This window comes from Callorhinchus milii, unplaced genomic scaffold (assembly GCF_018977255.1).
Source record: "Callorhinchus milii isolate IMCB2004 unplaced genomic scaffold, IMCB_Cmil_1.0 Scaffold24, whole genome shotgun sequence".
NCBI classification, from domain to species: domain Eukaryota; kingdom Metazoa; phylum Chordata; class Chondrichthyes; order Chimaeriformes; family Callorhinchidae; genus Callorhinchus; species Callorhinchus milii.
The window spans coordinates 3,933,943-4,000,576 of NW_024704765.1; the positions used below are offsets into that span (position 1 = coordinate 3,933,943).

General features: G+C 47.9%; 4 protein-coding genes and 1 non-coding gene across 6 annotated transcripts; 2 read left to right on the plus strand and 3 right to left on the minus strand.

Moving 5' to 3' along the window:
* Positions 1-4,666: 4,666 nt before the first annotated feature.
* LOC103181444 (atrial natriuretic peptide receptor 2-like) lies at positions 4,667-8,778 on the minus strand (the record flags this gene model as incomplete). Its single annotated transcript, XM_007897915.2, has 6 exons — positions 8,341-8,778; positions 6,190-6,324; positions 5,443-5,617; positions 5,048-5,146; positions 4,828-4,919; positions 4,667-4,714 (listed from the first exon to the last, which is right to left on the minus strand). Coding segments are annotated over exons 1-6 (987 nt in total), but the record flags the coding sequence as incomplete, so codon positions are not given.
* An 8,019-nt stretch (positions 8,779-16,797) lies between these two features.
* On the minus strand, positions 16,798-22,803 carry LOC103181398 (uncharacterized protein KIAA2013 homolog). The gene is made up of 3 exons (XM_007897852.2): positions 21,408-22,803; positions 19,085-19,938; positions 16,798-16,903 (listed from the first exon to the last, which is right to left on the minus strand). The coding sequence occupies exons 1-3, from the start codon at positions 22,375-22,377 to the stop codon at positions 16,886-16,888; spliced, it is 1,842 nt and encodes a 613-aa protein (XP_007896043.1). The 5' UTR covers positions 22,378-22,803; the 3' UTR covers positions 16,798-16,885.
* A 1,259-nt stretch (positions 22,804-24,062) lies between these two features.
* Positions 24,063-24,134, minus strand: trnat-ugu. The gene has a single exon. It is a non-coding gene; the product is annotated as a tRNA-Thr (tRNA).
* Positions 24,135-25,785: 1,651 nt separating this feature from the next.
* Positions 25,786-41,139, plus strand: LOC121850705 (procollagen-lysine,2-oxoglutarate 5-dioxygenase 1-like). 2 transcript variants are annotated; one of them, XM_042343519.1, is made up of 19 exons: positions 25,786-25,938; positions 28,774-28,865; positions 29,173-29,309; positions 30,581-30,744; positions 30,962-31,074; positions 31,529-31,592; positions 31,918-32,015; positions 32,127-32,228; positions 32,550-32,681; positions 33,058-33,179; positions 33,384-33,488; positions 33,909-34,034; positions 34,503-34,644; positions 35,143-35,256; positions 35,492-35,557; positions 35,747-35,851; positions 35,948-36,094; positions 37,240-37,365; positions 39,601-41,139. In XM_042343519.1, exons 1-19 carry the CDS (start codon positions 25,836-25,838, stop codon positions 39,754-39,756), a joined length of 2,214 nt encoding a protein of 737 aa, XP_042199453.1. In that variant the 5' UTR covers positions 25,786-25,835; the 3' UTR covers positions 39,757-41,139. The 2 variants fall into 2 exon arrangements, with proteins under 2 accessions (XP_042199453.1, XP_042199452.1); XM_042343518.1 differs by lacking the exon at positions 37,240-37,365 and adding an exon at positions 37,623-37,748.
* Positions 41,140-42,396: 1,257 nt separating this feature from the next.
* On the plus strand, positions 42,397-52,597 carry LOC103181399 (mitofusin-2). Its single transcript, XM_042343513.1, has 18 exons — positions 42,397-42,479; positions 44,058-44,236; positions 44,396-44,531; positions 44,750-44,912; positions 45,239-45,363; positions 45,733-45,841; positions 45,934-46,041; positions 46,142-46,295; positions 46,481-46,548; positions 47,394-47,515; positions 47,649-47,775; positions 47,986-48,090; positions 48,341-48,443; positions 48,534-48,754; positions 48,881-49,036; positions 49,175-49,371; positions 49,840-49,974; positions 50,988-52,597. The coding sequence occupies exons 2-18, from the start codon at positions 44,062-44,064 to the stop codon at positions 51,055-51,057; spliced, it is 2,274 nt and encodes a 757-aa protein (XP_042199447.1). The 5' UTR covers positions 42,397-42,479; positions 44,058-44,061; the 3' UTR covers positions 51,058-52,597.
* The last annotated feature ends 14,037 nt before the right edge of the window (positions 52,598-66,634 follow it).

Consider the following 66,634-nt stretch of genomic DNA (forward strand, 5'->3'; position numbering starts at 1 on the left):
GTACCAAGTTACTGGCATAGAAACTTAGAAATCTACAGCACAGAAGGAGGCCATTAGGCTCATCAAGTCCACTCCAGCTCACAGAGCAAGGAGATCACTTCAATCTCACTACCCTACCTTGTTCCCATCTTGACAGCCGCAATGGACTCCACCTCCACCACCCTCCCGGGCAGGGCCTTCCACATGCCTATACTCTCTGGGTGAAAAAGTTCCTTCTATCTTCTCCTTATGCTGTTCTTGTGGTTGTCTTGGAACCATGCCCCCTAGTCACAGACTCCCCTATCAAATATTTCCTCTCTATTTACCCTGACAAACCCCCTCATAATTGCAGGTCCCCGCTCAACCTTCACTACTCAGTGAAAACAGAGACAGATACCTTTCCAGCCTTTCCAATCTCTCCTCGTAATTGTAGCTCTTCATTCCCCCGGAATCATTCCCGTAAACCTTCTCTAAGGCCTTAACATCTTTACTGAAATGAGGCGATCAGAACTAGATGCAGTATTCCAGCCTAACCAATGAATTGTAAAAGCTGAGCATTATTGATTTACTTATATATAAAACCCTTGTTGTGGGATGAACCAGATCGACATGGTGCGACACTGGCATGGATACATGTGCCTGCTGAGTGCACCTGGTGGACTTGAAGCAGTTCCACGAATGGTTAGCGCTGTTGTTCATTTCATTACAACAGAGAAAACTCCCAAAGCCTTGCATCGCTTGTGGAAGTATAACGCTCACGGCAAATTATCAGTTATCGAGCAGATCATCAAGGAGTTTATAATCATTAAACCCCAGGTGCAAGCCAATGGTCAATGTTCCTTTCATTTCTCAGTCTGATTCTTCGCTAAAGATGACAAGCGAGAGATGTGAGAGTGAAACAGTGATTTGAGATTGTGGTTCAGCACTCTGGTCTGTCAGTGCAACAGCTTCTCATTGTCATGGAAATGTCCAAGCCGCTTCGGGAACCAGATTAGAAAACATGTCATTTGCGTGGATAATTCATTCTGTTATGATGTCGACCTCTTCACAGAAACACTGTGCTTCTTCATGTATTTTAATTTGGTAAAATTACATGAAATTGCCCCGTCTCCATGATTACAGCAATTACCGGCCAGAGAATAAACCTGGCTGAGATTGGCTCTCAACCCAGGCTGTAAGTGGCAGTGCATTTACAAACACAGCTTTTTATTATTAACCATTCATCAGATGTAATTGAACGGCTATCGACGGTCACAACATATTCCCCCCTTTTGAAACTATTTAAGAGATTTTTGGTGCGGGCAGCTAAATAAACAGAGTGGTCAATATCAGCAATTGCCAGGGTGGGGAATCAATGGCTCACCTTGCAGCTGGCGCAGTGTTGCCCTCAGTTGGTGCTGAGATCACTTCAACAGATTCGACACTGGAATAAGTTTGAAAGTCATGTTGTTCATTTAAAGACGTCGTGTACCACAGCACACTGAAACTGGAGTAAAATGAGGAAATCGATTAGCACTCTGGGATAAATAAATACAAATACAATTTGATTTTGATGGGTAATCATCCCTCCACAAAAAAAAATTAGTCATTCAATGTTTGTGGGACACTGCTGTGCACAGCTGGTTGCCATTTTTCACCCACAAAATACACAGTCAATCCACTTTGCAGTATATTCTGTGAAGAGCTTTGAGACATCTCAATGACGTGATCAGCGTTATGTCAAATGCAAGGTTTATTATTATAATGATCAGGGGAAGAGTTGGACAGAAACACCCTCACTTCTCTCCAATGTAGATTTCTATGAAATTGAAAACAAACATACTGTTTGCTTGCTATCTCGGTGGCATCTGCATTTTAAGGTATATTCAAATCAGATTAGCTAGATCTTAAAATCACAACACATTTTTCATCCTCCACCATAGCACCTGCAAGTCTGATACTGTCTGTCTTAGGCTCCCTGTCACCACAGGCAACATGGATAAGCAGAAGTAAAGATGTGGCAGTAATTAACAAAAAAAAAACACTGAAAAAGAACATAAAAACATTCAGAAACTGCTAGAAAGGCATGTAAAAAACAAGATTTTATTTTGAATCTGCAGCAAAATGCAACAATTTGAGATGTCAATATAATGTGGCCAAATCTTGACAATAGCCAAACATGGAAATGAAAGGAGAAATAAATTAGAATTCAATGTAATTTCTACAAAGTCTGCAGTTTTCATATCAATTAATTATTACTTGCAAAAGATTTCCCTTTACAGCATGATCTAAAAGCATCTCGTTTCACAAATAAACCTAAAAAGTTCTGAGACGGGCAGTGCTGGTATGACAGATTACAGTTGTACATACAATCCTAACAGTATAAAATATTATTATATTACTTTTTTATCTCCAAGTAATAGTGACTACAGTTTAGTTGAAGTTTCAAGATTAGAAATGACACTATCTGACAGGTTCAGCTCAAATTACCTTAGTGAATAGATATTGGGGTGTTGTGCTCTCTCCGTAGCAAATGTGCTCATGACCTGCACTACTATACTACTCTTTCCATGTATTTTGCAAATGTGTATGTGTACAGTTCCTGCAATGACATTTTATATGTATAATGTAGTGTTACAGTCAAAATTGAACGTTTTCGCTTCTCAGTCGCAGTTCACAAAGCCAGGCAGAAGCTCGGACTTTTCCTGTTGTCTGTTTTCGGGCTCAGCACACGTCAGGTTGGTTCTGGGAATAGAGGACTCTGATTCAATCATTGGCTCTCCATTGAATCCCTGGTCTGTGTGTCTTCCAGGCAGAGTCCCATTCTCAGAATTAGGGCTGTTATTGTGCGAGAATTCACTGGAGTGCAGCGATGTCGACAACGCCAGCTGGCTGTCAGCTTTCTGTGCAAAGTCACTCCTGACTCCTGGGTGCCCATTTGCACTGGACTCCATGATAGAGAGTGGCGTGGTCCTGTTGCTCGGCGTCTGAATGATAGAGCTGGCACCTGACTGTAAAGAAATAAAGGACAAAGTTGACTCAACACTGTCCAAAACTGCTATGTATCTAGCTTGTTCTCTTTGACATTTTGAGTTGGATATGTTTGGCTTCAAATGGGCCCATCTAGAATTATAATGATAACAATACTTGCATTTGATATAGTGCCTTATCACGTCTTTGAGACGTCTCAAAGCACTTCACAGAATATACTGTAAAATGAGTTGATTATATTTGTGGGCAAAACACAGCAGCCAATTGCGCCTGCAGGAAATGAAGCAAGCAGTCTTTTTAGGGGCTGTTTTAGTGACAAGAAGATTCTTAAACATGGATTGTGGAATGACAGATGCACAAGATATTCTGAAATGGTTTTAATAAGTTTTTAAGTATGAAACAATTCCAGAATCTTCTAGGTGATCTCTCTCGTGTCACATTTCCTAAACACAATAAAAATGTCTGATAAAGATTACTTTGTCTGTCCGAAAAACCTCAGGCACCTGGGCCAATGGATTGACTCCAATGTATTTAGGAGTGAGACCCAGTTGAGCCTGCTGATAACTGTGTCATTAAATCAGATCACTGTGGGAAGCTGTGATCTCTGAGGTTTGCAAACCCCTTGACTATCTTGGGAAATGTGTGTCTAATTTATTTCTTTTGGTCCTGTGTGATGTGGCTCTCGTTTTGATATTATCTGATTGAATTGTTCTGATTGTTCTATTTGCTTTGATCACTCGTTGCTGTGTTTTTTCACGCTCATCATATAGTTAATTTTGTATTCTTCCTCCATTGTGCTTCACTGACACTCAAACTGGTCACATTCAGTGCAGCACAAACAACATGTACATCCTGTAATCCAGTCTTGGAGCACCATCTGGTGGAAGTATCATTAATAGGTTCTACAGAAAAGGTTGTCCACTGATTACAGTGCTAACTGTAATTTCCCTAGCAGTTGTCCTTTAATAAATACATGATAATGATATTCCTTGCATTCGATGTAGAAATGTCACAAAGTGCTTCAACAATATTTGCTATCACATGTAGTGATTGTATTTGTAGTCAGCCAATTTGCACACAGCAAGTCATAAAGTGAGTGACACATTTACGGTAAGGTTTTCTGTTTGACCAGGGTAGCAGAAGAAACTCCATCCTCTTTTCAGATAGTGTCCAGAGATTGTTAATGGCCACCTGAATAGGTAAGCGGACCTCAGGCCACTTCTTCCTGCAGATTTCTTAATCAAGCATGTTTCTCCGCCTCGCCCCGTCCCTCCCCACCTTCAAATCCCACCTAAAGACCTTCCTTTTTGATCATGCTTACAGACACCTCCCCCCTCCCTATCCCCCTGGCTCGTTGTCAGACTCTGCCACTGTGAAGAGCTCTGGAACGCTACCCCGTGTGAATGGCGCTATATAAATGCACCTTGTTCTTGTGAGTTACTGTTGTAGATTATGTATGCATGAGGGTGAAATGTGCCATTTGTTTGAATTGAGCAGTTTGTGCTGAACTTTCACAGGTGGTAAATACAATGTAAATGCAATGCTATATATTATGCTGAGAGTTAAATCCCTTTCTCTTTCACAGTTGCTATTGCAGATGGTAGCACTGAGCCCCTATTGCACATACCTGCTGTATGGATGAGATGCTGTCCCCATTCTCATTTACCTTCCTTGGTCGTGGAATCCAGTGACAGACAAGACTGTCATTTTGAACACTGTAGTTTTTGTTCCCAATGAGCCAATATGTTTTCATTTTGCCCTTTCCCTGTTAGAAAGGAGAGATAACCAGAACTGTTTAGAGGATGTAAACAAAGTTTGAATGAAATGAAATATAAACTCAAAGGTCTCTTTACGAGAACCAGAACCACTGCCATTTACCTTGACCTCAGTTTCTCCTCGGGGTTCAATATCATAAGCATCATCTTTGACCAGGGCACAGAAGGTAACAGAGCTAATGTGGATTTTCTGGGCTGCAAAAGAGGCACAAGATGTAATTCTGTACAGTGGCTTAAACCACATGGTACAGTTCCATAGTACAGATCAGGATCAGACCTCGGAATGCCTTAATTTCTAATCATACTACGTTGTGGTGACTTACGCAGACTGGTGGATTCCATGCGAGATGCAGTATTTACAGTATCTCCAAAAAGGCAATAGCGAGGCATTTTGTAGCCAACCACTCCAGCCACACAGGGACCTACACACAGGAACAGTGTGGCACATATTAATATCAGAGGTCAAATGTAACATAATGTATAATATCAGACTGCGAGGGGATATTTGAAAGCTCTTTTGTGATTTCTGGACTCAGATTTTATTCAAGCTTCATTCTCCGGCAGTATTACATTCCCAGAACTCTTTGCATTACCAAGATTACAACAACAACTTGCATTTATATAGCGCCCCTCACGCAGGGTAGCGTCCCAGGGCTCTTAACCTATTACCACTGAACTATTCAGTGTGCTGCGTCTGTGTCCTCTGTGCAGTACAAACCTGTGTGAACGCCAGCCCTCAGCTGCAGCCTGTCATTTGGCATGTGAGGAATTGGCACCTGCCGTACAGCTGCTACCAGATCCAGGGCCATTTTAGCAATCTCGTCAGCGTGCTTGTTCCCATTGCGCTCGGGGAGGCCACTCACTACCATGTAGGCATCGCCAATCGTCTCCACCTGAAATACAGAATAGAATAAAATCCTTACATGGTTTTCTGTTAAAAATGTAAATGTAAAGCCTCATGAACTGCTTGCACTGCACTGAGTGAAACTGGTTCTGTTTGTTTTTGTTCTTGGGGGAATATTACTTTTGTCATAGGTGTTGAATGATGACATTCATGAGTTCTCCCACTTATTGGGTGTCAGTTGACTGACTGGCTCAGTTGGGCTCACTCTTGCCTTTCAGTCAGAAGGTTGCGGGTTCAAACACCACGTTTGGACTTTGAATTCATATTGTAACCAGGCTGACACCCTAATATAGAGCTGGCAGAAAACTACATTGACTCAGGTGCTGTCATTTGGATGAGGTGCCAGATGTCAGCCTTTTCAGGTGGGCAGTAAACATACCCTGCAACTCTTTGAAAAGAGAAGGGAGTTTCTCCCAGTGTCCTTACCAAAGAATGCTGCATTTGTCTACAAAAATACACAGCATAACCCTGGGAAGCAATTTGAAATGTCCTCACGACGTGAAAAACGCTCTATCAAATGCGAGGATTATTATTAAAGCTTGTCGTTCCTGAGTGTTGTACCTTATACACATCGTACGATTCAATCCTGGTGTCAAAGCACATGTAGAGGTTGTTCAGCATCTCCACAACCTGGAGAGGAGCACATGAGGCCGCGATGCTTGTGAATCCAACAATGTCTGAGAAAAATATTGTCACCTGCCAATAAGTTTAAAAACAACTGTAACGACATGTACCTTTGGGGCCACTGCACACACAGTTGTTGACTAAGATTGTGACTTTCACACCAGTTAATCAATACCTGTGGATCCTTTTTGCTCTGAAGCAGTTTAATACTGTCAATATATTCTCTTTTTCTTCCCATTGTATTAGTTTGAGTTATTTTCGCCCACAAATACACAGTCAATTCACTTTACAGTATATTCTGTGAAGCGCTTTGAGACATCTCAAACATGTGATAAGGCACTATATTAAATGCAAGGACTATTATTATTATTTAAACTCCTGCAGAGAGAATTGGTCAGTGGTTCCAAGTACCTCTACTGCTTCTGGTTCGTAATCCAACAATCTACCTCTGGGAATTTCCAATGTGTAGGTGGGATGCATGGAAATATCAGTTTGGTTTGGATACTCTTAAGCATGGTGATGAGTTTCTGCATGTGGCTGGCGAAAAAAAAAGATTTGTAATAGGCGAGGGTGGGGTGAGAGGTCAAGTGGAGCTGGGGAAGAAACATGTGCTCATTTTCCTTTCCTTCCTTAAACCTGGTCCCTCATCTCATTTTGCGATTGCACCTGAGAGTCTGTTTACAATGGCTGCTCAACATCTCAGGGTAAAAAAAGCAGCAAAGGCTAGTGCCTTTGACCATGCCTTCAGCTCCCCTCTCGACTCTCTACCCCCTCCTCGCTCCCTCCCTTCCCTCCCCTCACCATTTTCCCCCTGCTCGGGTCCTGACCCAACTGTACAGCGCCTTGGGACGTCCTCCCGACGTGAAAGGCGCTCTATAAATGGAATCTTGTTGTTGTTGTTGTAGTGGTACGGCTCATACACTGCACAGGGCACTGTCTGTTGGTATAGCAGCTCATTTGGACATCTTTCCCTCAAAAGGGCTGTGGATGTTGGATCCATTCAAGTTTTCAATACTGAGGTGGATTGATATTTGTTAGGTCAGGGCATCAAAGGATATGGGGCAAGGGCGGGTTAACTGGAGTTAAGCCACAGATCAGCCCTGACCTTATAGACTGGTGGAACAGGCTCGAGGGGCTGAATGTCCTTCTCCTGGATGATTTCAGCCTGGCACCTGAGATGGGAGCACTGATGCATTGCTTGTGTGAGTGCTGTTATAGCAGGGACAGATCAGTCACACTACAAACCAGACTCAAATAAACACATCTCTTTTTGTTCTCTTATTTACATGCATTACTTCAAGAGACCTGCTTTCTTCCATCCCCTGTTGCGAACTTTCAGACAATGTTTGATCCGGTCCAGGTCGGTGGTTGAAATTGGCTAATTAATTCTAATTATTTCTCGAAAACGACAGCTACAAATGACATTCAAATGCTAATAAGTTGTACACCTGACAGCAATTTGCTATCCACCATGGAGCGAAATGAGCATGGGATCAGGCAGTCTGAGCCCTGAGCACCCCCTGATCGTGGTTGGTATAAATATTACGAAATATTTAATATTGGATAAAATCTTTATGTTGGACGACATCATCTTTAGACCCAATCTGTTGGAAGCGCTTCTCTGCGTTGACTAATTAAACTCAGAGCATCATAGCATCGAGAGTCTAATCACACACACACCCCACCCATCCCCATACCCCACACACACTCATACGCACACACAGAGTTGCCCCCTCTCCCCCCACCACACACACAGTGTCCCCCACCAACATACACAGCCCCCCCCCCACACACACACACACACAGCCCCACACACAGCCCCCCCCCCACACACACACACATCAGCCCCCCCACCACCTCCCCGACACACAGCCCCCTCATACACACATACTCTTCCCCCCACACACACACACCCAAATCTTTCTGGTCCAGGGCTTTTACACAGTGATTGTGCACAGTTGCAGATTGCACACTCTCCCAGAGCCGGGGAGGGGGTGGTGGGGGGGGGGAGGGGGTGGTGGTGGGGGGGTCACTCACTCACAGATCGGCTTCAGTTGTCACATTGCCGGAGTTCCCAACATCTTTTACCTGCTCATAGCTTTCTGCCTCCACATGCTTGTGCTTCCGGAGCTGTCTGGCCACTGATTTGGGCAACATCTGGTGGAGGAGGTCCTCAGCCACCCGCCGCTCACGCTTCAGGTCATCTGTTCTCTCATTGAGACTCCGAGCATAGTTCTGGATCCAATGTGTCATCTGTCGGAAGGACACAAGCACTATTGGGTAGATGAGGCAGGCCACCACCAACAAGCTGACCTTGAGGCTGACAGCAGAGAGGATGTCTCTGGATTTCTGTCTCAGGCTATCATTACTCTTCTGAAGCAAACAGTCCTGGACAGCACTGAGCTCCTGAACGTCGACTCCTATCGGGTGCTGGTTGTCAGCAGTCGGGAAATGAAACAGAACGATGGGTTCGTAAAGAGAAATCGTTTCGGAGCGGGTAAAGTGTGGCGAGAAATTAGCATTCATCTTCCAGCATCTCTGCATGTTGTCTGACATGAATAGAGCAAAGTTGAGGCTTGTAATGATCTGCTGCCAACCATCTGATGATCCTCTGGCCTGGATGTGACCTGTGATCTGTGGATCCTAAAGATGACCTCCTTAATCCTGAGTGTCAACCTGAGGGACATCACATCAGCCCAGTCCTGGTTCGCCCTGACTATGGCGAGATCTTTCTCTGGGTCTCCAAGAACATCGAGCAGATCAGCAATGATCAAGGAGAGAATAGTATCAACATCACCTTCGGAGCCTCCTTCGGCCCATGAGTTTGTTTTGAGACTTGCCAGGGTTTTATTGACAAATTTAGTGCAAGTCCAATCTTCCTTTGAACAGCTGTAGCCCCCGCTGTGTTCCAGCTCGGTGCACATGGCGTCCATCCATCTCAAGGCTTGGGCAGTGATGGACTGGTTGCTTCGGATCTTGGAGGAATGGGTACCATTTTGCCACCAAAAGGCGCTGCGGTCCTCCTGGAAACGGCTGATGAAGTGGATAAGGAGGGAGGTGGGACAGGAGGTCAGTGCCTGGAGGGCGCTCTGGGTGTCTCTCCACACCTCCAGGCTGCCCCTCAGGTCCAGGGAGACGGAGCCCAGTAAAGAAATCAGAGAGAGGAGGCAAACTGCCATAATACGTCGAACTGTGCGGCTGCCTCCAACTCTGGGAGGGGCAGAGCATCTGAGGAAGATTGCAGAACCATCAGCAAATCTATATCAATGACACTTGCGGTTGTACATGAATTAATTGCAACTCGCAGAGAATTTGGTATTGAATACTCTCTCTCTGTATATATATATATATATGTGAACATTTATATGAATATGTCCACAATGGTTCTCTGCTGTTGGAGGTCAAACGCACTCAAAACGGATCGGGCAGAGATTTATTGACGCAATTTATTTATTGCGTGAATAAATAAACGTCAGAATTTTCCCTTTGAAACGACCCCCTGTTTCAGCAATTTTTAAAAAAATATATATACATATATAAAGTCTTTTAAATATATTATTGGCGGTTCCCTCGTTCAGTAGCAGCACATAAAACAGACGTGACATTTTTAAACGAAGTACTATATTTTATTTTCCTTTGCAAACGGGATAATAGTTTAATGATCCCCATTGAAACCTTTTTTTATTTGTATGGGATACATCCGTAGCTTGAAATATAACTCGCACGTTTGAAGTAAATTAGTTTCACAAGTTGCAGATTTTTTTCTCCTTAAAAACATATTTAAAAAATATATTGTGAAGTGCAGAATCATGTGAACCTCCGCTGTTCATGTTTGGCTGTTTTGTAACGGAAATATTATATTAAAAAAGCCTCCCATCTTTACCCCACAACATTTACAGTCACTACACTTTACAGTCTATCCAATGCAGCGCTTTGAGACATCTCGAAGACGTGATAAGGCGCTGTATCAAATGTCAGGGATATTATTATTATTATCTCAATTAAATAAACCGTTCTGTAAAAGGAACCATTGCCAGAAGCCCTCACTCACACACTCACTGCTCACCTCCTTCGCTCCTGGTTAGTATTTTTTTGCCTGAACATTTCTATATATTTTCGTTTGTGTTTCCCCGAATGTCTCTCTGTGGACTGCAGAGATTTCCATATTTCAGACTAAATTCTATGTTGATTAGATGTCTACATTGTCCTAACCGTTTGAATGTTAGCAAACGTGTCTTAGCTTCTGTGTAGAGTCAGATCAGAGTCAGTTTATTGGTGAGTAATAATGAGCAGAGAATTATTATTATTATTATTATTATTGTGTTTTTATATGTTCCGAATTCCCTGCTCGCAATGTACGAGTTCCCAAAGATGTGAACTGTGAAGTGTTTAGCTGTGTGTTAGTCCTGTTGGATCCTTTCCGAGAGGAAAGATTATTTGTACTGTCTGTGCTATCGAATTTTTTTTTTTAGCAATTTTATTTTCAGGATATTTTCCGTTAATTTACTATTTATTTCGTTTACTGTTACAAATGCCGACATTTATTATTCGTTTTATGATATTTTCGATGGGTCACTGCCCCTCTGGGAATGTTTTCTGCGCCACACAATGTTCTGTCACTGATGTTTGCAGCGAATTAACCGATATGGTTTTTTTTTAAAGTCAGAATTTAGAATAATCGGTCAGTCACTGGTCATCTGCGGTCCCTTTCCCGTTACCGACTGATCTGCAGTGTGACATTCACACTCACTCACTCACTCACTCACACACACACACACTCACTCACTCACTCACACACAGTCACTTACTCACACACACACTCACTCACTCACTCACGCACTCACTCACACACTCACTCACTCACTCATTCACACACACATTCACTCACTCACACACTCACTCACACACACAGTCACTTACTCACACACACAGTCACTCACACACTCACTCACACACTCACTCACTCACTCACTCACTCACTCAATCACACACTCACTCACTCGCTCACTCACCAACACACTCACTCACGCACACACTCACTCACTCACTCACACACAGTCACTCACTCACACACACACTCACTCACTCACTCACTCACTCACTCACTCACTCACTCACTCACTCACACACTCACTCACTCATTCACACACACATTCACTCACTCACACACTCACTCACACACACACAGTCACTTACTCACTCACACACACTCACACACTCACTCACTCACACACACACTCACTCACTCACTCAATCACACACTCACTCACTCACGCACACACTCACTCACTCGCTCACTCACCAACACACTCACTCACGCACACACTCACACACTCACTCACACACTCACTAACATTACACACTCACTCACACACTCTCACATTCACTCTCTCTCTCTCTCACACACACACACACACAGAACGACTTTATAATACCATCTATTCTGCTGTTCTCACTCGAAAAATCCTCCTGTGGTCCCGTTTCGTTTCGTTTCATTTCATTCCATTCGGTCAGTTATTTACCTGTGACAATCACAGAGGGTATCCGAGTCCTCGGCTCCTGTCTTTCCGGACACATTGACTGCCCTGAGGGGGGAGTGGGGCGACTGTCCTTCAGCTTTAGCTGCAGAGGAGGGGGGGTCACAGGCCCTGTCCTGTCTGTTGGCTGCGGACATCAGCAACACACTGAGAGGGAGAAACCACAATCCTCCCACAGACTCGGGATGTGGTCCTGCAGACACCTCACTGGGACTCTCTCCTCTCGTCCCACACACTGGAAATTGGGAATGTGATGGGGAGGGAGTGTGGGAATCCCCAGTGCTGGACCACCGCCTCCCAACACAGCATCAGGACCAAACCTCCCAACCCGACTGTGTGGATGACAGAGCGCCGGAGAGGAAGGGGTTAAGGGGAGGGGGGGGCAGAGAGATGGTGGGATGGGGAGTGCGGAGGGAGGGGGTCCCTAATACAGGAGGAGGAGAGGGAATGGAATAGGAATGGGAAAATATGACGTGGGAAAGGATAGGAAGAGATGCAAATCTTGCTCTCTGCAGCCTCTCAGCCAGGACCCTGTCAACAGGAAATCCACCATCTTATTCCACTTTGTATATTAATAATAATTATTACAATAATTAATAATTATTATTACTATGTTGTTTCTGATTTCTGCCTCAGTCTCCCCTAAGCTATATGTAAACCACTTCAGGTCCCAGGCAGGGAATTCAAAACTTATTGCTTTTTATTCGTATTTAATATTCAATTTTATTTATCCGCACGCCTCTGTTTACCTTAGCAGTTGTTAGTCGATTGGCGGATCGCTTTCCTGGGGCAATAATTCCTTTTTTAAAAATGTGGGTCGCTCAATCCACGACCGTTTGTCGGACACTGCTGTGCGCAATTGGTTGCCGCGTTTCGCCCACAAAACACACAGTCAATCCACTTTAAATACATAATGTGAAGCACTTTAAGACATCTTAACAATGTGATAAAGCGCTATATTAAATGCAAGGATTATTATTCTACTCTATTTCTCAGATTCTCTCCTCTGACCTTAGGAATGAACTCAACAGCACAAGTCCAAGTGGTTTTGTCTGAAATGTTTAACATTTTTTTCTCCCATTTGAGGATGCATGACTGACCTCTGACCATACTCTTAAAATAGCAATCCTCCTTTTGTTTTCTCTGTTCTCCTTTTCTTGCGTGGGGATTTTCTATAAAAATAATAATCCTTACATTTGATCCAGCACCTTTCAAGTTTGGAGGACATCTGAAAGCGTTTCACAGGATGTACCGTAAAGTGTAGCAACTGTGTATTTTTGTAGATGATCACGGCAGCTAATTTGTGCACAGCAATGCCACACAAACAGCAATGCCACACAAACAGCCTTAAAGTGAGTGACCAATTTTATTTGGGATTGTTAGCACAATCATGAGTCCAGAGTTAATCAGAGCTAAGTAACAAATGAAGTAGTGTCTCACGAGTTGGAGACCTTTTATTTAACAAACCACATGTGTGGTGTGAATGTCGACAATGATTACTCTGTCGCCGTTCTAACCTTTTAAGCAGATGTGAGGTAAGCCACTGCTTCAATCATGCGGCATCTTCAAAGGCAGGAAAACATACATATAAATCATGGCGATTCATTGTAATGCAACTTGTACTTCAATGTATCAGGTGCAATAAGGTAGCATTCAGAAATAAGGGGCAATTTTGTATTCATGCTGTAATGGTTTGGAAAGCCTCAGGATAATAGGCCTGTTGGCACTCTCGCTCCGGGATTCTGTTGTCAGTCACCCAGCAGAGGATTTAAAGATGTGTTATCAAAGGAGAGAGTTCTACACTGATTTGTTTAAGTGATGGTGTAGACGAGTGTGCACTGTTTTGCTAAACTGCGTTTTAGGTGAATGAATAGAGGTGGAGTCTATCCGTGTTTGCTATGTCCTAATCTACAGGAACATTGGAGCCATTTGTTTGTCTTTGATGAGTAAACCTCAAGATCTCTGTACAGATTCACCTGAGGTCTTTTTGACTTCAGAGTGATAATGACCCTGTTCTGCCAAAATGCTGTTGTGAGATGAATTTGCAACAGATATTCCCAAATGCATTCTGGTCAGTGATCAGGACAGAGGAGCCCTACTTCTAACACTACAGAGTCACTACTTGCAGTGCTATGTTGTTTTGTATTGGGAATGAACAAGATGCTAACTTATGAGCTGTACATGTGAATATAATAATCCTTGCATTTGATATAGCGCCTTATCACGTCATTGGGGCATCTCAAACGCTATTCTGTTGGGCAAAACGAATGATTATTGATCAAGATTTGCCCAATTCATTAATTGATCTGCAACCCCAGCCACAAAGGGAATAAAAACTTGCTCGGCCAGAGACACCTGACTTGCTGGTCGTGAAGACAGCCATCAGGTCTGCAATTGTCCTTTGATAATTTCCGGCTTAAAGAATTTGGGGGGGAGGGGGGGGAACAACCCTTAATAATAATCCTTCCATTTGATATAGCACCTTATCACATCTTTGCAACGTCTCAACCCTTGAGGAACATGTTTCAGTCTAATTCGGTTTGTGGAGTTGAGTGGGGCCTAAACTCGATCACTAATAAAAAAAAATTAAGGAAATTCAGATGGACTTGTCTCTCTTGCTTGTTGAGTGATCTCCTCCACTCATTGAATTGCTTCTGTTTTGGGCTAAGAAACTCCCCCTGCACTGTGGTCTTTGCTGGCAGTTCCTATTCAAGGCTGAATATTCATCCTGTTCTGTCATTGCACTGTTCTGATCAGCTTGTTCTCTAATAATACAACACTCTATTACAAGCCCTTTTGATGTTGGAGCTGGAGAGGCCAGGAGCTCGGAGAGCCAGCTGAGCCCCACTAATAACCCAAACAAACAATTTACTGAGACAGACGTAGAGCATCACTCTATGCTAAATATTATCTTTGTATTACATTTTACAATCAGCTCTTGTACACTGCTCTGGGGACCATGAGCTGACCAGTCTTTAGCACTTCTCTAACACAGATCTGTCTAGCTGAAATCTTAGCTCTGTCTAACCACTGTCATTCCTTTGGTCTGTGAGCTACGAGTCTTACATTTGGTGTTAAATAGAAAGATTGAGTGCAAATGTTCCCATTACCTTAATGGGGGAAGACTGTGTTCAGAGGCCTGGCGGTGTTTGCAGAGAGATGCTCCCCTGCTGGAATGGGTTACTAGTAAGCCAGGAATTCCTGATGCTGTGATTGGGAATGTGGGTATTCCTGAGAGCTGAGATCCAATGTGTGAAGGGCTTGCTTCATCCACAACGCTCACGATCATGTACGAAACTGATTCCCACGGCAAGGCTATTACCTCTGCTTCAGGCACATGAATAGTAAAAACTGTTGCTAAAATGACCTCTTTAGAGCATGGTTTAACTTGGATTTTTTATTACTATTAGCGTTCTTTAATACTATTAGTGAGTGTATAACCCTTGAGAAATGGTTCTCCTGTTTTTTTTCCACCCAGTATAATTACTGATAGAGCAAATGCTGTGATACAGGAGGAAATCATTGCTATTTAATGACCACAGTTGTAGACATTGTCAGTGAGGAGTTAAGAACTTTGAGCAAAAGGGCTGCAGGTTGAGTTGATCATCAGGGGATTGCTGTACTCTGCTGGTTTCAACAAGAGCCAGGGCAAAACATACTCATTCAGTTTCCTCTCTTCCCAAGGATGCCAGGTGGGAGGGATAAAAAAGCGAGGCAGTGGAAACATCTTTGTAGTTCCTCATTTAATCCAGTGCAGCAGGCAGAAATACCAGCGCCATGCTGGCTACTTCATCATAGCAGAGTTTCAATCCCACTTACACTGCATTACAACCAACAAACAGCGAAAGGAAAACACCAGAATTATGTTGATAGTTACCTCCAATAACTTGAATCATTCAAACAGATCTTTGTAAGCATAAAAAATTATTAAACAGTAACAAAAAATAAAATGCAATAGGTCGATCACATCAGCAGTTTTGGAACTGCTCCATTTGGCAGTAGCGTTGGTAACTGGATGTGAGGCGCCTTCAGTCTGATATTGTATTCTGCAAACACCCAGCCCTTCACCCTCAGAGGCACAACATTTTTATGGTCTCAGAGTAAAGACCAATAATTTAAAATTTAAGATTAAGAATTTGGAAAATTCCTCTAGGAACAGAACCTTGTGAACATTGTAGTCATTCCTTAAGCGAGACGTTCCAGAAATTTGTGAGAAACTAGACGGTAGCATTAAGCATTCAATGCAAACTGACCAGCAGATCAAATGGGAATTAAACAGAAGGAAAGCAGTACTCAGGAGGGATTTGTCGTGCTGTCCTCTTCTATGTATAATGATTTAAAGTTCTCTCTCATCTCCACTTCTTTTCTGCTACAAAGGAAAAACAAGGGAGGACTGATAACAGACGCAGGTGCAGTAGTCTCGTCTCCTTGCCTCAGAGCTGCCATTAGATTGCAGGGAGTGAAAAGGTTTAAAGTGTTAATGTTTTGTTGAGTGAAATATTCGAAAGTGGGGGTAAAAAAGTGAGGTTTTTCTATCATTCTCAGCCACGCCAGTCAGAACCAAGAGTTTATTGCACAAGTGGTTACCATTAGCTTCTCCAGAAACTGCAGCATCAAACCTATCATTACTCCCAGCCACAACTTGCCATGTAGAACGAATGTTATCCTGCCCAGCGGTTCACAGGGTGGTACGGGGCTGTGCTCTGAGGCACATTCTGTGCAGAATGTGGTGGGTGAAGCAACGAGCACATTCCTGACAGAAAAAAACTCCAGCCTCTTTTACGAAATACACAGCATTTGTCCGGAAACTGACAACAGTGGATTAACACAATTCAGAGCGATTACAAGAGTTTTTTTTTTGCAAAACAATTTAAATATATTCACATCCACTTTAAAATTTACAACTCGTGATTCTTTTCAACATAAATTAAAGTCTTCATTTATCCTTAAAAGAATATTAGTTGGCATCAGCTAAATTCTAAAATAATGGACAACCATTTCAGGGGTGGGGGGGAAAAAAAAACACTTACAGGTGCCCTTGTGTCCATCAAGACGGGTGCGGCAGGTGGCGATACAAAGGGACAACAATCATTTGATCAAACGTTTATGATATCCTGTACAGTTGACAAAAGAAAAAAACAGGAACAATTGGATATCAGAAATTCTGCACTATAGTCAGCCTTAGCAAAATGAAACTAATTGCCCCTCAACGAGCAAAGAAAGCCTCCAGACCAAACAGAGTAATTTCATGTTGATGCCCAACTGTAATAGGCGTCAGTGCAGACAAACTGGCGCGTTCTTAAGGAGAATTTTATTAATTTGTGTTTTCAGTTTTCCTATTTTCAAATTGCTCTCTCGCGGACATTCCATAGCCAAGAATGTTCACAGACAACCTGCAAATATTTCCGCTTTAGATGTTAACATATCTCCTTCACGGGGACAGAAATAAATGATAATGATAATAAAATGAAAGATATTGGAGTACAGGAACATCCCAAATACAAAACAATCTGTGCTGAATAAATAGGACAGCAACATGAAAAGCTTTAAATATGTTTGGTCTAGAGATGGTGACTGTATTTCACAGAGGAAAGTGCTGACACTGTCCTGAACCATGTGGTTTCTCACAGCTTATTATAAGGAAAAACATATCTCGAAATGATACCTCTAATATGTGTGCTGCATCCTTCCATGAGTAATTTCAAAGAAAACAATTTTATTATGTAAAATGTCCCTTAATTTAGTTATGCATTATTAAAAATTATAGTAATCATTGCATTTGATATAGCACCTTATCACATCTTCAAGACGTCTCAAAGTGCTTCACAGAATATAGCGTAAAGTGGAGTGACTGTATTTTGTGGGTGAAAACATTAAAAAAANCATTTTTTGCAGGGATTATTACCCTCCAAAATCAATCCACTAATCAACTAACAACCAGGTTCCTACTTACTGCTAGGTAAACAGAGGCGTGTGTGTGGAGTAAGGAAACTTGCCGAAGGTTTCATCCTGCCCGGCCGAGAATTGAACCCAGATCCCCTTGCTTAACATTGAATCAGGTATTTCTAAATGTCAAGCTAGACATTTGATTTAAATGAACTGTGTCGAAGGACAACCATGGAGCCTTTGTGAAATACAACACAATTTGACACACAAGCATGAATTCAAATCAACAAACCAAGCCGCTGCAAGAAATATTTACAAATTTCACAGTGAATAGAGAGAATATTGTCACCTTTATTTTGAAAGCCCCATCAACCAAGACAACACACAAAGGGATGAAAGGTGCTGATGAACTAGCCAGGCACAGGGAAACTGAGAATCCTGAGTCAGTGTGTGGATTATTGTTCAGACCTCAGTTAATGTTGATCGGTCAATTATAAAGTGACTGTAACGGCCTAGAGATTGCACACTTCTCTGGATGCTTTGACATAGACATTCCTTCATTCCCATCTCTCTTGTATTTTAATGCTTCCCCAACAGCTCTAGATGAGCTCCTGTTTGACCCAGGAATCACCTTCGGTTCAGAGAGTACTGGTCAGTACAGTATTCCTCCACGGGAAGCAATCATCCAAAAGCCAAATCTTCAACTGTTACAGGGCCCAATGCTGGTTAGAGCAGAGCTGGCCTTTCTCCATTACACACACTATACTGTGCAAACCCTACAAGTAATTATTTATCCATTTCTATTTCAACTGGTTTCCTATTTCAGATGCGCTCAGCTAAATGACTAACAGGGCACGGACCAGCGATTGAGCAGTCACACCTACACTTCACTGCCAAGAGCTTGGCGTGTGCCAGCCACTTTTCCAATACTAAGTTCAAATCATTTAGAACTAATCATTTCCTTCTGTGCCCAATTACATTGAAGAGTACAACCTGCAATCCTCAGCCTGTTTAAGCCACTTCCCCACAATCCCCTCCCATGCATGTTTGTCCAAAGGTGTGATTGAGCAACGCCGTATTGTAATTAATGTTTGCTTGTGAGCTGAATATCTCAGTGGCACTGTCTCTGTGCTGTGCACACTCACCGACACAAACAGCAACTCGGATTTCACTTAATATAATCATTGAACTGCAGTGCAAACAGAAATCAAGTTATGGCAATGAAAAGTTGATTTGTTCACTCTAAAATATAGGACTTTGTGCCAAACCGGTGAAAGGATTAAGAGTCTGTTCCGAAAAGAGAAAACATCCCAGAGAGCCCTGCACATTCAGAGTGAAACATCTCAAAGAGAAATAGATTGTAAGAGTCAGAATCAGGCCACACCCAGGACAGACTCACAGCTTTATACCTTACTCCTGAATATGGGTTTGGCCCCAGGACCGCAGTATTCATTGTAGATAAGTTTAAAGAGGAAGAGATGGAATAACGTGATGAGCGACGCCACACTGAACCAGAAGAGGAAGGGAAGCCCTGGGTACTGCTCAGCCATGTGCTCCTCGTGCGCTAGGATAGCTTTCAGGTGCAGTGTGTGTCTCAGATCCTGCAGGTGAGTGAGGTCAGTTGAGATGTACAGTAAGGGTGTGATGGGCCGGGTAACCATCACAGGAAACACGTGTCCTTTCACCTCTGAAGTCAGCTCGACGGGGTCATTCATGCAGCCTGCCTCACAGCCGTAGAGCTTAACGGGGTCGTCCTGTGGCTTCACAGAGACGTGGAGGAAGGGCTTCTCCTCCTCATCGAGCAGCACGGCCAGGCTGATGAGATCCTTGTTGTAATGGATGCCTCGGAGGGAGTAGCTGTTGTGCAGGACAGAGGGATCGGCCTGGAATTGGAGATGGTTTTCGGTGAACTGAAGGCCCCCGAAGCTCATGACCATCCCCTGGACCATGCCATGGGCCCCAGCGGTCACCAAACTCTTACAGCCTCGCTTCTGCAGTGTGAGCCGCCACAGGTTAGAGAGCAGCAGCAGGTGGGGCACATCGGCAATGTGGTCGGGCCACAGGTTCTCGGCGTGCATGGTGGCGTGGCCGCTGAAACAGTGATCGGCATAGTTCAGGTTCGATTCCAGCTTCTCCCGTTCCTCAGCCCCGACCCGCATATCCAGGAGAGGAGCTGGAGAGGTGGCCAGGACGTAGAAAAGTGTCCTGTTCACCGTCACACTGGAGGGCGTGTGGGAATCTGTGATCTTTCTCATCTCCACTCCTGAAACACAAAGAGGCAGCTTTCAACAAGTGCAACCCAACCACAACACACCAAGCAACAATCTGTCTCCAAATAAGCACACAGTCACTACGCTTTACAGTCAATCCTGCAAAGCACTTTGAGACATGCTCTTGATGTGAATGGCTCTGTATCAAATGCTAGGATTATTATGTTATCAACAGAAAGTTTTCCCCAGTTTGCTCTTCAGTACTCGACTCAACAAATATAAAATAAATAATCTACGACTGTTTGTGGGACACTGCTGTGTGCAATTGGCTGCCGCATTTTGCCCACAAAATACAGTCAATTCACTTTACAATTGCACACAGCAGTGTAAACAGGAGCTTTGTTGTCTCGCTCCCTCCCCACAAAATGTACAGTCAATTCATTTGACAGTATATTCTGTGAAGCGCTTTGAGACGTCTCGATGACATGATAAGGTGCTATATCAAATGCAAGGATTATTATTATTAGGTGAGAGAGCCTTTTTATAAAGAGGCATTGAAACCCATGTTACCAGCACCCTGGCTGAGATCTGTGTCTCCACACATACCAGCAATCAAACTGTCTCTCAGGGCTGTACTTCTCTCCCTGTGGAAATAGCTGAGCCATAAAGGAGCTGTTTAACAGTGGGGTCACAGCCAATGGTGACTACTTACTTCTAATAGCAGTGACACAGGCAGCAAGCCTAAAAATGGCTGAGATCACATAACTCAGCACACGAGGTCACACAAACCTGGAACTATGTGATCAGTGTAAACAGCAGCTTTGTTGTCTCTCGCTCCCTCCCAAATAAACTATTTACATACACGTGATGGACGCTTAATTGCATCAGTCAAACAACTCCAGGAAATTGCAGGCAGGCCCTGTGCAGCAGCTATATTTGTGTTGCCCTTCTGTAATTTACCTTGCAATTCTCTCCACAGTAAGCCAAGACACTACACACTTCACACTACAGTAATAATCCTTGCATTTGATTAGCGCTTTATCAGGTCTTTGAAACATCTCAAAGCGCTTCACAGAATATACTGTAAAGTGAATTGACTGTATATTTTGTGGGCGAAATGTGGCTGCCAATTGCGCACAGCAGCGTCCCACAAACGGTCATGGATTGAAGTGACCTATTTATTTATTTATTGAAGGCTTTATTAACTCCAGAAAAGCGATCTGCCAATCGACTAACTGCTAGGTAAACAGAGGTGTGTGGAGTAAGGAAACTTGCCCAACATTTCACCCTGCTGGGAATCAAACCCAGGTCTCTCATTTGCGAGTCAAGTGCTCTAACCACTGAGCTACAGGACACAAGGTGGGAAGCACCCCTTAGTTTACTGCCTGCATTGAATGAGGGCTCAACCCCTGACCACACCAGCCCTGTGCTGGGGCAAGTTATCACAGACATGTTTTTTTTCTCTAATAAGGTGATAGCGACTCACAAGCAGCTGTTGAATTCTGCACGACTCGCTTATTACCTGAAATAATTAAGTCTCCCCACGCCTGCTGATGCTCCTGGTAAAGCTCCTCTGCTCCCATTCGTAGAACCTCTCCCATTTCCGTCTTTGCCGCTTCCCTGAGTTTACTGAATGTATCTTCCAATTTTGTTCCATCAATCGGTTCGGACGTATACACAACGGATAATGCGTGTTCAGTAAATTCAGATTTCATCGTCACCTGTAGTTTACTTGCGATTTTCTTTGTGGCAACCACCACCAGAATAATGTTTTTTTTCTCAGTCAGCACTCTCCCCGAAACAAGGAGAAACTCCTGATCACCGTGCTTCTCCAGACTCGAGGAGAATTTGCTTCCTGCAGCTGGCACTATGTCTGTAAGTTCAAAGATTGTCCCTCGGTCACTGGGATTGGAGACGTGAATCCTCTGGAGTATGACGTGTGGGCGACTTCGATGGACAATGATGTCCTCACGAAGGGTCACACAGTCTCGTGAGGAGTGAGATGCTCCAGTCTGGACACACTGCACCGACTGCACCAAACCCTCCTGGAAGTGGACCAGCAAAGCCCTCGAGGCGGAACGAAGATTGAGAGGCTTCAGAGCTTGGAGTGGCACATAGTCCGTGAGGTAGACTTTGCTGGAGCCTGTGGGAGAGATCGATGCCACCCACAGCTGATTGGAGATGGCGTCCACCAGCAAGTGGCCATTGCCAACCACAGCTGGGCCGGACACCTGCTCCTGGGCTCCCCCATCAGTCCACCCAATCAGACCGTTCCCGTGGTCGACAATTGGCCTCCATCTTTGGGTCTCTGCCTGAAGGCAATTCCCAGTCACTGTCCTGGATTCCCCAGAGGCAGAGAACAGCCTGAAGCCACCTTCAGAAGTCAGATACCAGTAAAATATCATTAGGAAGGCCAGGCCTGCCAGGACCCTCCGGGCCCAGTTACTTGACAGGAGCATCGGCAGTCCCTTCAAACGCTGCTGAAGCCACATCTTGTGCTTGTACACCAGCCTCAGCTTTCTCTCTGAACGTGTAACCGGGGATTTCTCCTGCTCACCCCCTCACACACCGATATGGTTTCCGACTTTTTTCCTGGTCTCAGAGCACAGTCCAAGCATCGGAATGAAACACCTCCAGAATTCAGGGCTTTAGATTTAGACGGTTTGCGTTATCAGTAACACCTTACACCACTACGGTCTGTTCATTTCATCGTCAAAGCTCCAAACACGGTTCAAGCCCAACTACCAAACCCTGGGCCAGGGCGGTGTACGATTCAAGAGTAAATTTTGTTTACAATCTCTCTTCTCTTTCGGTAATTTTTAATTCCTCTGTTGTGCTCTCACACTCTCCCTCCCTCCCTCCCTCAGGATTCGTTCTTCTGTCTCTGCTTCTCTCCCTTACTCTTTCCTTTTGATCTGGGTCTTCTTCTTCTGTTGGTCTCTCTCTCCCCTTTCTCTCTCTCTCTCCCCCCTTTTCTCTCTCCCCTTTCTCTCTCTCTCTCCCCCTTTCTCTCTCTCTCTCTCCCCCTTTCTCTCTATTGCTTTCACCTTCTCTGACTATCTGTAACTCTCTCTGTGATTCTCACCGTCTCAGCCTTTCTTTTTTATGTGTGTGTCGCATTCTCTGTCTCCCTCTCTTTCTCTCTCTATTGGACTATAGTTTCTCTCTCTCTATTACACTATAGTTTCTCTCTCTCTATTACACTATAGTTTCTCTCTCTATTGCACTATAGTTTCTCTCTCTCTATTACACTATAGTTTCTCTCTGTCTATTACACTATAGTTTCTCTCTCTCTATTACACTATAGTTTCTCTCTCTCTATTACACTATAGTTTCTCTCTCTCTATTACACTATAGTTTCTCTCTCTCTATTACACTATAGTTTCTCTCTCTCTATTACACTATAGTTTCTCTCTCTCTATTACACTATAGTTTCTCTCTCTCTATTACACTATAGTTTCTCTCTCTCTATTACACTATAGTTTCTCTCTCTCTATTACACTATATTTTCTCTCTCTCTATTACACTATATTTTCTTTCTCTCTCTCTCTCTCACACACACTGTTTATCTTTCTCTCTATCACACACACACTTCCTCTCTCTCTCTCTCTATATATATATATATTTATACCCTCTCTCTCTCTCTCTCTATTGCTCCTCTCACACTCACAAGACCTGCCGTCTGTTGGATTCTCTGCCGTCGGTGAAATTTACCAGAAACTGTCGCGATGCAAACTGCCCTCCTGATGGACTTCCTGGTGGGTTTTGCGACACAGACGGTAACCCTCAGTGTGGGCAGCACATGTGTGTGTGTGTGTGTGTATGTATGTTGTGTGTGTGTGTTGGCATGAGCTCAGGCAGTCAGTCAGGCATTGCTCAGCTCCCTCCTCCCAGGCACAGCCGAGCCAATGCATAATAATAATAACAATAACAGTAATCCTCGCATTTCATATAGCGCTTTTCACGTCTTCGAGACGTCCCAAAGCGCTTTTCACGGAACACACTGTCAAGTGAATGGACTGTATATTTGTGGGCGAACGCGGCGGCCGATCGCGCACAGCGATGTCCCACAAACAGTCGTAGATTGAGAATGACCGATTTATTATTGTTTTGGTTTTTTTGGAGGGATTATTATTAGGCTCTGTGTGGAGTAAGGAAACTTGCCCGAGGTTACACCCTGACCTGCCGGGGATTGAACCCAGGTCTCTCGCTTACAAAGCGAGTGCTCTAACCGCTGAGCTACAGGACTCCGCTCCTTGCATACATCCCTGGGATATTTATACCCGAAACCAGGAACACCTGAAGCTCATCTGGGAATCTGAACTGTCAGTAACAGGGTGAAATTTGCCAAGTATTCTTGAACTGGTTAAATTGCCATCCATAAAATGATCCAGTGCGACTGGGGTTTATATTCTGCCCCCACACCCCCCTCACCCCCCCTCACACCTCCACCCACCCCCAAAACCCACTGTGTTGAAGAGCAGCAGCAGCTCTGTGCCTCAGCGCCGTCTCTCAAGACTAACACTCCTCTCATACCACAGCGACTCCAGCCAGAGACGAGGCAATAAACCCCCTCCACTGTTACAGCCCATACAGTCAGACCCTGAATACACGAAAAGCTGATCTTTACAACTGGAATAGAGGTGTCACCAGCACAACAGCAAATTATATTTGCCTTTCATGATGGGAGGATATCTCAGGGCGCTGGGCAGTCAGGGATTTGGACCCAGCATAGTGCTTACATTTTACATCTTTATGTCACGCCTGAAGAGCTTCCTCATCGACCGTGCCTATGGTCACCTCCCCGCGGGTCGGAGTCGTGCATCGCCACTCGAGTGCTCTGGGACGCTGCCCTGTGTGAGGGGCACTATATAAATTCAAGTTGTTGTTGGTAATTTGTGTGTCGGCCCAGTTAGATTGGCAGCACTCTCACTTCAGGGTCAGAAGTAAGGATTTTAAACCCTACTTCTCGATCAACATTGCAGCACTGCGTTAGAAAGTGCTGCCTTGTCAGACACTATCTTTCATATGAAATGTTAAACTGAGCCTCTTGCTGCCTGATTTTCAGTTGGACTTTAAAAGATCTCAAGAAACAATTCACAGAGCAAAGGGAGTGTCGTAGCAGCAAAACTGCAGATTAATTCACGTTGCCATTGTGATTGCTTATGACTGAGGACACAGTCATCCCATTCAGCTCCTGTTAACCCTGGAGCCAAAGCCCTAATGAGTAGCGTGCTCATAGCTGGAAAGCAGTGGGGAAGCTTGTTGGGCAGCAAGATCAACGGCAAGCTATGCAGTTAGAATCCAGTAGTGACCCCAATGCACACTCTATGGTTCCTAAGCCTTGGCTCTTGCCGACATGCGCCTAATACTTTCCGGAATTAGGTTAGCATTTCATTCCAACATCTATCTCTGGAATTTCGACGTGTAGGGGGGGGATGCATGGAAATCTCATCTGGGTTTGGAGACTCTTAAGCACGGTGATGGGTTTCCGCATTTGTGTCAGACATCTGGCTGCAATTCCTGTGAAGCACTTTGAGTTGTTTTGATGTATTGGTGCTGTGCAAAATACAAGTTTTCTTCTTACGCTCGCTGTAAGATTCCCATGGCTGCTGGCAGTGCAGCGCAGCGCAGCGCAGTGCCAATATAGTGCCCAGGAATGCCATCCAGCTGTGTCCAGGTGCCAGGGGAAGGGAGTTCATGGGACAGGAGGGCACAGCTGGAATTAAGGTACTATCATTTCGCAACGAAAATGAATTAATAATCCTGTCCGACACTGCATTCACATTAATTCCAACGCGCACAGACAAAGGAGGGGAAGTTTGCCAGATGTTGGTGCCTCTCTGCTCGGAGCTGCTGCTGCTGCTGCCAATCAGCCAGGAAGGGAGGGATCTCTGCACATCTGGGCGCACTCTCACAGGCAGAGCGAAGGGAAGCCACGGGTTTAGACATGGAGTGCATCCGGACTGCCTGTCTCCTGCTGGTAGCCCTGAATCTCCCTTCTTTGCTCAGCACCGGGAGCTCAGACGCTCAGGAGAAGCCTCCGCTGAAAGGTGAGCGCAGCACTTGCACTGCACTGCACTGGAGGAGGAGGAGGAGGAGAGGGGGTGCGGAGTGGGGATGGATGTCTGGGAGCAAAGCACTGGGAGACCCACCATCTGGGGGTGGGGGGGGGGGGGGGGGGAGATGGGGAAAGTTTAGCTGCGAGGGAATAACCCCATCGCAAAGCCACAGCGAGAACAGGGGGAGAAAGTTTAGTGCACAGGAAAGAATTGGGAAGTGACTTAGTCAGTTGCAGTGACTTGGCTTTTGGTTGAGTCGCTGCTCCACGTTTCCAGGTTGGGATTTGCGAGTGAGTCGTGGGCAACTGTGTGCTGACGTGGATTGGGAAGGGGGAGGGGAGGTCTGAGCCGCTCCCCATCACTGGGCTGCTTCCCAGTGGTCGTTCCTCCCAATCCTGTCTGCCTTCCTTAGGGAAAAGCGAAGCGCTGTGAAATTCCCTCCCCGGAGATGTTCCCCCGCTTGTGAGAAACGCTCTGGAATGAAGTGGGTTGTTGCAATAAAAGAATAACTGCCCGCATTGCCCCTCTGTATAATAATAATATAATAATAATAATCTTGCATTTGATATAATAATAATAATAATAATAATCCTTGCATTTGATATTGCGCTTTTCACGTCGGGAGGACGTCCCAAAGCGCTTCACAGAATATACTGTAAAGTGAATTGACTGTATATTTGTGGGCGAACGCGGCAGCCAATTGTGCACAGCAATGTCCCACAAACAGTCGTGGATTGAAAATGACCAATTTATTATTGTTTTTGGTTTTGGAGGGATTATTATTAGGCTCTGTGTGGAGTAAGGAAACTTGCCCGAGGTTTCGCCCTCTGCCTGGAACTGAACCCAGGTCTCTCACTTGCAAAGCGAGTGCTCTAACCACTGAGCTACAGGACTTCACGACACAATAACAATAATAATAATAATAATCTTGCATTTGATTTAGCGCCTTATCATGTCTTCGAGGCGTCTCAATGCACTTCGCAGAATACACTGTAAAGTGAATTGACTGTATATTTTTTAAGACTGTATATATCATATAACACATGATACTTATATTCACCGACTGTTCATCTTTAACCATTTTTTATTATCAATAATAATAATTTGTGCATGTGATACAACAGCCTTATTTGGGCTGTCTGACTTTCATACATCTTGATTTACTTTGAGATGTCTGGAGTCCTGTAGCTCTGTGGTTGGAGCACTCGCCTCGCATGCGAGAGCCCTGGGTTCGATTCCCGGCAAGGCAAAACGTTTGGGAAAGTGTCCTTACTCCACACGCTTCTGTTTACCAAACAATAAGTAGGAACCTGGTTGTTAGTCAATTAGCGGATCACTTTACCGGAGGTATTAATTCCTTCCAAGAAAAATTGGTCACACAATCCATGACTGTTTGTGGGACACTGCTGTGTGCAATTGGCTGCCCCATTGTGCCCACAAAATATGGTCAAATTCACTTTGAAATATATTCTGTGAAGCGCTTTGAGACGTCTCAAAGACATGATAATGCGCTGTATCAAATGTAAGGAATATTATTATTATTCTCCATACACATCTTTTGGATGAGGCACTAAACTGCATTCACCCACAAAATACACGGTTACTATCTCCACTTTACAATAATTCTGAGATGTCTTGATGATGGGATGAGACATTATATCAAATGTAAGGATTGTTGAGAATCTGGCAAAAACTAACTTGACACGTTACTGAGCAGAGTCTAAAAATCAGCATTAGTTAGTGCACAGACATGTCGAATCCAGTGTGCAGCTGCCGGGGTATTTTGTGCTCTTAATATGATATTTGAGGCAAACAACAACAGCAGCGACAAATTACATTTACACAACGCTTTTTGTGTCAGGAGGACTTCCCAAGGTACTGGACAGTTAGGGATCCGCACTCAAGCTGGGGTTTGAGATCAAGAAGAGTGGAGGGCCAGGAGGGTAGGGGTAGGAGGGTGACTGAAGGCACAGTCGAAGCGGAGGGTCTTGAGATGAGTCTTGAAGGGGCAAGGGAGAGAGAGAGGTAGTGGGACTGAGGGATGGAGTTCCAGAGGGTGGGGGCAGAGAGGCTGAAGGCCCGCCCGCCAATGGTGGAAACACTGGCTCTTCTTTCACCAGCACAGCTCAGTGAGCAACAGCTGCCGAGGTGATCTGCACCCGAGAGAGAGAGAGTCCACAATAGGTTGTGCTAAAAGTTCTTTTATCCAGTCTGTGCTTCAATTATCCAGTCTTTCATCATTCATTCCATCCTCAAATATTATTGTATAACATCTTGCTGAAAACATGCAAGTCCAAACAGCTTCTCTGAGCTCAGGAATTTGACCTCAGCAGCAATCTGTGAATGAGGTGCTGTGAGGAGCTGTGCTGGCTCTGCCTGGGACATCCTCCTTGTGTAAAAGCGGCTTTACAAACATAATTTGTTGTAGTTGATGTTATGTTGCCTGACGAGTATCTCTCTTTCCAAGAGCCCAAGGTTCCAGAGTGTTGGTCGCACATTCAGTGTATTATAATAACAATCCTTATAATAATATTAATGTAGTGTCGATAACATCAAAATATCTCACAGGGTTTCAAAGGGAAACCCAGATGGGTGCAAGTAATTGTGTATTTATAGGTAAGTTATACTAAACTCTCGCAGTTTAGCATAAACGTTTCATCTCGCAGACCTGATAAGGCACTAGACCAAATGCAAGGATTATTATTATTATAAACTGATCTCTGTCTCCTCGGCACTGTTTGTCTCCTGACTGTACAGCGCCTCGGGATGTCCTCCTGCCATGAAAAGCGCTGTGTAAATATAATTTGTTGCTGTTGTTTGTTGCAGAGAATCTCTTGGTTGTCACGGTGGCCACGGAGGAGACAGATGGATTCAAGCGATTCTTCAGATCTGCAAAATTCTTCAATTACACAATTAAGGTGATGCCAGTGTGTGAGCTTGATTCCTTGTGAGCTGTAAACAGGAGGAGTCAATCAGGAGAGATGGGGGCTGGGGGTGGGGCTGGGAGGCTGTGGGGCACCTGAGGGAGTTTCTGAGGGTTGAGAACAGGATGCGAGGCTGACACATCGATGTTCTCTATTCACCAAACATTGGCTCAATTATTGATGGTAATTCCTGCCTTGGGATGAAATTTGTAGCACGGTGACCGAGTAAATGTTCCGCTTTTACAGATCAGCCGGAGTGGCGTAAAGGACACACTAATGCCGTTGTGTTGTGTTGTGCCAGGTGTTCGGTCTGGGTGAGGAGTGGAAGGGCGGTGATGTGAAGAGAACGGTGGGCGGAGGGCAGAAAGTCCGGATTCTCAAGCCTGCTCTGAAACCGTATGCCGCAAGAGAAGATCTGGTCATTCTGTTTGTTGATAGGTATTGGCAAAGCTCAGTGATGAAATCATTTTAAGCTTCTTGTGTCATCTTAGTGGACTCCTGTAGCTTAGTGTTAGAGCATTCGTCTCGCAAGTGACAGGACCTTGGGTTAGATTCTCGGGCAGGGAGAAACATTGGGCAAGTTTTCTTACTCCACACGCCTCTGTTTACCTAGGGACCCGGTTGTTAATCAATTGACGGATTGCTTTTGGGGGGGATGGGGGAATAATCCCTTCAAAAAATAATAATAATTTGATCATTCAATCCACAACTGTTTGTGAGACACTGCTGTGTCAATTGGCTGCCGCGTTTCGCCCACAAAATATACAGTATGTTCTGTGAAGTGTTTGAGACGTCTCGAAGATGTGATAAGGCGCTATATCAAATGCAAGGATTATTACTACTATTATTATCCTGTGTTATTTTGGCTCAGTTGGTAGCAATGTGCCTCTGGGTCAGAAGGTTAAGTGCAGATAGCCGACAAGCTCAGTCTAGGCAGACATTCCACTGAAGTACTTGTTACTGGGAGGAGCAATGTACTATCAGAGAAGCCATGTGCCATTAAACTAAATTCCCGTCTGACTGTTCAGGTGGACGTTAAAATTCCCATTGTGCTACAGGAAAACGAGAAGGGAATTTCTTCTGGTGTCCTGGCCAACAGTCCCTCAAATAAGTTGGTAATTTACTTCTCGGAGGTGTGGGGACCTTGCAGCGTGCAAATTGGTTGCTGCGTTTCCAACACAAATAGTCACTGTTGACAGCAATTAGCAGTGAAGACCTTTGGGCTGTGTCGCTTTATAGACACTGTATCAGATTATTGTTATTTTCAGCCTCCAGTGACCAGACAGAGGGATGGTTTGTGTGTTGTTGGGTTGGGGTGAGGTACGTGCACTGATACCAGGGGCTGTGTTGCTGCCTGTCCTCAGGTGGAGTCCTGTAGCTCAGTGGTTAGAGCACTTGCCTCGCAAGCAAGAGACCTGGGTTCGATTCCCTGCAGGGCGAAACGTTGGGCAAGTTTCCTTATTCCACACGCCTGTTTACGGTAGTAAGTAAGGAACCCGGTTGTTAGTCAATTGGTGGATCGCTTTTCCGGGGCTAATAATTCCTTATAAAAAATAATAATGATAAATTGGTCACTCAATCCATGACTGCTTGTAGGCACAGCTGTGCGCAATTGACTGGCGCGTTTTGTCCCCAACGTTTCGAAGACGTGATAAGGCGCTGTATCAAATGCAAGGATTATTATTATTTTCTCCTCCTTACTTCTCCAGCTACGATGTGATATTCGCCTCCGGCCCCGAGGAGCTACTGAAGAAGTTTCAGCAATCCCGGCATCGCGTTGTCTTTGCGGCTGAAGCGTTTGCCTGGCCTAACCGGCAGTTGGAGGCCCAGTATCCACACGTGCGCATTGGCAAACGCTTCCTGAACTCTGGAGGTGGGTGTTAGCTCTTTACACAGTCATGCTGTCTGCAACAGTATACCACATACTGTATCTGAAACATCAGCTCCCTCTCTGTTTATGTGTGTGTACCCCATTGCCCGAGTGTGTACCCCATCCCCTGTGTGTACCCTATCCCCTGTGTGTACCCCATCACCTTATCAGTTTGATTGACGGAAAGTGATTTTAACACTTCCATTGTTGGGATGTTCAGGGTTTATCGGCTTCGCGGACAATGTTTACCAGATGATAGAGCCCTGGAGCCTGCAGGACGATGATGACGACCAGCTTTTCTACACAAAAATCTTCCTGGACTCAGAGAAGAAGGTGAGGAGAGGGAGAGAGGGTGGGAATGAAAGAACCCGCACCATTAAGAGTTTCTGTGAAAACACCGATGTTCTAGAAGCTCATTCCTAATTTGATTCAATGGGGGAGCGAGCACCAGCACAGACACGATGGGGAGAGAGCAAGGAATGGGATTGGAGTACAGAGCTCATCAAGTACAGGAAGGAGGAGTTGGGCGGGGAGGGAATAAGCAATCTGGGACGCTATCCTGCGTGAAGGGCGCTAAATACCGTAAATGCAAGTTGTTGTTGTTGTTGGAATAGCAGCTGCTGTAGAAAAAGGAAGAGACAGGAGCAGAGAAGCAGCGATCCTGAGCTCAGGTTGTTATGTGATTGGGTCAGTCCACGAACTACATCACTCGCTCTGTATTGACAGAGTGTTCACGGACCTTAATTTTCACACATTACATTCTTATTTCCTCTTTCCCTGTTCCCAGGAGAAGCTGAATATCACCCTCGATCACCGGTGTCGGATATTCCAGAATTTGAACGGTGCTCTGGGTAAGTGGGGCTGGGCAAATGGGGCTGGATGCTCTCCAGAACATTATCATCGTTGTGTTATACAACACAGCAATTAAACCTCAAACACAATGTGGCTTTGACGCTTGGCATAGTTTAAATGCAGCAATAAAGAAATTGAACCTATGCCAATCGCTTCCTTCATTAGTTCCAGACATTGCACCCAGGAGAAATTACTCTCTATAAATCTCCTCTGCTCCACATTTCGTTCTCACTTAGTTTGCCCCCTCTCCCTGGCTGCTGTCTGCTGAGCTCACTGGCTCTGTGAGTTTCTAACACAGCCGCTTGTATCTCCTGTGATTGACAGATGAAGTGGTTCTGAAATTTGAGGACGGACGGGTGAGGGCGAGGAACGTGGCCTACGACACTCTGCCGGTGATTGTTCACGGGAACGGGCCCACAAAGGTAAGCAGATGGCGTTTTGTTAATCTCCACATAGAGTCTGCGTAACAGAGATCACACAACCCTACCTCTGAAACCAAACCTGACGTTGACATTGATATTTTTATTTTGAAGCTGCAACTAAACTATCTGGGAAACTACATCCCGAAGGTGTGGACCTTCGAAACAGGCTGCACCGTGTGTGACGAAGATACGATCAGTTTGGCAGGACTGAAGGTGAGAAGCACATCCATCGCATGGACCTTGCCTCAGACGCCAACGTGTGACTTTGGGGTCTGTGCCGAGTTCCAGCCACCACACACCTGTGACTCGCTGGTTCCAAATCCTTTTGTGAATCCTGTAATTTACAAAAATAAATTATACTTGTCTAGTGCCCTTCACGTCGGAAAGACATCACAGTGCCTGTATCACACGGTATAGAGCATTCCTACAGCTGTTTGGGACGTCCTCCTGACATGAAAGGCGCTATACAAATGTAATTTGTTGTTGTTGTTGTTACTTACTACCACATGTGTTTGTGCTTTCTGTTGAACACAGGAGAGCAAGTACCCTGTAGTCCTGATCGGAATCTTCATCGAGCAGGGGACTCCTTTCACATCTGAATTTGTTGAGCGTTTGGTGAATTTGGACTACCCGAAAGAGTGTCTGCGAGTGTTTATCCACAACACAGTGAGTGCCGGCCTCGCTGCTCCTCACTCCTCTGTTCATTTGTTTTGCAGGACGTCGAGAAGCTCATGGGAAGAGAGGAAAGAAGATCCATCATTAGAAACTTATTCTTGTTGCTTCACCCGGGACATTTTGCAACGTTGATAAATCAAAGATCTAATAAACGTCCTTCCAGTCAGAGTAACGTTCATCGTTACTCTCTCTCTAACGCTGTTTTACAAGTGGCTGAGGGCTAAGATGGAGTCGTTATACAGGGTATTCAGGGTGAATCCAGAGGGAGGTTGCTCTGGGCAGGCTGATTGCGTACCATGTACAAGGGCTGTGGAGACGCCTATTCTAATGATATTGCTCCTCCTCTCACACTGTGTTCTGTGTGCAGGAAGCTCATCATGAGAAGCTTGTGCAGCAATTCATGGAGCAACATGGAGACAAATACCAAATGGTAAAACTGGTGGGAGCAGAGGAGAAGCTCAGCAATGCAGAGGGGCGGAACATGGGCATGTGAGTAACAGAGCGGGAGAGAGAGCGTCTGTGCCAGAGTGAGTGAAACTGCATGATGTTTGTGTCGATGAGTGTTTGTCTGTGTGTATCTGTGCGTGTGTGTGTGTGCACATCTGTGTCTGTGTGTGTGTGTGTGTGTGCTGTCACTCTATGCACTGTCTTGCAGTTGCTGAGGTACCAATGAACCGCTGTGTCTGCTTGCAGTGACCTGTGCCGGCAGGACGTGACGTGCGATTATTATCTGAGTCTTGATATTGAGGTGGTGCTGCCAAATCCCGAGAGCCTGAAAATCCTGATCCAGCAAAACAGGTCAGTGGTTACATGTTGGGGAGTGAGCATTGGGATCAGACTGAAGGGGACTTTGATGGCGGACAACAGATGTCAGCTGTGTTAGAGCACTTGCCTCGCAAACGAGAGGATGTGGCTTTGAGTCCGGGACGGGGCGAAACGTTGGGCACGTTTCCTTACTCCACCCACCTCTGTTTGCCTGGCAGTAAGTAGGAACCTGGTTGTAATCCCTTCAAAATAAATAAAAAATAATTTGGTCACTCAGTCCACGACTCTTTGTGGGACGCTGCTGTGTGTGCCCACAAAATATACAGCCAATTCACTTGACAGTATAGTCTGTGAAGCTCTTTGAGACATCTCAAAGATGTGATAAGGCACTTTATCAAATGCAAGGATTATTATCACAGGATAATGATGTTCCCCACGTTTCTTCTTCTGTAGGCCTGTCCTGGCTCCCCTGGTCAGCCGGCACAGAAAGCTGTGGTCTAACTTCTGGGGCGCCTTGAGCGCAGATAACTATTACGCTCGCTCCGAGGATTATGTGGATATTGTTCAAGGCAGGAGAAGGTGAGTGATCTTTCACCCCTCTTATGCTCAGAGCCATAGTCGGACCTGTCTTGTTCCCAGCTATTAGGGCTGTACATTAGTGTGTGTGGAGGGAGTGGGGGGGGGGGCGAGATGGAACAAGGTGAGAGTATCTGCTCCAGGGATTCAGCAACTGGGGTAAAAGGGACCCCGGGAGAACACGGGATATTAATCAAATTTTAAATGTATTTATTTTCAGTTCATCCGTTTTATTTTGACAATAATTTGGGATTTCCATCGCAAGTTACAGGGGAAACCGGTTCTAGCCCCTCAGTATAACACTGTGTGTTAAACGCCATACAAATGTAATTTGTTGTCGTTGCCTCGCTTCAGGTCTCTAACAAACCGGATTCTGTGTACCGCTTCAAGCTTTTTGTTTCATGTGGAAGTGGAAGCGTAATGTTGTGGTTGATTGCTGCTGCTCGCTGAAGTTATGGTTCTCCTCCGCAGCGGGGTCTGGAATGTTCCGTACATCTCCAGCGTGTACTTGATCCACGGATACCTGCTGCGCTCCCATCTGAGCGAGAAAGATCTGTTCCACGCAGGCCGGCTGGACGTGGACATGGCTTTCTGCTACAATCTCAGGAACAAGGTGAGATGGGCAGCTCCCGAGTGACATCCTGCACACTGTACTAGACTGTCTATGGTGTGTGTGCTCGTGCCTGTATGAATAATGATAATAATCCTTGCATTTGATGCAGCGCCTTATCACATCTTCGATCCATCTCAAAGCGCTTCACAGAAAACACTGTAAAGTGAATTGACTGTAAAGTGAATATTTGTGGGCGAAACGCAGCAGCCAATTGCGCACAGCAATGTCCCACAAACAGTCGCAGATTGAATGACCAAATTATTATTTTTTAAATATAATTTTCAAAGTGATTATTACTGACAGAAAAACAATCCGACGATCAACAACAATCAGGTTCTTATGTACTGCTAGGTAAACAGAGGCGTGTGGTGTAAGGAAACCTTCCTACCGTTTTGCCTTGCCCGGGAATCGAACCCAGGTCCTCTCGCTTGCGAGACGTGCTCTAACCACTGAGCTACAGGAATCACTGTAGATTCTAACTGATTTCCTTCTCTCCAGGGTATTTTCATGTATGTCACAAACAGACATGAGTTCGGTCGCATTCTTTCCACCACCAATTACCAGACCAGTCACCTGCACAACGATTTGTGGCAGATCTTTGAAAACCCACAGGTAATGAATGACCTCTGCTTCCAACTGGTACTTTGTAACGTATCTCAACTCACTGAAAGCTGGTTGTATAAGCAAAGATTATCCAGCAATCCAAAGTCAGCGACAGCGTGTGTTACAGACAGAATAACGCTCCCTCTACACTGTCCTTCCACACTCCCAGGTCAGTAGCAGTGATAGTTGTGTAGGCTGTGGAGACAGGTGTTGGGTAATATGGTGTTTTTATGCTGACCTGCAGGACTGGGAGGAGAAATACATTCACACAAACTGGAGCTCAGTGGTGAAAAAGAAGATCCTGGAGGAGGTAAAGAGTGGCTGTGTCAATTGCGGGTTAGGCTGAGTAGTGTGTGTGGCTATGTGTGTGCGTCTGGCTATGTGTGTGTGGCTATGAGTGCGTTTGCCTATGTGTGTGTGTGGCTGTGTGTTTGTGTGTGGGTGTATGTGTATCTGCGCTGTGTGTGTGTGTGGCTGAGACTGTTGTATTCTCTTGCAGCCATGCCCAGATGTTTACTGGTTCCCGATTTTCTCCGAACGGGCTTGCGACGATATCGTCGAGGAGATGGAGCATTTTGGACAGTGGTCGAGTGGAGGCAATCGGGTGAGAGAGCCAGGATAGACAGCGCGCTCAGTATCCACATTACCCTGGCTCTGGCCTCCCCTGTACCATCTGATTGAGTTGTTTGTCTGTTGCCAGGACGCGAGGATTCAGGGCGGATACGAAAACGTGCCCACCATTGACATCCACATGAATCAGATTGGGTTCGAGAAAGAATGGCAGAAATTCCTCCAGGAATACGTGGCTACGTTGACCGAGAAGATCTATCCGGGCTACTACACCAAGGTGACCTTGCTCTTTGTACAGTAACATTCTCCTCAGCATCTCACACAGCAGCAGTGAGGTGTGACAAGCAGCAGAGGGCATCCGCTCTCTGTCCATCAGCGGTCTGGAGTTACAGCCAGGCTGAACAAGAGATCCATCTTCGATGGTGACCGAGAACCAGTTGAGAGGGAGGAAGTCACCCTCATGGCTGGTCGGTAATTACTGAGTAATCAACAGTATTGCTACTATTACCAGTGATAGACTGCGCTTTGCCGTTTCAATGCTCTCCACTGAGAAACAGCACCTGTTGATGAGTCAGGGCTGTGCTGTGGCCATTTGAAGGTAAATTCCAGTTTGCTCTGAGAGACCTTGCACCGCACATAAACAGGAACAGTTGTCCCAGCCTTGTGTGAAACCCATCACTGTGATCAGCCAGGTGTTTGATACAAGCAGAAATCCGTCACTGTGATCAGCCGGATGTCTGACACACACGGAAATCCATCACCGTGATCAGTCTGGTGTCTGACACACGCAGAAACTTGCTATGCTTAAGACTATTCAAACCAGACAGAATTCCATATATGTATGCCACCTACACTTGGAAATGTCCCTGTATCTGGAATAGAACGCCCACTCTCTGCCTGGAAGGATGCACTCTTCTCATCTAATTCCTGAGAGTATTAAGAGCAGATTGGCAAGAGCCATGGTTTGAATATCCTAGAGTAGGTGTTGGGGTAACTGCTGGTATCTAATCAACTAAAAATGGATAGGTTGCCATTGAAAGCACTGTCTGTTTGCGCAGTCAGGACCACCCTACCCATTAGGGCTTTGACTTGTAGGAATAACAAGAGTCGATTGGGAAAAATCCCTGCCCCTTCAAGTCCTGCTGATGAGCCAGGTTGCCTGGTCTGTCATTGGCAGTGCCCTGTAGCACTGTGGACCCACCTGAACCAAGACAGCCACAGAGGGATGAACTCAATTCTATTCCCCCACCCCCCACCGCCCACCTGGCCCACAGTGGATAATCACAATAGGAAAGGCAGCACGATCTAAAGTAAGATTCTCAAAATGTTTATCAAATAGATGTTCTGAAATAATTGTAAACTGTGATCTGTTTTGCTAACGCTGCTTTTATTTCTTCCATGTTGCCCGTCGGTCTGCCTCAGGCCTACTCCTTTCTCAACTTTGTAGTGAGATACAAGCCTGATGAGCAGCCCTTGCTTGAGCCGCACCACGATGCCTCCACCTTCACTGTAAACATAGCTCTAAACAGGGCAGGAATTGATTATGAGGTAAAACCCAATAGTGTCTGGTTTAGCTACAGCAGGAGGAGAGAGACTTTGGCAGTGCTGAGAGACATGCCTCGGGCTGTGGTGTTGGTAGTAGCACAGGAGAGTATTCAGGTCCAAGTGGTTTGCTGAGGAAGAAGATGAGGTGGAGGCAGTGTTATGGCCAGAGAGGCTGACAGGACAGGACAGGCCGAGCTGCTCCTTGGAGACTGTTTCTGAATGCTGCATGTGTCGCTTCACGCCGCTTTTGTCTCTTGCAGGCGCTCTTTGATCTGGCCTTTGTAGTTAGGTATAGACCTGATGAGCAGCCATCCTTAAGGCCACATCATGACGCATCTACCTTTACTCTAAACATTGCACTCAACAGTGTTGGAAATGACTACCAGGTGAGTTGGGCGTGCGGTTCTTTAGGATGTCTGTGTATGAGGTGGCAGGTTTGGTTTGCTCGGTGAATAAATTCTGGCTGTGCACAGCAAACAGCAGCATGAACTTGTGCATGGCTCCCGTTGCCAGAGGACAGTTTCCCCACCCGAACCTCTGAAGGATTTTCACAAGTCTATTTATTCCTGTCCAATTCCTTGGGATGTCCTCCTGATGTGAAAGCCGCTATATCAATGCAATTTGTTGTTGTTGCTCCCGGACTTTTGGAATGTTTGATTGAAGGATGTTTGAGGTGAGCTGGATAGGGTTGGCAAAATATTCCTTGTTCAGTGACTGCATGGTGTGGTGTGTTCCCATTGACAACAGTTTGCACAGAGTAAGGGTTGATGTTTCAACAATAATGTGTCATGAGGAAATTGTGTCCATAATTCAGTTTACTAGGTTTCCAGGTTTTGTGTAGTCAGATCCTGGGTGCTAAGACCTGAGCTCTTTCATGTGTTATCACAATAGAGTTGCTAGTTTTGCTTTTCTTAGTCTATTATTTCTAATAATCATTTTGTCTGTCATTTGTCAGAAAGAATTATGCCTGGCTTTGTACTGTATTTCACTGGTAAATGTGTGATTGAATATTTAGGTCATTTAGGAAACAGACTCCACACTAGATCAGATCAGCCTTTTCATTGCCCGCTTGGCCCAGCTATAGGCCAGAGATAGCTCAATGTGGGTTGCAATGTTAATGTTTGTCGGATAATATTCTAGTTGGATACAACAGCAAACACTTATGAAATTAACTTGTGTCTTTCAGATGTCATCTCAAAACACCTCAGTCTGTCCTCTGCTTGACAATGTCTATCAGACTGTCTCTGTCTGTCTGACTGTGTGTTTTGTCCTTTTCCATTTTAAGAACAAATATTTCCAGAGAGAAGAGTTATTCCTAAGTAATTAGTGCAATGTGTGCTTTCCCATTGATATGTGGGTGTGAGTATGCACAGCCACAGTGCAAGTGGTGGGAGATACAGTGGGATGTTGCTGGATTGCAGGGCATTATCACTTCAGAGAAGGGAAATGGGAGAAACTTGCAAGATTTTTGTAATGGGGAGGATGAGGGGAGACTGAGAGTTAGTCTAGTCCACCTGGGCAGCTGCTCTCATCTCCTTGGGGTGCTGCTCATCTACATTTCCAAAGTGAGTACAGTAATCTCAGGAACCATCCTCTTTCTCTCCTGCATGTAACCAATATCTGACCCTGCAAAAAGTGCTGAGACATAGTAATGTCATCAGACACTATCACTGGTCCATGCTGAACTTTCTTGCTGTCTGGTATGTGTCTAATTGTGTGTGTATGTCTGGGTGTGTCAGTCTGTGCCTGTCTGTTGGGGAGGGGGCTGCCCTATTCCCCAGTATATTAATACCAATGTTATTTCTCTTCATGTTGAATGTTTCATGTTAAATGTTTTTCCTACTTTTCATTGTTCAAGTACATCCTGTGCTGACAGAGTACAGGAGAGGATATAACAAGTAAACCTGGTGAGTGAGTCTGGTAGAACTTTGGGAGGAAAGGTTGATTAGAGACGGCGGATTGTGACTGTAAGTGACACGAAGCATGACCAATATTCTGTACAACTTGTGCTGGGGATTGGCCACTGCTTCAACACTGACTGTCTATTCCTCCACTGCTGACTGAGTTTCTATGCCTTGAGCAGGAATGAGACCTAGTCATGAATAAACGTTTACACTCAAAGATCCACAAGACAATGACATTTGGGCTTAAATTCTGCAACCCTTTTATGTTTAGCCTCTGTTCTTTTACACCCGAAGATTTGATGCTATCACTGAGGACTTTCTCTTTCTCTTGCAGGGAGGCGGCTGCAGGTTTATCAGGTACAACTGTTCTGTTCTGGCTCCTCGCAAAGGCTGGGCCATTCTGCATCCCGGACGTCTAACTCATTACCATGAGGGTCTTCCAACTGTCAATGGGACACGATACATTGTTGTCTCTTTTGTTGACCCTTAATAAAAACATGGAGTAGCTGCAGGAACAATGTGCTTTATAATCAACATAGCACCAATATCCCTGCTCTAACACTGTGCCTCGTGGCTGATACAACTCTGCAGGCTTCTCAAAGGAATAGTTAGTCAGAATTCTCATCAGCTGTTAATTTTATTTTTGTGTGTAATAAGAGAATGGACATGCACTCTGCAGGCCGGGGACACCCACTCTCCTGTGTCAGGCTATGAACTCTGGATGGAATATCTATGTTTACATGGCATCTTGCGATGCATTCAGTGAAAATTAGATTAGAGCACAATAGAGATCCCAAACCGAGTCAGTATGACTTTCAGTTTACCAGGTTCTGCAGAGACATGTGTCCCAGTGGGTGCGCAACACTAACATATCCAGTATTTATATATTAAACCAGCACCAGCTTTCTCACCGTAGCTTCTTACATTACTTTCTTCTGTTTTATTTGACTGTTTTGCAGTTGAACAATGTTCCAATGTCATTTATAGTTTTCTACGTGACAATCAAGTAGTAGAGGAAAATAGGACCAACCAGAAATATTTAATCAGAATATTAGCAGTGATAAGGATCAGGTTCCATTATTCCAACTCCCAGCTCCTCCCTGCAGGCCAAACAGCATTCTGCAGCCCATGTCCTCCCCTTGCACCAGCTCATTGCTTGGCTCCACTGATTCCCTATCTCCCAGTTGATCAACTTTTAAGATTTTATAAGTCATTTGAAAATTGAAACTCACAGCAACTCAATCCCAGAGTCCCTCCACCTTTCTCCCTCTCTTCCCATCAGCTGTGTGTGAAACACATCCAGATATCCTCCCAAACAAGAAAGATGCACATTGTTTCATACAGACTATCATATAGTCCATTCCAATAAAATCATTTTTTTCCAGTTTTCCAATTTTTTTCCCCCCAAAAAAGGATATCACATTCTTTCGCATGTAAAGTTTGCATTCCAAGATAAAGTTAACTCTCTCTTCCTCTCCTTCCTACCACATCCCTGATTTTTAAAAAAATGTAATGTGAGCCAGACCGCCCTGGAAGCCACCCATGAGCTATCACACATTAACTGCATGTTTACAACAAATTACAACAAATTACACTTCTATAGCGCCCTTTGTACCCAATGTTTAACTGTGCGCAGAGAGAGTACAATTGGGTAGAATTAAACAGGGTGTGGATCTTTTGAGTGTCCAGTGCTTTGGGACGTCCTCCTGACCCCAAATCTTAGTCAAACATAGGCTCCTGGGCTGGAAATTGGGCTGTAAACAATAACAGCAACAAATTACATGTGTATAGATGTGGGTGCAGCTGTTTGTAGAGCTCTGGAGCTTTTATGTTGTACAGTTAGTTTTGAAATAAAATATTTTCTGATCACCCAGTTCCTGTTTTTTGGCTGCTGATGACTGTGCTGCACATACAGGGTCCTGGGCCCCCCCACAGGGTCCTGGTCCTGGCCCCCCACCACACACAGGGTCCTTCCTCCCCCCCCCCCCCCCCCACAGGGTCCTGGGACCCCCCACAGGGTCCTGCCCCCCCCAACCCCCACAGGGTCCTGGCCCCCCCCAACCCCCACAGGGTCCTGCCCCCCCAACCCTCACAGGGTCCTGGGCCCCCCCACCCACATACAGGGTCCTGGGCCCCCCCACCCACATACAGGGTCCTGGCCCCCCCCACAGGGTCCTGGTCCTGGCCCCCCACCACATACAGGGTCCTGCCCTCTCACCCACAAACAGGGTCCTTCCCCCCCCCCACCCACAAACAGGGTCCTGCCCCCCCCCACCCCCCACAGGGTCCTGGGACCCCCCACAGGGTCCTGCCCCCCCAACCCCCACAGGGTCCTGGGCCCCCCCCACTGGGTCCTGGGTCCCCCCCACCCACATACAGGGTCCTGTCCCCCCACAGAGTCCTGCCCCACCCACAGGGTCCTGCCCCCCCCCCCCACAGGGTCCTGCCCCCGCCCCCCCAACAGGGTCCTGCCGCCCCCCCCACAGGGTCCTGCCGCCCCCCCCACAGGGTCCTGCCCCCCCCCCCACGGGGTCCTGCCCCCCCCCCCCACGGGGTCCTGCCCCCCCCACAGGGTCCTGCCCCCCCAGGGTCCTGCCCCCCCCCACAGGGTCCTGCCCCCCCCCACAGGGTCCTGCCCCCCCCCCCACGGGGTCCTGCCCCCCCCCACAGGGTCCTGCCCCCCCCCACAGGGTCCTGCCCCCCCCCCCCACGGGGTCCTGCCCCCCCCCCCACGGGGTCCTGCCCCCCCACAGGGTCCTGCCCCCCCCCACAGGGTCCTGCCCCCCCCACGGGGTCCTGCCCCCCCCACCACAGGGTCCTGCCCCCCCCCACAGGGTCCTGCCCCCCCCCCCCCCCCAGGGTCCTGCCCCCCCTCGAGGTGGTTTCATGCCCTGACTGACTGCAGCTGAGGTCTGACACCACAGGTCGTCATCGCTCACAGTGACCTGACCGCCCGCTTGTGGCGCACAGTGATGACGCAATGATGGCGCCGGGAAGCAGCGCCGCTGAGGGGAGGCCGCAGCCCGGAGTAGCCCACTGACCGCAGCCTCCGGCCCCCCGGCCCGGCCCGGCCCGCCCCGCCCCCCGCCACCACCACCACCCCCGAGCCGCCGCTTTTCCCTTCGCCGCTGACCGCCCGCCTGAGCCGCCTACCGCCCGGGCTGAGGCCGAGGCCTGGCCACAGGGTGAAGCTCTCGCCGCCGCCAACACAAGGTCAGACAGAGGCCCGAGGCCCCGAACCCGCCCGAACCCGCCCCGCGCGCTCACTGTGAGCATCTCAGCTAAAGCCATCAGTGAGTGTGGCGAATCTGCTCAGTTACCCGCTCCGGTTACCCGCTCAGTAAAGGTCCAGTTATCCGCTCAGTAAAGGTCCGGTTATCCGCTCAGTGAAGGTCCGGTTATCCGCTCAGTGAAGGTCCGGTTATCCGCTCAGTGAAGGTCCGGTTATCCGCTCAGTGAAGGTCCGGTTATCCGCTCGGTAAAGGTCCGGTTACCCGCTCAGTAAAGGTCCGGTTACCCGCTCGGTAAAGGTCCGGTTGCCCGCTCGGTCCATACTCAGTGAACTGCTCACTGTTTCGTGCACAAAATATACAGTAAATTCACATTACAGTGAAGCACTTTGGAGACGTGCGGAAGATGTGATAGTGGCGCTATATCAAATGCAAGGATTATTATTACAAGGCGTGGACGAGGCAGCCCCGAGGCTGGGGCTGGACATCAGGGCAGGAGCGAGAGTCGTGCGTGACCAGATGTGCATTTATGTTTAGAGAGTGTGAGGGAGGTCTGGACGCAGCACCCAGAGCGAGCATGAACCAAGACAGCGCAGGAAGGCCTCTGTTCTCCAGGTTTGGGAAGAGAAATTGGTAACGAATAATTAATTGGAGTCCTGCAGCCTAGTGGTTAGATCACTCGCCTCGCAAGAGAGAGGACCTGGGTTCGATTCCCGTGCAGGGCGAGACCTTAGGCAAGTTGGCTTTCTCCACGCGACTTAGCAGTAAGTGGGAACACAGTTGTTAGTCGTTTGGTGGATCGCTTCTCTCGGGATAATAATCCCTTAAGAAAAAAAATAAAAAAAAATTTGGTCACACAATCCATGACTGCGGGACACTGCTGCACACAATTGGCTGCCTTGTTTTGCCCACAAAATATACAGTCAATTCACTTTACAGTATATTTTATGAAATGCTTTGAAATGATAACGTGCTATATCAAATGCAAAAATTATAATGAAGAAGCTGTGAAGTGACCATGACATTAATGCTAGTGTAACACTAGCTGCTAAAGATTAACAAACAATGTACAGCATTGATACAGGCTACACAGCCTCACGAGTCTGTGTTGGTGTTTATACTGCACATGATTTTCCACCCACTCCTTTACTCAAAATATAATATCTTGTAAATATGCAATAAGTAGATATCATCTTTCTTTTGTATTTCTACCTGGTGGAAATGCCAGTGGATCAGGCGTCTGCAGTGTACAGCGACTGTCCAGCTCTGTGATCAGAATGCTGTGGCTGGCACTGAGACATTTATGGCTGAACAGTGTGATTTACTGTGCGTGAGTGCAAAGCGAGGATAAGGATAAGGATTTGGACTATGAATGTCTGGTGCTGGTGACAGTGAGGGGACTGTTTGTGTGACTCTCACACTTCAGAAGAAGCAATGCAGCGAGTTTGGCTTTGTGTTGTGATGCTGTTGTCAACCTGACCATCTCTGCTCTGTCCCAGAGCCTTGGGACATCCTCCAGACATGAAAGGCACTATACAAATTTAATTTGTTGTTGTTCCAGAGCCATGTCCCTGATGTTCTCCCGCTCAAGCTCAGTTGCAGTTGGGAAAAAGGACAAGCGACTGATGGCGGAGGCAAACGTGTCGCCGCTCAAACACTTTGTCACAGCCAAGAAGAAGATCAACGGGATCTTTGAGCAGCTCGCTGCGTACATCAAGGAAAGTGCGGCTTTCCTGCAAGGTGGGTCTTGGTCACGTGTAGTTACTGTACATGGGCCGGGGGACAGTGAGGTGCAGTGTGGGGGTAGGGAAGGAGGATCTGCCTCAGAGACACACGCACTCGTGCGAGTGAGGAATTACCAGATGTGGTCAATGCTGTTGCTGTTTCCTGTCTGTACAGAAACTTACCAGAATGAGGAGCTGGATCCTGTCACCATGGAGGAGCAGGTGCTGGAGGTAAAGGGCTACTTGTCCAAGGTCGGGGGTATCAGTGAGGTGTTGGCTCGACGGCACATGAAGGTGGCGTTCTTCGGCAGGTAGGGGTGTACCCAGGTGTCCTGAGAGTTTCCTCCGACTGTATGGTTTCTTTGGTAATACCCTCCGACCGCACATACATACACACACATCAGCCTCCATCCATACAACTGTGAGGGGCTCCAAGATGTTATTCTAAGTAAAGAGCGCTGTATAAATGCCACTGTATGCAGCCTGGCTGGCTGGTATCATGGTGACGTGACGTGCTGTGTTTGCGCAGGACGAGCAATGGGAAAAGCACGGTGATTAATGCCATGCTGTGGGATAAGGTGCTGCCTTCAGGAATCGGTCACACCACAAACTGCTTTCTGCGGGTGGAGGGCACAGATGGCAATGAATCCTATTTACTGACGGATGGATCGGAAGAGAAGAAGAGCATAAAGGTGAATAATCAAGAGCTCAGTCCTAATGGCGTTGGATCTAGACTGTGTGGTACTAAGGTTCCTTGATTCCCACACTCCCTCCCTGCCCCTCGCTCCCCCCGCCCCTTGCCTCCCCCTTCCTGCCCCTGCAGCCACTCCATGCCCCCCACACCCCCTCCCTGCCATTCCCCCTCTCTGCCACTTCCCCCGCCCCACCCATGCCCTCCCTGCTCCCCGCAGCCCCTCCCTGCCCCTCACCCCCCCTCCCTGCCCCTTGGGGGGGATCCATACGCAGGGAGCTGGGGGTGATTTTGGGCCTCGTGCTGACGGGAGTGATTCTCTCACAGACGGTGAACCAGTTGGCACATGCGCTACACCAGGATGAGCTGCTGGATGCCGGGAGCCTGGTGTCCGTTATGTGGCCGAAGCTGAAGTGCGCTCTGCTGCGTGATGACCTGGTGCTGATGGACAGGTGAGGTGTGGGGAGGTGGGGGTTGCTGTGTCCGAGCGGCCTGTGCAACCTGTGCAACCTGCATTTTTAAAGTTTATATTTTGACTAAAATACAGTATTTAAGAATTTGTGCAAATCTATGAGAATCTTCCAGCTCAGCATAATAAACAATCATCCTTGCACTCGATGTAGTGACTCTTAACAATGCAGCGCTCCCCCAGCACTGCCTGAACACCAGCCTAGACTGCGAGCTCAAAGTCCCCACGTGGACCTTGAACCCAAACTTCTGACTCAAGTGCTACCGACTGAGCCAGGTTGACAGCCTAACACGTTAACCTGTATCAATACCAGCTCCTAAGCTGAGCTCACCTCGGCTGCTCTCTCTTGCAGCCCGGGCATTGATGTTACCACTGAGCTGGACAGCTGGATCGACCGCTTCTGTCTGGATGCAGATGTGTTTGTGCTGGTGGCAAACTCTGAGTCGACACTGATGCAGACGGTAAGAGTTACTGAGACCTCGTATCAACTTCAGTAACCAGACAGCGTCCAGGGGTCTGTGAGCATGATATAATGCTCTCTCTCTCTCTCTAGGAGAAGCAGTTCTTTCACAAAGTGAACGAACGCCTATCGCAGCCTAATATTTTCATCTTGAACAACCGCTGGGATGCGTCTGCGTCTGAGCCCGAGTATATGGATGAGGTGAGTGGGGCGTGGGGGAGTGGCACTGCGGGGAGGGGCGTAACCATGTGGAGCAACATGGCCTTGCAGGGACTGTAACTGTCACCCCCCGCCCCAGCAGGTGCGGAGGCAGCACATGGATCGCTGCAGCAGTTTCCTGGTGGAGGAGCTGGGGGTGGTGGACCGTGCACAGGCTAGCGACAGGATCTTCTTTGTATCAGCTAAAGAGGTGCTGAACGCTCGCATCCAGAAAGCACAAGGACTGCCGGAGGGAGGTATGGGGGTGTCGCCGGTGGGAAGGGAAGAGGTGCCTGGGGGAGGGTGGTGCGAGGTTGTGCCGGGGTGAGGGAGGGGAGTGATGGGGTTACTGGGTAGTGAGGGAGCGCCCAATGTGGGGAGTGGTGCTGAACTTTGGTTGGCTGTTGTTGTTGCCCAGGCTAACGCTTGTGGTTGTGAGCAGGTGGGGCGCTGGCCGAGGGCTTCCAGGCGAGAATGTTTGAATTCCAGAACTTCGAGCGAAGATTTGAGGTGAGTGACTTGGAATGAGAGGGTTGGGGAGTGGATGTGTCGGCCTGTCGCTGTCCTTTTCTGTCTCGACTCTCTCTAGAGGAATTTTTATTCTGTAATTTAGTTTAGGTCAGGGCTTCTTGTTCCAGCACAATGCCAGAGGGAATGCCCCATCCACAGAGGTCCTGACCTTCGGAGGAGACGTCACACTGAAGTCATTAAATACACATTAAATATCCCCTGACACTACCTGAAAAAATAAGGGAATTTTTTCCTTGTATCCTGGTCAACAATCTTCCAATTAAAGTTGGTCATTAATTTCATGGCTGTCTGTGGGACCCAAGGGGTTATATACTAAATAATAAAAAAAATTAAGGAATTATTACCCCCAGAAAACCAATCCGTCAATTGACTAACAAGCCGGTTCCTACTTACTGCTTGGCGTGTGGAGTAAGGAAAAATGCGTGTGGAGGCATGTGGAGGAAGGAAACATGCCCAACGTTTCGCCTTGCCCGGGAATTGAATCCAGGTCCTCTCGCTTAAGGGTTTAAGATGATGAGATAAATATAATAATGATGCTTGGATTTGATGAATTTGCGCATGTCAGGAGAAACTCCCTTCTCAGTTTAACTGGCTTCTCAGGCTGCACAGGGAGCAGGCGGGACCTCAGTTTAATGTCTCATCTGAAGGACGGTACCTCAAACAATGTCGCGCCACCAGCACTGCTCTGCGGCATCAGCCTGGACTGTGAGCTCAATGCCGCGATGTGGGGGGCTTGAATCCACAACCTCCCGACTGCGAGATGAGTGTACAATAGACTGAGCCGGATGGATTGCTGGCTCTGAACTGTCCCGTGCTCCCTGCAGGAATGTATCTCGCAATCTGCCGTCAAGACCAAGTTCGAGCAGCATACGGTGCGAGCCAAGCAGATCTCTGAAGCTCTCCGGCAGATCATGGATTCTGTCCACGTCTCTGCAGCTGAACAGAGGTAGCGTGTCAGGCTGTGGTGGGGGAAGGGGCTGCTGTGGGGGGAGCGCTCAGCACCACAAGTTACACTTGTGTTCGAGTTGGGAATAACCTTGTGTGTGTGTGTGCGTGGGTGTGTCTGTGTTTTGCTGCAGGATCCATTGTTTGGAGCAGAGGGAGGAACGACAGGACCGGCTGGAGTTCATCGAGAAGCAGCTGGATTTACTGAGCCAGGACTGTAAATCCAAGATCAAACACATCACAGAGGAGGTGGAGAGACAGGTGAGGGGCTGAGGGGAGTGAGCGAGGGAGGACCTGATGTGATATAGTGAGGGAGGAGCTGAGGGCAGGGAGAGAGGGGCTGAGGGGAGGGAGTGAGGAGCTGAGGTGAGCGAGGGAGGGGCTGAGGGGAGTGAGGGAGGGGCTGAGGGTAGGGAGTTGGGGACCGGGCTGCCTTGGGATTCACATTTCATGATATTTTGTGCGTTTCAGGTCTCGAACGCGATGGCGGAGGAAATCCGTCGCCTCTCTGTTCTGGTGGATGATTTTCAGATGGATTTCCATCCTTCCTCCGTGGTGCTGAGGGTTTACAAGAACGTGAGTCTGGGCTATTGGGGAGTGGGGGCTGGAGCTGGGGAGGGACTGATGAGGGGGAAGGCCTGGTGTGTGGGGAAGGGACTGGGGTGGGAGGGGTAGGCGCTAGGCCTCTGGGAAGCTACTGTCACAGCCTGTTCTGACCTTCGGCCTCTCCCAGATTGTTTAAGCGCTGTGAGACACTACGCTGTGTGAGGGGAAGAGCTATATGAATACAGGTGGTTGTTGTAACCTACTGTGTTGCTCTTCGCAGGAGCTGCACAAGCACATCGAGGAGGGGCTGGGACGTAACATGTCCGATCGCTGCTCTGTGACCATCACGACCACCCTGCAGGACACCCAGCAGGAGATGATCGGTGAGTGTGAGCGGGTGCAGCCACGGTGACGAGATCGCTGGCTCTGCGCTCACTACACTCTGTGCTCACTACACTCTGTGTCTCTCACAGACGGGCTGAAGCCCCTGCTGCCCCCAAAGGTGCGAGGCCAGGTGGACGCGCTGATCCCACGCCAGCGCTTCAGCCTGAGCTACGACCTGAACTGCGACAAACTCTGCTCCGACTTCCAAGAGGACGTGGACTTCCACTTCTCGCTCGGGTGGACCATGCTCGTCAACCGCTTCCTGGGGCCAAAGGGCGGCCGCCGGGCCCTGATGGGATACAGTGAGCAGGTTAGTATAAGACAGCGCTGGCACAGGAGATACTCCCCCCACCCCCCCCACCAAATCCCGTCCCCTCAAACTCCGCCTCCTCAATTTCCCACTCCCTCAAACCTCTCACCGTGTTGTCACTCGTAGGTGCAGCGCCCGATGCCCCTGACCCCAGTTGGTGCGAGCCTCCCGCCGCTACCCCAGGGCTCCATGACGCAGGAGGAACTCATGGTCTCCATGGTGACGGGATTGGCATCACTGACATCACGGACGTCGATGGGAATAATCCTGGTTGGAGGCGTGGTGAGTGATCACTGCAGCTGTGCTCGCCGTGTGTGACCTGTCCAGCTAGGGCTGGTGCTGTAATGCCGGTGTGTGTAATGGGAGTGTGTGTAACTGGGCTCGTATAGCCGCTGTGTGTGTAACTGCCGTGTGTTACAGGTGTGGAAGGCCGTGGGCTGGCGGCTGATCGCGCTCAGCGTGGGGATGTACGGGCTCCTGTATGTGTATGAACGGCTGACATGGACGACGAGGGCCAAGGAGCGAGTGTTCAAACGCCAGTTTGTGGAGTACGCCAGCGAGAAGCTGCAACTCATTGTCAGCTACACAGGCTCTAACTGCAGTCACCAGGTGCAGCAGTGAGTATCCTTGCACCCTCCTTGCCTGCCCCCTCCCTTGCCCACCCCTACTCTTACCTGCCCCCTCACCCACCAGGAATAAAGCATATTGTAAACAGAATATTGCCTGTCCCTTACAGGGAGTTCTGGGCAGACATTGTGGAGTCCTGTAGCTCAGTGGTTAGAGCACTCGCTTTGCAAGTGAGAGACCTGAGTTCAATTCCAGGCAGAGGGCGAAACCTTGGGCAAGTTTCCTTACTCCACACAGAGCCTAATAATAATCCCTCCAAAACCAAAAACAATAGTAAATTGGTCATTTTCAATCTACGACTGTTTGTGGGACATTGCTGTGCGCAATTGGCTGCCGCGTTCGCCCACAAATATACAGTCAATTCACTTTACAGTGTGTTCTGTGAAAAGCACTCTATCAAATGCAGGGATTATTATTATTATTACCCCTGTCTCTGACTTTCTACCTCTCTCACGCAGGGAGCTGGCTGGCACATTTGCACAGCTATGTCAGCAGGTGGACATCACACGTCAGAACCTGGACGACGAGATTAAAGGCCTGAATAAGAAGATTGAATTGTTGGACACGCTTCAGGGCAAAGCCAAGCTGCTCCGGTGGGTCCCTCGCTCTGGGCCTGAGTTTGCGGTTGAGTGAGTGTGTGTTTGGGGTGAGTGTGTGTGAGTTTGGGGTGAGTGTGTGTGAGTTTGGGTGTGTGAGTTTGGGTGTGTGAGTTTGGGGTGTGTGTGTTTGGGGTGAGTATGTGTGTGTTTGGGGTGAGTGTGTGTGTTTGGGGTGAGTGTGTGTGTGTTTGGGGTGAGTTTGTGTGTTTGGGGTGAGTGTGTGTGTTTGGGGTGAGTGTGTGTGTGTTTGGGGTGAGTGTGTGTGTGTTTGGGGTGAGTGTGTGTGTGTTTGGGGTGAGTGTGTGTGTGTTTGGGGTGAGTGAGTTTGGGGTGTGTGAGTTTGGGGTGTGTGAGTTTGGGGTGTGTGAGTTTGGGGTGTGTGTGTGGTGTTTGGGGTGAGTGTGTGTGTGTTTGGGGGTGTGTGTGTGTGGGGGTGTGTGTGTTTGGGGTGAGTGTGTGTGTGTTTGGGGTGTGTGTGTTTGGGGTGTGTGTGTTTGGGGTGTGTGAGTTTGGGGTGTGTGAGTTTGGGGTGTGTGTGTTTGGGGTGAGTGTGTGTGTGTTTGGGGTGAGTGTGTGTGTGTTTGGGGTGAGTGTGTGTGCGGGTGGGGGGGTGAGTGAGTGTGCAGGGGGGTGAGTGTGTGAAACACACTGGCTGAAGTAGAATCCATAATAGCTTTTTAAAGGGAATTTAGAAATATTGGAAAAGAAAAGTATTCACCGAATGTGCCAGCAACACACTGAGCTGACAGGGGATCACATTACTGGTCTGTGCTGGGAACTATGTCAGTCTGTGATTGGGATGAAGTTTCCAGACTGCAGTCTGATTGTGTTCCCTTGTGACAGATCACTGACATCCTTTCTACAGGCTCTTTTTGATTTGAGCCAAGAGAAACAACCCCACAAATACAGTGAGCCAGTGAGTTCACAGCTGTTGTGGGAGGTCGCTGTGCGCAGATTGGCAGGGTGTCAAAGGCTGCATACAAAATGTAATTGTTGTTCTCTTTCAGGAACAAGGCTGGCTGGTTAGACAGTGAACTCAACATGTTCACCCACCAGTACTTGGAGCAGAGCCGATGAGAGCAGCTCCCCTGAGCCTGGTGGGGGAAGAGGGGAAAGGGGTAGTGCTGATGCTGAAGCCAAGTGCCGAGCTCCTGGAATGGCAGAAATTGCTCAGGTTTTTAACTGGTTTGTTTCCTGACTCTGGTCATATAGTAAAGGCCTACAGAGACTTGTATTAAACCAGTTAGTTACCTCCTGACTAATCCCTGTAATGCATGACTGGAGAAAGTGTAAAGATGCGTTGATTCTCAGCTTCGGAAGCGACTAGTTTAAACCCAAACCGCTCCTGAATTCCGGGATCAGTTCACTTAAATGCATGTTGTCGATGTCCTCCTGCTGATCAGCAATGGTGACGTTTCCTTACACTCGGAGCTTGTTGTGTTAAAGGCCGTTATCGCGTCCGTCAAATCTTCCACATTCTGGTTTGTTCCGTATGCAGGGATGAGTGAGCGGTTGTGACTGCGCCCCCAAGTAACCTCGGACTTTGAGTAAAACTGCTTTATTTGATGAAAACATTGTATTTAACTCCCACTTTATGTGAGAGAGACTGTGAGTTAGAGAAAGAGATAAACTCTCCCCCCCTCCCCCCCACCTTGTTTTGCCCACATAATTGAGTAAAAACAAGGTGATTTTCCAGTGTATCAGTGCTGCTGTACTTAATTTTGAGGATTTTCAGCCTCAGTGGGCACCAACTCTGAGGTTTGGTTTGATTCTGAGTTATAATTTGCTGCCAAGTGTTTGGATATCAGGGTATACTTTACCTTGCACTTATATCCCGCACAACATGTGCATACTCATTCTCCTACCCCACCCCACACCATCTCCGCCACCCAGTCATGCTGTGCCCTCAGGTGGTTGCTGTCAGAGGAATCTCTACCCCTAAATAATAGTAAATACGACACTGAAATATATTATAATGCTTGCAGTTTATTATAAATAAAACCATGAAACTTGAACTGGTTGAAGAGCTTACAGTGTGAGAGGAAGTGTCATTTAAAGCAATCAATCCAGCTGTTGTGCACTTACAATTCGGGGAGAGTCTGGGGAATAAACTGTGAACAGGAAGATGTTCATTAGCATTCATTCAAATACCGTGTGACACTACTGATTCGTCAGCGGTTCTTGGAATAAACATGCACTATCTGTGTTGGGAAAGCTGAGTGTTTTTCCAAGTAATTTTGCTGGTAAGATTTCAACTTTGTTCTAAATAAGGCTAAAGTCCTGTGAAATGTAAGCCTCTTTAATCCAAATGTATAACCCAGAGTATTGAGAGGAAGGTGCAGCTGTACCCTGGTTTTGTCAGGTTTAATGTCACTGAGAGGCTAATGTGTAGCCTTGATCAGATTGTGACCATTATGTAGAACGGATGAGTTCGGTGCTGCTGCTCAGACTGGAGTTTAGTCCCCGATTGGAACAAAGTCTGTTGTGAAAGTGTTTATTTAAAGTTCGGGAGAAGAGTAAATGCACACAACCAGATTCCCGATGCGAGTGTCTTTGTGCTGCTGGTACTATTATTTGTTTAAAAATGAAAACGTACAATAAATTAATATATAAACCATCGCTTGTGTGCTTCATTTCTGTATCCACAAACCTCGGCTCTTTCCAGCCTCAGGAGATTAAAAATGTTAATAATTTGGTGACTCAATCCACGGCTCTGTGTGTGTGTGTGTGTGTGTGTGTGGGGGGGGGAGGGACGTTGCTGTACGCAATTGGCTGCCGCGTTTTCCCCGCAAAATACACAGTCGCCACACCTTACGGTACAGCGCGCGAAGGGCTTTGAGATGTCGCGACGATGTGATGAGGCGCCTTATCAAACAGTCACTTAACACCCGACTGCTGCGGCTGAGCCGGGGATACAACAACAGCTTACACACGTACACAGAGGCTTGAGGGCGGGGCAGCGTCTCGGAGCGCGTGACGCAGACCCGGGGGTGGGTGGGTGGTTGGGGGCAACACCACAGCACAATGATATTTTGTAGGGCATTTGAGGTCAGGAGGACCTCTCAACAGTGATCACCTCAACGTGGACATCAGTGCTCAGGTGACGCAGCGAGAGCAGCAACTGTCTGTCTCCCGGTCACCCCGGCAACAGGCCCCGCCCCTGCCCGCGGTCACCCCGGCAACAGGCCCCGCCCCTGCCCGCGGTCACCCCGGCAACAAGCCCCGCCCCTGCCCGCGATCACCCTGGCAACAGGCCCCGCCCCTGCCCGCGGTCACCCCGGCAACTGGCGCGCGGGGTGGGCGGGGCTTGTAACCGCCGCTCACAGCCGGGGAGCGGGAGGCCTGAGGCCGGGGAGCGGGAGGCCTGAGGCCGGGGAGCGGGAGGCCTGAGGCCGGGGAGCGGGATGCGCTACAGTCAGGCGCTGTTGGAGCTTCGGGATCAGAACCAGCGGCAGCTGCAGCGCCTGAGGAGCGGCCGCCGGGAGCTGGGGGCGGCAGGGCTTGAGCGGCAGGTACATCCCCGCCGCCGGGGCTGCGGCCTGTGGGTTTGGGCCCCGCGCGGGCCCGGGCTAAGCCGAAGGGAGCCGCGGTGTCAGAAGCTACGGCCTGATCACCCAGTCACTACACAAGATACCCAGTCATTACACAAAACACCCAGTCATTACACAAAACACCCAGTCACTACACAAAGCATGTGGTCACTACACTTTATAGTGAGTCTGGTGAAGCTTTGAGACATTTGGCGATGCGATAACGTGCATCAAAAGTAAGGATTGTTATTATTTATTGTCATTACCCCAGAGCGACGCTGCCTCGGGGAAGAGTCAGCGTTTGACAGATCAAACCAGTGACGGAGGAAGGATTCCTGAGGAGTTTGTGATCAGGGTGTCTCCGGGGAGGAGGGCCGTGGCCAGAGCCACACTCTGCTCCCCAGGGAGGGACAGAGCCACGCATGAGCGACTGAGGCCCAGCAATGGTGGCCCGGCCTGGCTGGCTCTTGGCAGAGAGAATATCCAGCCTGGTGGGCATCGCGGTGCAGTACAGACTAACCCAGCCCTGAGACAGCTATCAACAGTGAATTCCCCCAGACTTGGGAGCCTAACGCGGGCCAAGACCCCGTCACGGCCAAAGCTTGCGACCGGTTTCCACCAACAACCATTGAGTGGCTCCAGGGGAAGGGACGTCTTTAAAAGCTCAACTCCTTTCAGACAGTTCCCTGTGAGCAGACAGGCCGGACAGCCAGAGGCTCCCAATGCACAGCAAATGGCTGCAAGGCCAAGGCACTGGGCAACTTCAGCCCCAGCCCAGAGCCCGTTCGGCAGCCCCCAGGACTGTTCCCGTCTCTCACATTCCTTTGGTCAGGGTGGGTGGCTGAGGCCTGGGACTGGGCCAGGGCCGAGGACGGCCTCCTATAGGAACCGGCTGCTGACTGAAGGAAACGAACATGCGACAGAACTGTTCAGAGAGGATGAGAAACCCAAACCCATTCTGGCTGCCGCTAGTGACCACGCTGCGAGGGTAAGAGAGCACAGTCATGCACTTCATTTCACTTCGTTATTGACCGCACTTTCAGTCATCTCACACAGACACCCTTGGCTCCCCCACTCCCAGTGTGACTGTCCTTGAGGCTGTCCCTTCATCTTGCTCCCTTCCATCCATTGCCTCTCCCCTTTGACCGCGGCTTCAGCCACCCTCCACCCTTCCTGATCCCAACTCCTACTCAGGTCCAAATCATTTGACTGTCCAGGACTCTGGGACCTCCTCCCGACATGAAAGGCGCTGTGTAAATGTAATGTAATTTGTTGTCGTTATAACTGTCAATGATTACCAGGCTGGTGTGGGACAGGTGACATTCTTGTTGCCAGACGAGGAGCAGGTGCCGAGGGCCGGTGATCGGTCACTGCAGCCATTACTGGGCTATGACTGGATCGCAGGTAACATACACTGGGAACATTACAATCTGCGCGGGTTGTAGTTCAGGGACATGCCTCTTATTTGTATTACAATACAATACATAGTTAGATTTGTATAGAGCCTTTCACGTCAGGAGAACATCCCAAGACGCTGAACAGTCCGGCATTTGGACCCAAACTGGGGGTATTATAAATTTTGTACAAGTGTGTTTATAATAAAGTTTGTCAATGTATGGGACAGGCTCCCCAGGGAAGATGGTGGAAGCTGAAAGTGTTGTTCGTTTCAAGAACAAATTAGATAGATTTCCGTTAGGAAATAATATCTCGGGATACAGTGTATAGTGTACAGTGTGTGGTCACACACACACAGCAGGGCCCTGGTCAGGTGAACGCTAATGCGATACTGCTATTGTGCCTAAGGTCTCATGGACATTGACTGCTCGTTGTCAGAAAGAGCTGAACAGTATTTCACAGATCTGCAGGATTTCCGTCGGGTGAACAAGGAGGAATGTATCCGCGAGGAATACTTGGAGTAAGTTCCATCATCACGCTTTCAGCCTCTGTGCCCCAAAACTCTAACATTTCCTCTATCCCTCCGCTTTCCGCTTCCACCATGCTTACGGTTACCTCCCCCTCCCCCCAGCTCGGTGGAACTCTATCCTGCATGAGGGGCCCTGTGTAAGTTGTTGTTGTAACTGTGGATTTCTCGGCACTGCCCTGGCACAGCACCCACCATTCGCAACAGTGACCGTTTAACGGGGAAAGCCGCTGATGGCTGCTGTACTGTACCCATCACCTCTTTGTGTTTTACTGTCAGAGCAGGACAGAGGGACCCGGGAACGTCCGAGTGGAAGCTGGCAGAATGAGGAGCTGGATCCCAGCCGGACACCTCACCAGTGTGAGTGACTCCGGCTCCTGGACACAGTGTTACACTGTGGGCAGGAAACAGGCAGGACAGCAGTAGCTGGAGGAGAGGAGATCAGATCAGTTGGAATGTGATGGTTATGTGTTTAGAGTTCAGCAGAAAAAACAAGGAGAGGGAAACAGGAAGAGTCCCATAGCTCACCTCACAAGTGAGAGGACATGGGTTCAGTTCACGGGCAGAGCAAAACTTTAGGCAAGTTTCCTAACTCCATACACCTCTGTTTACCTAGCAGTAAGTTGTAACCCGGATGTTAGTCAGTTGACGGGGACAATAATCCGTTCAAATAATAATAATTTGGTCACTCAATCCACGAGTGTTTGTGGGACACTGCTGTGTGCAATTGGCTGCCACATTTCTCCCACAAAATATAATCAAGTCACTTGACAGTACAGTCTGTGAAGTGCTTTGAAACGTCTTAAAGACTTGATAAGGTGCTATATCAAATGTAAGGATTGTTATTATTATTAAAGAGGGCCGGAGGCTGAGGCCCTGAGGAAATGAGATGGTCTGTTTCAGGGGGCGGGGGAGAGGTGTTAAGGAAACTGCGATGGGGCAGGTGTCTGTACCAATGGAGCTAAGTTTCAAGGGAACAACGACTGGATATCACTTTGTGTTGTGTTTAAACTTAATTAGCAGTAACTCTGTATCGAATCGAATCAAATGCGTTTGATTTGCTGTGTGTCTCCGTCAGGCTCTCACTGTTTCCGTGTCAACAGTCGGCTGTTTGTGACTCCACTGGACCCCGAGGCGGCCTGTCCTGTGTGTAAGACCCCCAAAGCCAAGAGGCCCCACACCCGACAGGAGCCGGCCTACATCCGGTGAGACTGGGTCAGGGATCCCTCCTCCCTCAACTCCGGAACTCTCCCTCAATCCCTCAGCCTTGCCTCCCTCCCTCCCCACTTTCAAATCCCAGCGAAAGACCTTCCCCTTTGATCGTGCTTACGGTCACCTCCCCCTTCCCTTTCCTTCTGGCTCGCTGTCAGACTCCGCCACTGTCAAGGGCGCTATATAAATGCAAGCTGTTTTTATGTTTACTGCTTTTGGTGAATTTTTCTCCATTCGTGCATTAGCCAGATCTAGACCTGAAGTTCACACTGTATTACTGTGAAATAATAATAATAATCTTCGCATTTGATATCACTTCTTCGAGACGCCTCAAAGCGCTTCACAGAAAATACTGCAAGTGAATTGACTGTATATTTTATGAACGAAACTCGGCAGCCAATTGCGCACAGCAGTGTCCCACAGACAGTCGTGGATTGAATGACCACATTATTATTAGTAAGTTTTTTTTGTGTTAGTGGCTTGAGGAGTGTTGGAGGCAGGCTGGCTCCGAGCGAGGCTTGTGCTGGGTTCTGATTACACTATTATTTGTGGTTACAGAGTGAGTATACCTAGGTCCACACTGCTCGCTCCGTACCAGTACCGGGCTCACCGCAGGAAGAGCTTTGACGCCAGCGACAGCCTCTCGTTGCCGTCGGTAAGTTTGCTTCTGAGGAGCAACAACAGATGATAATAATAATCCTTGCTTTTGATATAGTGCCTTACCTTCTTTGGTCTTCGAGACGTCTCAAAGCGCTTCACAAAATATACTGTGAAGTGAATTGATTCTATATTCTGTGGACAATATTCCTGATGGGACGAGAATTGCAGGCAGGATCTGATCTCATCCCGAAAACAATCTGCAGACACTGCCTGAAGAGTGCTGCAGCTGGTCTATTTCCTGTTGGGATTTTACATAGAATGTCAGGGTGCGAAACAGACCACTCAGTTTAACTAATCCGTACCAGATTTTATACTCACACACAAGTCTCTACCTCTCTCCCCCGCCTCTCCTCTACCCCTTGATTCCCTTCTTCATGTTTTAACAAATCTTCAGGACAAATTAATGTGTCTCACCTTGCAGTATATTGTGTGCAGATGATACAGTCTCACAACCTGAATTCCCCCAGTATTTCTCTTCTGTTTTCTTTCCCCATCACAACCCCCCACCCTCCGCCAGTTCTGCCGGTGTTGCTTTGAGTCTGACACACACTGATTCTCTCTCTCTCTCTGCAGCACTGTTTGCTAGGCTGGGAGAGTGCCCGGCCGGCAATCACTCCCGCAGCCAGCAGCCTAGACCTGCATAGCAGCCTGTCCCTGGGGGCCGCTCCCCCCTGCCTCAGCCTCAGCACCGCCAACCTGGTAAGGTGGGGAGGGGTGAGTGTTGTGTGCGTACGAAGAGTGTGTGCAGTTGTGGGGGAGGAGAAAGACCCGTCATTTGTCGGGACTTGTTGGAATAGTGAGCATGGTTTCACCAGAATATCTGGATTGAAGGTTAATGATGTGTAATATTTCTCAGAATATGATTCAGTTTTGTTTATGAACACACCTGAGTTTAACCTTTTATTGATCAAATCAGGTGATTATCATATAATAATAATAATGATCCTTGCATTTCATATAGCGCTTTTCACATCATCTCGACATCTCAAAGCGCTTCACAGACTGTAAAGTGAATTGACTGTATATTTGTGGGCGAAACGCGGCAGCCAATTGCGCACAGCAGCGTCCCATTACATAGTTTACATATTATAACCTAACAAGCTGCCTGTGTAGCAACCTATTTTTCCTGGACAGCACGGTCGCTAATGTTCAATGGGATGTGTGTTTTGCAGGGTGGGGCAACGTCACGAGTGACTGGAGGCATGAGATCAGATGAGCTGATGGATATGTCGCGCTCCGCTAACTACCAGCTCCAGCGACTGATGAACAACCAGCCTCAGGCCACCTTCCTTCCTGGGAATTAGCAGTTGCTGGCCTAACAGAATGTGGGCACATGTGGTGGGGGGAGAGGAATGAGGAGCAACTGCAGTGAGTGCTTTGGGAGGAGTCAGACCAGCGAACAGCAAGGAGACAGGAGTTGTGGATTCGGTGTGCTTCAAGCTTATTGTAAATCAGCCCATGAGCTTTGGTTTCTGGTTGAAATCAGTCAGCAAAGTGTGCTGGAAATGACGTGCTCATTAATTACAAATATTAGAGTCTGTATCTGGTAGCGTGTGTGTCTGGTAGCGTGTGTGTCTGTTAAGGTGTGTGTTACGGTGCATGAGTGTCTTAGGGTGCGTGAGTGTAAGGGTGCGTGAGTGTTAGGGTATGTATGTGTTAGGGTGTGTGAGTGCGGTTCAGTGACGTGTAGCATTGAGCTACTCAGCAAATGGACACGGCTGTGTGTGAGGTTACATATTACAGACTGTTAGTCTCATAAATTGGCGGTGCTGATCATTGCACTTATCAAATCACAAGTGATTATTGGTAATGAAAATGATTTAATGGCATGATAATAATATTTCTTGGAAATTAATTAATATAGTGCCTTATTGAAACGTATCAAAATGTTTCACAAAACTTTCAAAGTGTAGCGATTGTATTTGTAGGCAAATTTGTGATGTGCTGCGACTATATAAGACGATGAAACAATTGATGGTCGAGGCTATGTCTGTAATGGGTGGGGGTGTTGGTGGCGGAGAGGGTGAAGGAAGCTGTGGTTTGTTGGGCCTCTGGGTTAAGAGTATTGGCAGGGAGCTGATGCCTATCCAGCCTGGGACAGTTATGGTCCATCCTTCCATAATCTTGTCTACAAAACTGCTACGAAGCCTCCGATTGATTGAAGTGGATTCTGAACTTGGTGCAGTTTGTGCCTTTCTGCATCCGCTGCGCTGAAACCCGAGCAGCAATCTGTGACAATCGCTGAACATTCTGCGCCTGCACGCGTCTGACCAAAACAAGTACAGCTCCACAGTTTGGGACTGTCCCTTCCAACCTGTATTCCAGCAAGCGATTGCTCATCTTGCACTTTCAATTAAACAGAAACCTTGACTCTCCGACACGCGCACGTGACGAATAATGGGGATAACCGACTGTGGCCGAAACTTCAACAAAGAGGAGAGCTTCCAGAACGCTGCCGCTGGAACACATCTGGTGCGCGCGCGCGCACGCGCACGCCCTGCCGTCCCAGGCCGGAGCTGGTGGCTGAGAGCTCTGGGCCGACCCGGTCTGGATCACCATCCACCTGTCATTCCAGCTGCAGTTTGTGGGGCCGCACAAAAGTTTTTGCCATTTTAAAAAAAAATAACCCCTCTAATAAACAGCTGAGTGTCCTGAGTGGGGGGGCGGGGCCGTGCGGCCGTCACTCCCAGTGATTGACAGCAGCGGCGGGCGGAACCCCGCCCCCCGGGGGGGGGCGGGGTTCCGCCCGCCGCTGCTGTCAATCACTGGGAGTGACTGCCGCACGGCCCCGCCCCCTCAGAGGGGGACACGGCGCACGCGCGCCGCCGCGGTTGCCAGGTGACGGCGTCCTGTTTGAGGGCTCGAGCGCGCGGCGATGGCGGGAAGGCGCGGGCGGTGGCGGCTGCTCCTGGTGCTGGTCACGGCCCACGTCGCGGGCGGCGGCCATTCGTGGCCAGAGCTCAGCCAGGAAGCGGGTGTAGTGACCGTCGGGGATGGCCGGGGCCGCTGGCTCTCCCCTTACCGAGGTACGGCAGCTCCGGGCCCTCGGCCTCACAGGGGGCCCCCGTCGCGGTCGGTGCAATTTGATGAGAGCGTTTTTTTTTTTCTGACGCTCCGACAGAAGTGCTTCATAGGCCCATTCTGTAAGGTGTAGTGGCTGTCTTGTTGTAGGTGAGCCGGGCAGCCGACCACTGCACACAGCGACAGCCCGACAATAGTCAATGACGTCAATGGCAAATTTTATCGGCGTGTGTGGGGGTGGGGTGGGGGGGTGTGTGGAGGTGTGTGCGTGGGGGGGTGGGTGTATGTGTGGTGGGGGGGGTTGTGTGGGTGGGGGGGTGTGGGGGGTGTGTGTGGGAGGTGGGTGTGTGTGTGTGTGGTGGGGGGGTGTGTGTGTGTGTGGTGGGGTCTGTGTGGGGGGGGGGTTGTGTGGGTGTGGGGGTGTGTGTGGGAGGTGGGTGTGTGTGGGGGTGTGTGTGGGAGGTGGGTGTGTGTGTGTGTGGGGGGGGGTGTGTGTGTGGGGGGGGGTGTGGGTGAGGGTGTGAGTGGGGTGGGGGTATGGGGGGTGTGGGTGGGGGGAAAGGAGATTGTTGGTCTGGACTCCAGGGGAGAGTTCTCTTTTCCAATAGTGTAAATGGGATCTTTAACATTCACCTGAACTGACACAGATGGGAGTTCAGTTCAATGTCCCATCCGAAGGACAACTGCTTCAGTAATGCAGAGCTCTCCCTCCCCCCCCCCAGCACTGCACTGAAGCATCAGTGAGCTCAAAGTCCTAACTCGGGGCTTGCGGGGCCACGCGGGGGGTGTCTGACACATGACAGCTGCTTAAGAATCCCCCAAATCAAACTGACAATTCCACATATTCATTCAAACGCAGACTTTCCCAAACTGGCACTCTTTCCCATATTAACACACACGAAGACCTAATCGCTCGGAGGCAAAACGTGCTATTAAGTCCACGGGGTGTAACAGTGAGCAGCTTTCTGGAAGGTTGTGCTGTGCTCTGCTCCGCAGACAGCGTTGATTTCCGCTGGAACGAGTGGCAGCCGTGGGTGTGCATGTGCGACATCCACAAGCGAGCTCGGATCCGCCACTTTGTCGTCTCGTCGGCTCAAGCGGATCTGAACCTGACCCGGAGTGACTTCTGGCAGGAGAGGCCGTGCTCCACTCGCGATTGCCCGACCTGCAGGAGGGACGAGTGTCCCGCGGGGAGCAGCCGTCTGAAAATGTCATGGTTCAACCGCCCGGACCGGACAGACACCGCCTCCTGGCTGTTCCCCACCAGCCACTCCCGGTTGCCCAGCGGCGACAGGCGAGGCTTCGGTGTCCGCGGAGGCGGCCCGAATTCCTACGAGAGTTTGCCGGTGATCGACGACGTGGGGTAGATAGTGTGGCACAGCGGCCACAATGTGCCAGATTCAGGGTTTTGTTAAATTATTATCAGAAATAAAAGTTACGGTGCTCGGGACTACCCCCAGCTCATTGCTGTGTGTGTGTGTGTGGTGTGTGTTGGGGGGGGGGGGGGAGAAGAAAATTAGCGGGTGAATGGTGGGGGGGATGGGTGCCTGAGCTATTTAGGAGCCCAAATATAAAGGTCAGGATGCACTGATCAGGTATGGGCTCTCACTGGGGGGGAGGAGGGAGGGGGCTGTCACTGGCGCCTCTTCAGCAAACTCCTTTCTCCATACGCCTGTTTCCCTGACTGGCAGTTTGCCAAAGTCGGTTGGTCTGTGGCTGATTGATCCGTCTTATCATTGTGTGCGAATGAGAAATCAAACTGATTGCTGATTGATTTCAGGACTGACACATAGTGAGAGCCAGTGACGCTGATAGGCACATTCACACACCATTCGCACAGCATTCACGCTCACTGCTGCTCACACCCACCCACAGTGCTCACACTCACTGCTCCTCAGGGGTTTGTGCTCCCTCCAGCCGTTTTCTCAAGAGGAAAAGAGATGGAAAGAGCAGGTTGGCTGCTGAAGGCTGTTGCCCTCTGTCATCTGTTCTCAGTGGAAGCTCAGGTCAGTAACTAGTTCCTTCAGTGAGTGAGTGATATCCTGGTCCCACATGGCCTCACCTCTCACTCACTCTCTTTCTCTAACGTTAAAACACACAGTGTATTTGTGGAATAGTTACTGATTGTTGTGGGCAAGTGACTGCGTGTCCGTGAGTCTCTCTGTGTGTGTGTGTGTCTCTCTCTGTGGGTGTCTCTCTCTGTGGGTGTCTCTCTGTTCCTCTTTCTCAATCCGTTTTGTTAAAAACAATGTTAAAAAAAAACGCATTCCAAGCTGAACTTAACACAGACAAAGCTAAACAGCAATGACGACTCGACAACGAACAACAAAAATTACATTTGTAAAGTGCCTTTCAAGTCGGGAGGATGTCTCAAGGCGATGACTCACTCAACAACTCTTGTCAGTCAAGTCAGCGCTGATCCCAGGCAGTGGGCAGATTATACAGTTTATTCAGTTTAGGGGTGGGGGGGAGACAGAGAGATGAGGGGTGTGGGGCAGCAATTTAGATCAGGTCAGGTGTGTAGGGAATAGTTACAGGCTGAGGAAACTCAGTGTGATTTGTTGTCAGTTTCCCAGCAGTGTATATAGGGGCTGCATGTGTGTGTCTGTCTGGGTGGGGGGGGTTTTGGGGGTGGGCTGGGTGTGTGTGTGTCTGGCGATGTTCTGCGCTCTGTCACGGAGCGGGGGATTTCAGTAGACAATGATAATAATAGTCCTTGCATTTGAAAGTAGCATCTTATCAAGTCTCAAAGCACTTCACAGAATATTTTGTAAAGTAAATTGACCGTGTATATTGTGGGAAAAACTATCATTGGGGGTTATATTGATGATGTTACTGGTGACTCTGTTGACTATTATTGAGTTCTATGGGAAGGTGATCTTGCTTAAGGCGTGTGTATGTGACACATACTGAGCTGCTGTGGATGAAAGCAAAGTCATTTCTATGAAAGGCGACTCACTCACCATTGCCGTAAATAAATGATGATAAATGATGAGTTTATGGTAAAGTGCTGACCTCACGTTTTCCCCAACCTGACCCCCCCCCCTGCTCCACACACACAGCTCCCCTATCCCCCCCCCCACACACACAGCCCTCTGCACACGTGTGTCCCCCACCACACACACACAGCCCCCCACTCTCTCTGAAAGTCCATCTCAGAGTCCCTTCATTTCCCCCTCCCCCCTATATCTTTGTGACCTCTGTGCATTCAGGAGACAGTTTTTCACCCAAAGTGTAGTGGAAATCTAGAACTCTCTCCCACAAAAGGTTGTGGATGCTGGATCCATCCACATTTTCAAGACAGAGATGGATAGATATTTCTTAGAGACAGGATATCAAGGGATATGGGACAAGGGTGGGAAATTGGAATTGAGGTACAAATCAGCCATGATCTTATAGAATGGTGGAGCACGCTCGAGGGGCTGAATGGCCGACTCATGTTTCTATGTTTCTAAGACTTGCCTCTCTGGGAGGTCGGTGCAGGGTACACGTGAACACAGACAGGTTTCTGTGAACAGTTAATGCTCTGAGAAACCAATTGAATAGAAACCACACGCATTACGAAATACAAGTCAGCCTGTTAGTCTGAACTCAGTCACGGTGACTGATTGAGTCAATGGCGGTGAGGTTGGTGCAGTGTGCTGCTATCTGTCTCACTCTGAGTCCCCACACATGGACACACACACACTGACAGTATGGAAATGATGCTGGTTGTTTCACCTTCTGCGATGTTCTATTTTGGAGAATTAAAATGAATGCGCAGCTGAGATACATGAGTGAACTAATTACCCGTGAATTTGACCCAGCCCCTTGTCGCATTGTGTGGAAACATCTCAAAGCACTTTGCAGGATTTTGCTGTACATTGGAATGACTGTGTAATTTGAAGGTGGATGAACATGGTGGCCTATTTGCACACAGCAATGTCCTACAAACACCCTATTTTATCAGGGAGATTGGCAGCCATGACACTAGGGGTGTGGGGGGTGGGTGGGGTGGTGTGTGAAGAGAGAAACTCCCTTCACTTTTTGAATAGTCTGCAGGATCTTTAAGGTCACCTGAAGTCCACGCACAGCGGGTGGGAGTGAGGGGTGGGGGGAAGTTTTGGGATCGGTAGTGTGAATCCGGGGGGGATTCCTCTGCCACCCCCCCAACAGGGCCCAGGGAGGTCAATTGATGCACCAGTATCTGTCACTAATGTTAAGTGATTGAGAAACTGGGCACGAAGCAACAACAACAACAAGATACATTTGTATAGGGCATTTCATGTCGGGTGGACGTCCCAAGGCGCTGGACAGTGCACAGCATTTCAGACCTGAGCTGGGGTCAGGGGTGGGGGAGAAGGGAGGGGATGGCCAATGGTCAAAAAGGAGGGTCTTGAGGCGGGACTTGAAGGAGGCTAAGGAGGGTGCGAGGCGGAGTGACTGGGGGATGGAATTTCAGAGGTTGGGGGCAGAGTGGCTGAAGGCTCTCCCGCCAATGGTGGGGCGGGCGGGTCGGGGGATGTGGAGAGGCCGGAGCCGGCTGAGCGGAGGGAGCGGGCGGGTTGGTATTAGGAGGTCACAGAAGTAGGGTTGGGAGAGGGCATGGAGAGCTTTGTAGGTGAGGACCAGGATCTTGAACTGGATCCTCTGAAGGATAGGGAAGCAGTCAACAAACCACACTGCTTTGATCAATGCCATTATGTGGTGAGCTTACTGAGAAACATTCACGTTTTAACCGTTTCATTTCAACAGATTGAGATAAAGGATGACAATGATTGCTGTGTTCACATGAAGAATGAATCATCTTGATCTGTCACTCTCTTTCTCTGTATGTGTGTTTGTCCCTCTCTGACTCTTTTTCTTTTTCTCTCTCTGAGTGTGGGCACATCTATCTCTCTCATTGATTTTCTCTCTCTCTCTCTCATTGACTCTCGCGCTCTCTCTCTTTCTCATTGACTGTCTTGCTCTCTCTCTCTCTCTCACTGAATTCCCCCCCCCCACCCCACCCTCTCTCTCTCTGACTCTCTCTCTCTCTCATTCTCTGACTCTCTCCCTCTCTCACTGACTCTCCTTCTCTCACTGACTCTCTCCCTCTATCTTTAGGAAAAGCAGTTCTTTCTTTCTCGGTGTTGACTCAGTGCTGAACTGAGAAGTGACCGACTCTGCAGCTGTTTCTTTCTCTTAACACAAGTCTCTCGCTCTCCTCTCCTGTGGCTAAATTCTGTTGGAGAGGAGAGCAGCGATGGACCCTTGTGGATCTCTGTATTCCTGTGTCAGAGTCGCACTGATACTGAGCATCCCAGAAGCTCACCCTCCACTCCCAGGGTCTCTGTCTGTGCTATTGAGTAAGCTGTGGGTCTCTCACTATTGAGGAGCGGAGCTGATCAGGGTGTTGGTGCACAGTAACTCCCACTCCACCCCCACACCCGCTCCAGTACAGAACCACACTTTCACACCTCTGCATTCACTGATGTCCGTGTATGAGATTTAAATAGGATTCGAAACCAAGCTCACAGTCACCACACTTTACAGTAAATCCTGTGCAACACTTTGGCCATCATCCTGATGTGAAAGTCGCTGTAATAATAATAATAATCCTTGCATTTGATACAGCGCTTTATCACTTCGTCGAGACTTCTCAAAGCGATTCACAGAATATATTGTAAAGTATAATGACTGTGTATTTTATGTGTGAAAAGCGGTAGCCCATTACGCACAGCAGTATCTCACAAACAATCGTGAATTTAGTGACCAAGTTATTGTTACTTTTTTTCCTGAAGGGATTATTACCCCCAGAAAAGCAATCTGCTAATTGACCAACAACCGGGTTCCTACTTACTGCTCGGTAAACGGAGATGTGTGGAGTAAGGAAAGTCGGCCAGTATTTCGCCCTTCCTGGGAATCGAACCCAGGTCCTCTTGCTTGCGAGTCGAGTGGTCTAACCACTAAGATACAGGATTTACACCTGAACTACTGTATCAAATGCAAGGTTTATTACTGGGCACATTGCTGAACTGTTAACAATGATTTTGTGGTAAAACCTTGTGTCTCTATGTTCCTGCAGCCACTCGATAGGCCGCGGAGAGAGAACTGCACTGACACCCTTAGATACTATTACAACCAGAAGGTGGGTCGCTGTTGCTCCAAGTGCCAACCAGGTAGGATTCATCTGGAAATCCACAGCTCAGAGCATAGGAACAGGAGTAGGCCATTCAGGCCTCCAGCCTATTCCGCCATTCTTTAATATTGTGGTTGATCTGTACCTCAACTCCAATTACTCGCCTTTGCCCCATATCCCTTGATACCCCGACCTAACAAATATCTATCC

Coding starts and splice junctions, on each gene's coding strand:
- LOC103181398 (XM_007897852.2), bottom strand. CDS start 22,377: ATGTGGCTTCAGCAGCGTTTGAAGGGACTGCCGATGCTCCTGTCAAGT. Junction 19,939..21,407: donor GGGAGACTTAATTATTTCAG/GTAATAAGCGAG, acceptor TTTGTGTTTCAG/GAGTGGAGATGAGAAAGATC.
- LOC121850705 (XM_042343519.1), top strand. CDS start 25,836: ATGGAGTGCATCCGGACTGCCTGTCTCCTGCTGGTAGCCCTGAATCTC. Junction 28,866..29,172: donor TCTTCAATTACACAATTAAG/GTGATGCCAGTG, acceptor GTGTTGTGCCAG/GTGTTCGGTCTGGGTGAGGA. Junction 31,593..31,917: donor GAATTTGAACGGTGCTCTGG/GTAAGTGGGGCT, acceptor TGTGATTGACAG/ATGAAGTGGTTCTGAAATTT.
- LOC103181399 (XM_042343513.1), top strand. CDS start 44,062: ATGTCCCTGATGTTCTCCCGCTCAAGCTCAGTTGCAGTTGGGAAAAAG. Junction 49,372..49,839: donor TGCAGTCACCAGGTGCAGCA/GTGAGTATCCTT, acceptor TCTCTCACGCAG/GGAGCTGGCTGGCACATTTG. Junction 49,975..50,987: donor GGCAAAGCCAAGCTGCTCCG/GTGGGTCCCTCG, acceptor GTTCTCTTTCAG/GAACAAGGCTGGCTGGTTAG.